We start from the raw sequence: 72,089 nt of genomic DNA on the forward strand, positions 1-72,089 counted from the left end.
TTAGGGTGTTCGTTGAATGGTAGGTAAGGTTGCAATTGTAGGTCAATAAGAGACGTTACATGAACCAAATATGCCCATATTATTACTAATATCCATATCTAAGAACCGGAAATTATGCTAAAAATTTAATCCGACCTCTTTGTAAAAGCTAAAAGCTTTCTAGGACCTAGCTTAACAGCTGCCTCTAGATCTGATAACTCTGCCGCCCCTAAGAGACAGTAGCCTTGACATTACGAGAGCAGACCAATAACACTGAAGATACTGTCCCGTTTCTTCTTACACCTGCACTTCCTACATTAAATGCCACTGACGAGGCCTGATGTATGAGCATCTGCCGCAGGAATTCAGTGCTCTGTACGTTTCCCATGTGGCTCAAGTATTGTCTTTTTAGGGGAATCATGATTTTTTGACATTCTTCCTGGGAATCACATTTTTCCTTTTTTAAAAATGTTTTGAATTGATTTTTAGCTTAATTTGTCAATTCGCTTTATATTGTTCTAATACCCATATTTGAAACTTTTCAGGCTAAATTTATCACTAGCCAATCGAATTTCTATATGGCGAGTCAGCGCTATTCGCTTTGACCATTTTAAGATGGGATTCAAGGGGTTGGCAAGCGCTATACAAAGCTTTATAGCTTCAAAGCCTCCGCAACCCAATTGTCAACCTCACCTACACGAGGGGAATCCTGTTACAAATATGAATGTATAATACACATATTTAGCAGGCGAGTGGACCCCAAATTCCTCATTGAACTAATGGGTGGGGGGCTGAATGGTCTAGAAGTTTTAATGTGGTCATATAAATCGTTCCGGAGATGGTCCGGCTGGTGCCTTAATGGTGCTTTGTTACCGGAACGTACCAGATCTATATCAGGCAAAGGACCATCAACATCGATAACACACCCCACAACTACCTTTTTAAAATGAAATCGAAAGCCAAGAGATAGACAAAGTGAAAGATACAGTTTATTGTTTTGAAGATGAAGTCCTAAGCAACGAATACGAATAGAAAGACGAAGACAAGGAGAAAAATGAAACATGTGCAAAATGGAAGAAAGTGCAAACCTGAGGACAAAGACAAGGACGAACTGTAAAAATTCGAAGATAAGTTCGAGGGGAAGCCGAGAAAAAATCAAAGACGAAAAAAAGGCGAAGGTGAAATGGAAAAGGAACATAAGTGCAAATATTAAAACTAAGAAAAATATGGAGATGAAGGCAGACTCGAAGACTACGACGAGTTCAAAGCCGATGGCAAAGCAGCGATAATAATTAAGATGAAAACCAAAGCTTATGCTTGATTGTCCATCTTCGCCAAAACTAGGCCAAATTACTTCGGTCACGACTCACTTGGATCACCGGAGAATTTGTCCAAGGTTGAGATCGGTACCATTCTGAATGTATTGGTGTCATTGAAGGTCCCATGATGATAGAATCATAGGTACCTACTGAGTTCCTTAAAGTCCAGAATACTATTTTGAATGTAGATTTGTGGCATATAAGAAAGAGCCATGATGATTATGGAGGACTTCGATTGAAAGGACGGGAATGATTACCAATGTACCGCTTATAAATCTCATTTACAATTAGGAATTGAAATTTTCTAAAGTGTGAATTTTGCATATCTGAGATCAAAAGGAATCAATTTATTGGGGAATCCAAAAGAAACACCCACCCTAATGTAATATAGTTGCATTTGATTTTTTGCTTAGCAAATATTTGCAATTTGCTTGAGCAATTTTAAACAAAATGCAAAATGTGTTGAACCGATGTCAACGGAAGAGCTTTTGTGTTGACGCAATTGTTTCGACATAAGTTCAACTAGTCGAGTTTACCTTGTATGTGTTTTATTACAGTACAAATAGATGTGTGTAGATACGAACATACATTTGTATATGTACATACATATGTATATACCTAAATTCAAAAGCTGGAACTAAAAATACGGAACTATGTATGAGATCCTCCTGAAGACAGTAGCCAAACCATTTATTGGGAACCAGGGGCCTTAAGGGCCCATTACGCTTCAAATTCGATGTGCCCATAAGTATCAGTTTTAAGGCTCCATTACTCATACTTAGCATAGACTTGAGAACTGTCACTTACAGTTCTGTTAAATGAACATTGCATGTCACTGATTACTCAAAACTTAGCAACACTTAATTTGACTTAGAAGTCTGTTGTATTTTGATTTTCTATGTAGGTACTAAGTAACGTTTACATTTTGAGATGCCATTTGTTTGTTTCCATTTCATTTTGACAATTTCTCATACAAATTGACATTTATTGATTATGATGCCAGATTGTATGCGCTAAGTGGGGTATAATCGTAGCTAAGTTGCCAAGTTTACGCCAAGTCAAGTCAAGTCTATGCTAAGTATCAGTAATGGGCCCTTTTATCTGTTTCGGAATTATTCGGACAAATGCCCAATCTTACCTAACAAAAAATATATGTAGTTCAGAAAACTAAAAAACACGCAAATATGGTGCCGTTTTAGTATCGACAATCCACTTACATAGATATTTGATGTTGATAGCGCCAATAACTTGTTCGTGTCTCCGCTATTAAGCACAACTCGTTTTGTAGCGAGCTTTTAACCACTGCCGCCACTGAATTCAATAATTGCCGCTAGCCTAGAGAGTTACAAACAAGCATACCCCTGCAAAAATCGCGAGTACTCCATGCATGCATGTTTGGAGTACTCGCTATGGACCAAGCGAGTGCTCCGAAATTAACCACAATTCATACAAAAAATATGGTCCAATTAATATTGCGATGTCCTAGGACTGGACCATATACTCCAGCTCCGCAATACATCAGAGTAATCCATGGAGTACCCACAGTCCAATAAACATCGTGTAGTGATTACAATCGTTAGAAACGAGCAATGATCGGCTTACAATATGTTCGTGTAGAAACATGAGTTGGTCCATTGCTGCATTACAGTGGAGTTTAATGGTAAGTACTCCAGTGGACCACAGGATCCAACGATTTTTGCAGAGACATATAAGTGAAGGTGATATGTATAAGCGTGTTAAAAATACGGAATTTTCAAAATTTAAACGGAACACCGCAAAGAAACATTAAAGAAAATTTTATAAATTTTTGTCATTTAACAAAATATACATAAAGGGACTTAAAGCACAATTCTTAGATATTTACGAATATTTTGAACGTTTAACCACTTTTATAGGAACCACGCAAATAACCGAAAAAGACATGAAAGAGCAGAATATTTGCGCTGTCGTACAAATTTTACTAAAATAAAGCTAGTATTCCGAGGGGACGGGATATACCAAATTTGTTCCTAGATATGGGATTTCCAGGCAAATATGGGAATACGCTAATCGAGATGCGGAAGGAAATGCGATGTCCAGGCTGTAAAATTAAATTGCATTAGAAGAACCGAGATAACCTTATTTCAACCTTCTTATTCTAAAAACAGTGCTAGCACCTCTAATATTAAAATTCTACATAAACGGTTTGGTTACCCAGTGCTAGATAAGCTATCGGACGTTATTTTGATGTACCCAACATATTTTCTATGGGGGATGCAGAATTGAGGAGGAAGAAAAAGAGCAGAATAATTACAATGTCAATAATGATTTGAATGATAATAACGATGCTTATGGTTATGTTCAAAACCAAAGCCGATTGGCGAGTAATACATTTTTTAGCGAAATGTTAACCGTTTGTTATCGATGAGTTATCGGGCTGTTGTCGGCGTGGTATCCATTCCTAATCGTCGAGATATTGGTTTTTTTCGGTGTGTTATGGACGAGATTTAGATGAATAGTTGAAGTGTAATAAATTTTTTATCGATAAAAATGGTTAACGATGTGTTATAAATTTTTTATTGACGCGTAATCACTTTTTTATCGAAAAGTTATCGAAAAACTTTATGATTAGTATTGGAGTGTTATAAATTTGTTATCGGCGCGTTACCGAAGGGTTATCGATTTTTCTTCGGAACGTTTAAATTTGGTTTCGAAAACCTATCGATATGTTATCAAAAATGTATCGGTATACTCTAAACATCATCAATTTGTTATCGAAAAATGGTAAATTTGTCTGAAAAAATTGTCCGGACATGTATGTCGGAAAAAATAGCAATTATATAACGCGATTTGTTATCGACGACTCATCGCTTTGTTATGAACCAGAGACCGATAAAACTTCAATATAAAATCGATGACCTATCTGTACCCCGTCGATAACAAGCCGATACGAAACCAATAACGAACCCATAACTCGCCGTTAACAAGACAATAACAAACCAATAACTTGACGATAATTGCGCTTTAGATAATATGCCAATGATAAAAAAATAACTTGTCGGTATCAGTTGTTAGCGATAATATGCTGACGAAGCACTCCTCTTATGGCCGCAATTATTTGTTTCTGGTAAAGTTACTTCTGTTGTGAATAAACTTCAATCGCTGGATGAGCTCTACTTAATTTAAAAACATTAGTTTTCTAGACGCACCTCTATGATTACAAATAAAACTTCACGAGTGCCTGGTACTCAAGTCTTTTTTTTTTTGAGAAGAGGGAAGCGTTGTGGCCGAGAAGGTTTAATGTGGTCATATTAATCGTTCCCGAGATGGACGGGCTAGTACCTTTATGGTGTTTTATTACCGGAACGTATCGGATCTGTATCCAGAAAAGGACGATCAACATCGATAATCACTTCCCAAAACCTTCGAGGAGTATCTTTATCGTTAATACAACAACAACAATAGGGCGAGATAACTTTTAAGACAGATGCAAATGCCTAATGTTCCCTAATTTTTGGCTAGTCAGAGGAGTATGGATAAGGTAAAACTGGAAGGTAATGCTTCAGCCCGTCAAATGGACAATTTTTTTTATTATCAGAAAGGTCTGCATAAAATTCGTTCGATACTATGGCAGAGTCCTTTATCTTTTTCAATGAGTTATCCACAGAAAAGGATAATAACTCTACTGCACATATCATCCAAAAAGAGAATTTTACAAAAATGAATTTCGCAGTTCAAATTTTATTAAATACTCATACATTTATGTGGTGTTGTAATGCATCAAAAGCTCAATTCGATAGACTTCCTATTGAATTCAAGATATTTTTTTCCGCATATCCTTTTATACATGACCTAAATTCAGTACAAATTAACAAAATCGAAAAATACTGCATAGTCTTTAGAGTGTGGAATTTTAGTAGCATATTCGCCCAGGAAATTTTCATTTGCAAAAAAAAAAAAAACAAAAAAAAAATTTATAGGCCATTTCTTTCAACCACTATTTCCACTTTAGTCCTTTGAAACATTCATACAAACATGCATATTCATTTATTAAAATCAGTTTTATTTGTATTGCATTTTAGGTTCATGTGGCATGCAACAATCATTTCTGCACGGCTAGGAATTTTAGCTTACAACACTTTTAACAGGGGAATATCCGCATTACTTTGAATATTCATACAGACGAATGGAGAAGCGAACAAAAGTTCGGGGAATTGCTTGATAATTTAAATATCTTTGGCAGCTTTCCAAGGATAGTTTTTGGCTAAAGGAAAATGTGGAAAGATACCTTACATACAAATGGGATATTTCAAAGAACATATCTCAGTAGGAGTTGGAATGACAATGAGAATTTGCGGACACCACTAGTATGCTCTCTTGATAAAAGCACTTTCTGCATAACTAAGAATTGTCTTAGTAATGTGTAGGGAAATACGGAACTGCCTTGGAAGCAAAAGTAATTTTTTTACAAAATTCCTCGGATTCCGGTTTTTATCGTTTAGTCTGTTTTTTGTTTAATTTTTCTGAATATCTAGAATCCAAGGAGACCGAATATTTATAAAAGTGCTATAAACAACATTCTTTGCTATAATACTAATGGTTCTCAATGAAGCGGCAATTTTATACACATATTTAAAAAAATGTTTTGGAAAGATAATGAATAAATCTTATCTTAACTTATCTAATATAATCTAATCTAGTCTTATGTAATCTGATCTAATGTTATTTAATTTAATTATTTTAATCTAATCTAATCTTATCTTGTCTAATCTAATATAATCTTATCTTATTTAATCTGATCTAATCTTATCTAATCCAACTGTAATGTGTTTGTCTCCACGAGAACAACTGAAACGTGTTAGTTTTCCACGCAAATGATCTCAATAACATCCAGAAATATTTCGAAAAGTATACCGAAATAGTGCTGGAATTGTTGAAATGATCCCCAATATAGATCCTAAATGATTGGAAAAAAGGCTTGAAATAATAATAAAAAAAAAAAAATCCCGAAATTGTCTTGAACACGATCGTGAGAAATTTACACTATGCTTTCAAAATTCATATGTAAATGGCGTGATTGTCGAGCTTATCCCGCCACAGTATATAAATGGTCCGTATAACAGCTAGAAACAATTCTGATAATAGACTGAAATGGTACTGAAAATAGTCCCGGAAAGAATTCCTTAATGATTCCGAAACTGCATATATCGAAACAATCTTGTTATTATCCCGTACTCAATCGTAACAAAATTCACACAATGTTCTCAAAGTTCATGTGAAAACAAACCAAACCGTGATCCATTACATGTTTCTCCCATGATCTAGTGTATATGTAGTTTTAGGAGAACTGCGAGTGTCACGTACCTAAAGAACAGTTACTTTTTAATTTTTCAAACTTCACTTAGACCCAACTACAGCAGCGAGCAGAAAAATAGCAGTGGTAATTTTCATCAAATTTCTTCAATTAAATTCTTCTTTTTTTATTTTCGATATTTCAACAAACAAATTTTCCCGGCTCAACAACAACAACTAGTATTCATTGGTTAATTATTGTGCTTCTAAAAAAAGAACAATACCAACCCTGTTCGTAAAATACTGTGTACTTAACGGAAGAATAAATATATGGGGAAGGCACTCGTGGAACCTTCGGAAAGAAATTTGCCAAAAATCAATGCGAATTTCGATAGACCTGTAACTTGTACATTGAAGGACTAAAAATGATTGTGCTACAAAACCGCATACTCAAAAATATTAAGTGAACTCCAAATAAAAAATTTGAGATTTACGTAACATTTTCGAATTTCTATCGAAATTGGTTTTTCCATGGTCTGCTCTTTTTTGTTTGCTGCTGTATATTTGGTATATGGGTCGCCGTATTGGCCGTTTCGAAAAAATGAGCATCCAATCATTGGTTTCATTATCAGCCAGGTATTTTTTTCAAAAATCCACCAAATATATTGTGACGAATATTAGCATCACTAAGCTGCTACTAAATAAATGCAGAACAACAATAAAGCAGCCACTCTTATGTAGAAGGTGACGAAGAGATGTCTCATCTCTCACACACACATGTAGTCATCAGCCGAAGTAGTTTCATTTCATTTCATTTCATTTCATTTCATTTATTTATTACGGCAAAAAAGCCTAATTCATAAATTAAATTATATTACAATTTACTATCTTATTGCTAAGGTTTTACAATATTCATAAAGTTTTGCTTTAAAAGCCCCGATTTCATTACAACTTTTTATATCTATAGGCAGTTCATTGAAACTTTTTAGACCTTTATAAAAAATATTTTGCTGATCTATTTCAGTTCTGAATAAAGGCAGTTTGAAATTGTGTTTATTCCTTGTATTAATGTTATGTGTTTGCTTAACTAATACTACGTTTTTACTTAGATATTCAGGTACATTTTCACTTTTAATATTAAATATAAACTTCATAGCGTGAAAAAAAATCTTTTGCTTTACACTTAACCAGTTCAAACTTCTCAGCATATCAGCCGTACGAGTATCTCTAGGTTTTTTAAGAATAAATCTCATACATCTGTTTTGCATCTTTTGAAGTTTATCTATTTCTTTGTCTGACACAATGAATAGAATAGATGGGCAGTTTACAAAGTGCGGTTCTATAATGGACTTATATATAATTATTTTGTACTTTTTTTGAATATATTTGGATGTTCTCTGCATAACCCCAATTTTTTCGCAACTTTCTGGACTGTGTAGTTTATATGTTCTTCAAACTTGAGTTTGTTATCAATTATAATTCCCAAATATTTTATACTGTCAACTTTTTGTATGCTTTCATCATTTATTTTTAAACCAATTATATCCTCATTAACGTTCCCCCTTGTTATTATCATAAATTTCGTTTTATTTATATTAAGTTTCAGTCTATTTCCGCACAACCATTTATACAGGTTATTCAGTTCATGTTGTATTTTAGAAAGTGCAGAATTAATATTATTCTCACTAATCATTATTAATGCATCATCAGCGAATAGTTTAATTTCACAACCTTCAATAGCGTTAACTATATCATTAATATAAATTAAGAACAGTATCGGTGCCAAAACTGAGCCTTGTGGTAACCCTATGGGTACTTCCAATTCATCAGACATCACGGTATTTATAACCGTTTTCTGTCTCCTCTGCTTCAAATAGCTGCGAAACCAGTCAAGTTCTATACCAGTTATACCAATACGTTCCATTTTTTTGATCACATATACTCACGCATATGGCTATAAACTACAAATATGCGTGTAGTCATATAACTAGTTACCAAGCAGGAGATATAAGAGTTCTAGAAGGTGAAATATCTAGACCTTTGGAGAAATATGTGAACGAAACAACGAAGATTATGAAAGCAGCGCAAGCCGAACAATCAGTACTCAGTTTTGATTTAAGCACGCTGTTATGAAGTACGTGATATTGAAGTATAATTGTACTACTCCCAAGTAGACTAAATAAAGACCATATTGCAATACTGAATATAGGAGTGATTTATTCAACAGTTTAGCGATTCGTACGTTAGCAGAAGGTTTGGTATAAGCGGAATTTCCCTAAATTCGTTGCAATATGTTAGACCTTTTGTTTAAGTCCCACAACCTGTGTCATAAAAATACAGCCTGATTCTAATGTGGTAACAACTTTCTTCACCACGGCAACTTTCTTCATGTGGTAACTTTTGTACCCTTTTGGTATTCTGCTCACGAAAGTAGCCGGATAATTGTTTACCCACTAAAATAGGTGGTAACATCGATGTAACCACACAAAAGCTGTTGTTTAGAAAAAGGCAATAATGAAAAATAAAGAATTGTGAGCGCAAATAAGTAAACATAATAGTAAAAAAGTGTTGCCTCTTGCTATACATATTTGTTTCCATGTACTTTCACAGTATATATTACAATATAGCTATGTAAAAACGTATGCATGTATGCACATTGTATATACACATCGTCCCGTTTATTCGTTAACATCGTATCTACGAGTGACACATTTTCGGTAAAGCCATGGCGGAACCATACACGGTGGCAGAATGGTGACATACCTACTAACATAAATAAAAATTCCATGTACTTCGTTTTTGTAAATCGATGGACAAATGTCAAAATCGTACTGCGCCGGAAGTTGATGTATCAAATTAAATAAAAAAAGTTTATATTCAGCTATCCCATGCTGCCACCTTGTATCGTTCCGCCATGGGTAAAGCGAAGAAAACCAACTTTTAAATTTCACCACAGACACTGGTGAGTTTTTCGGTGATGACAGCGTTACCACTTTGGCCAGAATCGCGAATAAAACAACTGGTAACGATTTTCGGTTACATAATATTCTGGGTACTATTTTACCGGTAACGCTAAGAATCGGGCCGTTAGTAGGGCGACATGTTCAAACGAAAGTTATACATATTTCTACATCAATTTCTTTATCACTTCCCATTGGTGGTATGTACTACATACATACATACATACACGCCTGATACTACAACGTTTTTCGTAAAATTCTTTGTAAAAGTTGATTGTGAAATTTCGAACTTTTTAAGTGCATTTCAACCTCTTTTTCTATACAACAATTTCCACTCCTTCTTAGTTTATAGCTCAAAATTTTGAAATGCTGATACACCTAATTTTGTTGTATCTTTTGCTTGATTTTTGCACCCAATTTTTTCGATTTCTTTAACTTTTTGTTTTCTCTCACTTTGTTCATTATTAGTTCGTAGTTTTATTTTTTTTTTCTCTTTTTCTTTTGCTATCTCTATTGGTATTGTTGTACATTTTCCTGTTAGTGTCTGTTGACTTCCCTTCGAAATTGTTCGTCTATAGTTTTAATGATTGTCTTACTTCCTTCCTTAACTAGCATCTTTGTATTCGAGTTTAATTTTATTGCTCTACTTTTTGTTATTTCCATTTCTTACTTTCTTTTATTATTTTTCAAATTCTTGATATGCATGCTCCCAAGCATATAATGTAAGCTTGTATATGTATATGGATGAATGTATGTGAAGCCAGAAATTGCTAAATTTCCATTACTGAAAATTTTATTGCACCCAAGCATGAATACATCAAAAATCCATATACAATTCATTCCAGCAGTTACATAGTTTCATAATAGTTTTCTACCCAAATAATACGTTTATACAGCAGCGAACAGAATAATAGCAGTGGCTATTATTTTCAAATATTGCCAATTAAGTTATCCTTTTCTGTACTTGCGATATTTTGAGAACAAACTTCTATGAATTTTGCAACTGAAATTATGCAAATCAATCTCAAAAAAGTTTTTTAAAAAATCCGAAAATTCGTGAATATTTTACGAAAATTTTGAATTTGTACTAAGTATCATTTCTGTAGCCTAATCAATTTTGGTCTAAAGGCGGTGACACAATGACATTTTTCATATAGATGCGTTTAAAACAAGCTTATGCATTCCAATAACATCGTCACAATCAACCAAGATGTTGCGTTTGTAAATATGAAGGAACTTCAGACTTGGCAACTGAAGTTTATTATGCCTTGCCCATTCACATACAAAATTTCGCGAAGCACTGTTGTAAACATTCCCCCTATACAACAAAAATACTTGCTAACATATTTTGTGTCGTATTCGATTGTTATATTGCAGTTTTTAATTGTGAAAAATGTTAGAAAATTTACCAACCAGTGGGAAAAATAATTTCACTTGCAAAGTGTGCCAACACCCTTAGCCAAAACAAATGTCAAATTCTTCTTCCTATGATTTGCTTAGAACAAAATTGGGGAGTTGGCTACCTTTCAATATCAGATGGCGCTAGTGTCGCTCATTCTACCATTCTCCATAAAAATACACGCAATCTACTCATAATGCATAAGCATATGTTAAACCCATCTATATGAAAAACTGCTTATGTGTAGGAGCTGTAACAAAGTTGTAATCTGTACTACCAGTTATAGATCTCATTTTGGTCAATTTTTTTTCTGAAGTGTGCTAAAGATTTTCCTCCATACAAAGTTTGAAAATTTTTTATACCCAGCTGTACGTGTACACAGGGTATTATAACTTTGACTGGATAACGGTTGGTTGTACAGAAATAAAGGAATCGAGATAGATATAGATTTCCATGTATAAAAATCATCAGTATCGAAAAAAATTTTATTGAGCCATGTCCGTCCGTCTGCCCGTTAACACGATAATTTGAGTAAATATTGAGATATCATCACCCAATTTGGTACACGAGCATACCTGGATCCAGAATAGATTGGTATTGAAAATGAGCGAAATCGGGTGATAACCACGCCCACTTTTTATATATATATATATTATTTTGGAAAACACAAAAAACCTGATTATTTAGTAAATAATATACCTATAATGCGGAAATTTGATGTGTGGACTGATATTGCGACTCTTGATAAAAATTTGAAAAACAATTTTTAAATGGGCGTGGCAACGCCCAATTGTGATAAAATCAATTTTACAAATATTATTAATCATAAATCAAAAACCGTTAAACCTATCGTAAAAAAATTCGGCAGAGCGGTTGCCTTTACTATAAGGAATGCTTTGAAAATTAACGAAATCGGTTAAGGACCACGCTCTTTTTTATATAATAGATTTTTAAAAGGGTCGTGGACGAATAAAATAAGCTATGTCTTTGAGCTTTATAGTAATGGTATTTTACTTCGTAAATGGATTTATAACAAAAAGTTACAGAATATTAAAATGGTTGCCACGACCCTTTTTGACTAAGCAATTTTCTATGTTTCGGGAGCCATAACTCGAAGAAAAATAAACGGATCGTAATACGACCCTTTTAAAAATCTTTTGTATAAAAGTGGGCGTTGGGACCTTAACAAATTTTGTTTACTTTTCTTCGAAACATTCCTTATAGTAAAGGCAAGCTCTCTGCCGAATTTTGTTATGATAGGTTGAACGGTTTTAGTTAATATTAGTAATATTTGTAAAATTGATTCTATTACATGGGGGCGTTCCACGTCCACCCGCCCCCTCCCCCCCCCCAAATTTCAACATTTTTTATTTTAATTTATGATTTACCTCATAAAACCAATCCATCTACCAAATTTTTTTAGCTTAACGGTATTCGTTTTTGAATTATATCATTTTTTCCATTTTTCTAAATTTTTGATATCAAAAAAGGGTGCGAGGTTGTCGTCCGATTTCGCACATTTTCAATACCAGTCTATTCTGAGTCCAGATTAGCCCGTATACCGATATCAATATTTGCTCAAGCTATCATGTTAACGGACGGACAGACGGGCGGATATGGCTTAATCAAATTTTTTTTCAATACTTATGATTTTGATATATGGAAGTTTATATCGATCTCTATACCTTTATAGGTACCTGTACAACCGACTGCTATGTTACCAAAGTTAATATATTCTTGTGTGCAAAGCACGCTGAGTATAGAAACAAGAATTTTAATTGACGAAGTTTGATACAAATTGCCACTGCTATTTTTCTGTTCCCTGCTATACGAGTATGTCTGTAGGGTATCTTTATTTACAACTGTCATATCTACATCCCCTTGCTTAACAATTCAAATGAGATTTTGGTGTCATATTTACTCGTTGATGAGAAATTCACAGATTCTTAACGAACTATTTGAAGTTGTGACTCATTAATTGAGTTTTGTTTCAAAAACATCTCTTACCGCTGATGCAGTTAGAGTAACCACTTCGGGTTTGTGGAGCGAGATCAATAATGCTATTTACAGGAGCAAAATAAGTATGTGGCGATATCTGGACCAATTCATTAGTGGGCCCTTCTCCTCACACACTTTCGCATAACTAATTGTCCACAGTGTCTACTGCTTATTTTGGAAATTCAGTGAACAAGTTGAATTTTACGGTTACTCTACGTTCGCTGTTCGCGTTTCACATTTCATTGATTAACTTATATTAAATATGTATGGATGTATAGAGTTATGTAATACTATGTTCAAACAGAAAATTAAATTGAGGCTATTTCGATTTAAATTGAGTGGTGTTCACACAACTCTATTTAGCTTACACAATAGTAATTTGATAGCTGGTTGGCTCATCTCTACAGTAACTACATATCTTTGTTGAGACTGTCAAAATATGCGTGTTGGTATTAGGTGAATGGAATGGAATGAAAACATAAAACTTTGAAATTTTTGTGTGTTGTAAGAAAATGTGTTGAATATTTTGGTTTCATTTTGATTTTGCCATCTTCTTTTGACAATCCCTACTCCAGTGAAATGAAAGACATAAAATCAGCTGATGAGATGAGCCAACCATATAGTTCATCCGTGCGTAACTGACGTTTAAATATACTCAATAAACACACTTTACAATGTTACATTTGCAGTTTGAAACAATTTATTAAGCAATTTTTTTTAAATTGCCAATTTATTATATGACAAATTGCGTAATAAATTGCCCAAATAGTATAAATTGCCAATTTGCTGTGTGTTTGAACCTAGTATAAAAGGCTTTACCAATAGTTAAGGTAAATTTTTTGAAAGCTTCATACCAAAAAAAAACATCAATTCGTCAAAACATCATTGAAAAAGACTATTATTATTCATTGAAAAAAAAACATGACGCATTTAATTCACGGGGCTCACCTGAAGGCCCTCGGTCCTTGGACCACCCCCCGATTCGACTATAGCCATTTGCGATCGTTAAAAGGTTAACGTTAAATCATTTCCTTGTTATTGCTAAGCTGTGAGTACCCTATTACTTTATGCATTAAAAGTTGTACAACACCGTGAAGAGGCTTTGGCCGAGTCCATTTTGTAAATATGTAGATCGCATGAATGTGGGTTCGAATCCCATTTTCCAGCGAAAAGGCTTTGAAGAGATTTACAAGGTACAATCTAAACACGTATCGACCTGTGCATTCTCGTACCACAAAGTGTCTCAAAACATTTAATAAATTAACGTTAAATCTTTTCTATCCACAAAATACTTGGCACCAAGTATGACGGAGTTATTATCAGTCTCCTAACAAACTAACCATACGGAATATTCACTAAGTAAAGTAAGGTTTGAAGTGCAAGATATATTTTCGAGCAACATGCTCATGCACATAAGCCCTTGGGATTCAGTTAATAATAGGCCGAACAGTAAAAATGCTATGCCATAACTTCTCTGTAGCCTTAGTATCAGCCATTTTCTTCAGAATACATCAAGCGTCTGTGAATTGAAACATCTACATCCCGCTCGGTACTTGTATACCTCATAGCTGCTTTTCTCCTTATAGCTAAAGTCTTAATCTGGCTAGCGCAGTTGCCGTACAGAGAATGTCAACTGTTTCCTTCTGTAACCTGCACTGCTAACATTTGTTCCATACTTTTCACATTTAGCTCCATTTTCCGTTTTTGTTGTTTTGTGATTCGTTCTATATTCTCTAATTTAGTGACCTCACATCGAGAGTTATCGATTTGTTATCGAAGTGCTGTAAATTTGATATCGATAACAAATATTACCAATGAGAAATGTACTAATATTTTGTCGACGAGTTAAAAGTTTTTTTATCGAAAAATTATCGATTATTTATAAAAAAGGTATCGACATGTCATCGAAAAGTTATCGAGTTATTATTGAAAAGTTATCGATTGTTTATCGAAAGCTATCGATTTGTTTTCGGAGTGTTATCTATTTTTTAGCGGCGTGTTGTCGATTTGTTACCGAAGACTCATCGGTATGTTACGAAACGATTAAACTTCAATATAAAATCGATAACACGCATGAAGCCCGAAATTTATTGTTTCAGTTAAAGTTTCTTATGCTGTGGTTGAACTTCAACCCCTACTCTCAAAAGGTGGACTGCAAATTATCTGTCTGGATGGCAGTCATCGTTGCAATGCATGAACGTTACATCTAAATGCAGAAGAATTTAACCAAGGGTGCCACAGGATGGTACCCTATCCCCGCTTTTGTTTAATTTCTATGTATCGAAGCTCTTTCGTGACCTGAAGGAGTTACCATTGTAACCCACGCCGATGACTGCACGATAATGGCAACAAGTCCCGACCCCAACAATTGATGAGTCATGCAATAAGCTAAATAAATGACTATCTCCGTAGTCCCTCCAAAGATAAAGCAACGCTCATTACCACTTACAAATCAATAGGCCGGCCGCTTGCATGCTACGCATCCCCAATAACGTCGACAAGCTAAAAGGATACACACTGGAAGTAACTACAGACATGTCAAAGCAACGATTTCACAATTGCTATGGGTTGTCTTCTTATGTCCCCAGAACATCATCTACAAAGTGAGGCGAGAATACCCCGCATAAGGGAGAGAAATGAAATGTTGAACAAACAGTTTCTGTTAAATACTGAGAAACCTGGGCAGCCACCAGACACTTGATTGAAGAGGCTCTGCCCCCTAGAGACTAAAGATGTCATGGATTATCAGGAAATACGGCACCTAAGAACTCAGTCGTATGTAGAAGAAAAACACAAAGAGGTCCTAAGTGTTGTCCACAAAAAGGTGTCGGTCCTCAATGCCAGGAATTGCACGGCTATACACGTTCCTAAATTTAAATACCCTGAACTCGTGTTAGAGGAATTCAATTTCCCCAAAAAGACGCGCGTCACTGCAGCTCAACTTCGATTTGGATACTATAATAGGTTAAACTCTTACCTATCCATAATAAATCCCTACATACATATGTACATATTGTATGCCCTGCTTGTAACGTGTGCCGACAAGACAGTAACCATCTTTTTAATGTGTAACGAACTCCTCTAAACCCCCATTTGTCTATGGTCCACTCCTGTTGAAACTGCAAGTTTCCTCGGACTCTCGTTAGAAGATATTCACGACAATTTGTGAACCGTAAAAATTGCATAACATCAACAAATGAGTTAGGTTGAGGTGGTGAGCTTAGGGAAATTGAACGGGACTATGCTAAATAAATAAATATACAAATGCAAGGCGGATAACCTTCGAAGAGATTTAAAGCCGAGATTTTCGCCAAATTTGCGTCGTGTTCTTTTGATTTTTTAAATTGCGGCGAAAAGTCCGTGTGTATGATTTCTAGTTTTCATAGAACGAAAATCGACTGACAGAACGCAAACACCACGTGTCTACCTCTTCTTCTTATCGACCGCCAGAACACAAACACCTCGTTTCTACCTCTTCTTCTTATTATAGTCCCGGAAGGTTTTGGTAAGTTTTATCGATGTTGATGGTCCTTAGTCAGCACCCCCACCATATGGGGAATGATTTGTTTATCTCTCTTCATTGCCTACTCTATGAAAGAAAATATGTACAGTTCCCAAAAAAATTACCACTGCCAACCCCAATCTATCGTTAAAAGAGAATTTATCCGATTTAAAAAAGGCAAGAGAAAACCATAATTTTATAATCGTAAATGTTAAGGCAAATCGACCATAACACATTTTTATCACAATACAACCCATCCAGCCCAATTACTTGTCTCAAAACCAAAATTGAAAAGAAATTTTACCAGTCATGTGTCTCAAACTTTCACTTCAACGTTTATGTTCAATTAGGTTTATCATAAATAAGTATGTAACTCAAAAACTACTCGTTATCATAACACGAAATTGGTTGGCCTAAATTTATTCCACGAAATACAAAAGGTACAAAAAAAATAATAAAACAATAGTGAAAAAAAAACTAACGAAACCCAAGTGAACGAACTGAGATGAGGTAAACAATCGGAGAAAATTTTCTATAGATGGTCGTTAACTTGAAATCTGATCCAGGAAAGAGTTCAATAGACTCATTAATATTTAAGAGCTCACATATGTACAAGCTGAAGGAATCTTATAAAAAAAAACATAAACCAAAAACAAAACGAGAGTCGAAATATTAAAAATAAGAAAGATAAAACAAAAACAAGTAAGGAAGGCTAAGTTCGGATGTAACCGAACATTACATACTCAGCTGAGAGCTTTGGAGACAAAATAAGGGAAAATCACCATGTTGTAAAAAGAACCTAGGGTAACCTTGGAATGTGTTTGTATGACATGTGTATCAAATGGAAGGTACTAAAGAGTATTTTAAGAGGGAGTATGCCATAGTTCTATGGGTGGACGCCTTTTAGGGATATCGCCATAAAGGTGGGAGAATTCGTTTGTACGATATTGGTATGAAATGAAGGGAGTTAATGAGTATTTTAAAAGGGCGTTTGCTTAGTTCTATAGGTGGTCGCCTTTTCGAGATATCGCCATAAAGGTGGACCAGGGGTGAATTTAGAATTTGTTTGTACGATATGGGTATCAAATGAAACGTGTTAATGAGTATTTTAAAACGGAGTGGGCCTTTGTTCTATAGGTGGACGCCTTTTCGAGATATCGCCATAAAGGTGGGAGAATTTGTTTGTACGATATTGGTATGAAATGAAGGGTGTTAATGAGTATTTTAAAAGGGCGTGGGCTTAGTTCTATAGGTGGTCGACTTTTCGAGATATCGCCATAAAGGTGGACCAGGGGTGACTCTAGAATTTGTTTGTACGATATGGATATCAAATGAAAGGTGTTAATGAGTATTTTAAAAGGGCGTGGGCCTTAGTTCTATAGGTGGTCGCCTTTCCAGATATCGCCATAAAGGTGGACCAGGGGTGAATCTAGAATTTGTTTGTACGATATGGTTATCAAATAAAAAGTGTTAATGAGTATTTTAAAAGGGAGTGGGCCTTAGTTCTAGAGGTGGAAGCCTTTTCGAGATATCGCCATAAAGGTGGACCAGGGGTGACTCTAGAATTTGTTTGTACGATATGGGTATCAAATGAGAGGTGTTAATGAGTATTTCAAAAGAGAGTGGGCCTTAGTTCTATACGCCTTTTCGAGATATCGCCATAAAGGTGGACCAGGGGGGACTCTAGAATTTGTTTATACGATATGGGTATCAAATGAAAGATGTTAATGAGTATTTTAAAAAGGTGGGAGCCTTAGTTCTTTAGGTGGACGTCTTTTCTAGATATCGCCATAAAGGTGGACTAGGGGTGACTCTAGAATTTGTTTGTACGATATGGTTATCAAATGAAAAGTGTTAATGAGTATTTTAAAAGAGAGTGGGCCTTAGTTCTAGAGGTGGAAGCCTTTTCGAGATATCGCCATAAAGGTGGACCAGGGGTGACTCTAGAATTTGTTTGTACGATATGGGTATCAAATGAGAGGTGTTAATGAGTATTTCAAAAGAGAGTGGGCCTTAGTTCTATACGCCTTTTCGAGATATCGCCTAAAGGTGGACCAGGGGGGACTCTAGAATTTGTTTATACGATATGGGTATCAAATGAAAGATGTTAATGGGTATTTTAAAAAGGTGTGAGCCTTAGTTCTTTAGGTGGACGTCTTTTCGAGATATCGCCATAAAGGTGGACTAGGGGTGACTCTAGAATTTGTTTGTACGATATGGGTATCAAATGAGAGGTGTTAATGAGTATTTCAAAAGAGAGTGGGCCTTAGTTCTATACGCCTTTTCGAGATATCGCCTAAAGGTGGACCAGGGGGGACTCTAGAATTTGTTTATACGATATGGGTATCAAATGAAAGATGTTAATGGGTATTTTAAAAAGGTGTGAGCCTCAGTTCTTTAGGTGGAAGCCTTTTCGAGATATCGCCATAAAGGTGGACCAGGGGTGACTCTAGAATTTGTTTGTACGATATGGGTATCCAATTAAGTTATCAACGAGGGTTTTAAAAGGGAGTGACCCTTAGTTATATATGTGAAGGCGTTTTCGAGATATTGACCAAAATGTGGACGAGGGTGACCCAGAACATCACCTGTCGGGTACCGCTAATTTATTTATATATGTAATACCACGAACAGTATTTCTGCCAAGATTCCAAGGGCTTTTGATTTCGCCCTGCAGAACTTTTTCATTTTCTTCTATTTAATATGGTAGGTGTGTCACACCAATTTTGCAAGGTTTTTTTCTAAAGTTATATTTTGTGTCAATAAAGCAATCAAATTACCATGGTTCATCCCTTTTTTCGTATTTGGTATAGAATTATGGCATTTTTTTAATTTTTCGTAACTTTCGATATCGAAAAAGTGGGCGTGGTCATAGGCGGATTTCGGGCATTTTTTTCACCAATACAAAGAGAGTAAAGTTAGTAAAGATATATCGATTTTTGCTCAAGTTATCGTGTTAACGGCCGAGCGGAAGGACAGACGGCCGACTGTGTATAAAAACTGGGCGTGGCTTCAACCGATTTCGCCCTTTTTCACAGAAAACAATTACTGTCCTAGAATCTAAGCCCCTACCAAATTTCACAAGGATTGGTAAATTTTTGTTCGACTTATGGCATTAAAAGTATCCTAGACGAATTAAATGAAAAAGGGCGGAGCCACGCCCATTTTGAAATTTTCTTTTATTTTTGTATTTTATTGCATCATATCATTACTGGATTCGAATTTTGACACAATTTACTTATATACTGTAAGGATATTAAATTTTTTGTTAAAATTTGACTTAAAAAAAATTTTTTTTTAAGTGGGCACGCTCGTCATCCGATTTCGCTCATTTTTATTCGGCATACTTATAGTGATAGGACTAACGTCCCTGCCAAATTTCGTCATGATATCTTCAACGACTGCCAAATTACAGCTTGTAAAACTTTTAAATTACCTTCTTTTAAAAGTGGGCGGTGCCACGCCCATTGTCCAAAATTTTACTAATCTTCTATTCTTTGATATAAGTTCAACTCACCTACCAAGTTTGATCGCTTTATCCGTCTTTGGTAATGAATTATCGCACTTTTTCGGTTTTTCGAAATTTTCGATATCGAAAAAGTGGGCGTGGTTGTAGTCCGATATCGTTCATTTTAAATAGCGATCTGAGATGAGTGCCCAGGAATCTACATACCAAATTTCATCAAGATGCCTCAAAATTTATTCAAGTTATCGTGTTAACGGACAGACGGATGGACGGACGGACGGACGGACATATCTCGATTCCTTTATACCTGTACAACCAACCGTTATCCAATCGAAGTTCATATACTCTGTGAGATCTGCTCAACTGAGTATAATAAAATAAACCCGCAGAAGAATACATACATACAAGACAAGTATTTGATATGAGTTGCATGAAAAATAGGGGAAAACCCTAGCTAACAAAACGCCACAGATCATTATTAGGGGGACTCATGTAACCTTATAAATACCTTATAAAGCGTGTAAACGTATAAATTTATCTAGTGCGTAAACGAGCTGTCAAATTTTGTATGAAAAATGATTTACGCAATTTGTATAAATTTACGCGCACATTTCATTGTGTAAACACGGTAAACTCAAAGGAATGCAACCTTGCAGACATTACAGCAGGCATTTTCATCAGAAATCTCCAACATCAGCAAGTCATTTACAAATATACCTTAGTAAAGACGTTATAGTTTTGATTTTTCACTCAATCTTGGCATTTTTTAATTTGTATAACAATCAAAAAATTTTGTTTGCCAATAATACAGCTGATAAACAATTAAGTTTATCAAGAATATTACTAGGTGCGTTCATATAACAGCGTGTGTAAATGGATATAATTTTACACCTTATAAGTTTATATGCTTTCATGAGTCCCCCTATTAATGTTGAGCACAGCTCCGTTTCGGTTTTAGGGTTTCGACTTGTCAAAGGTGTTTAGAATTTATGTATGTATGTTTGTATGAATGCAAGTGTTTGATGGTGGTGACTTGAAGCGAGTTTGCGGCTATTCTAAGCAATGCACTCGTATAATACAAACAAAAACATATCACGAATACTAAGTACGCATTAAAGGAGACGCAGTTGGGAAGGGTGCAATGAACTTTAGGTCAAAAGGAAAATGCTCTTGTTTTATGCAGGGAATGCATAGAATTGACGCAAATGCAATGATACAAATATACATACACATATATTTATATGCGTAACCAAGTAAGGAAAACAATCATCCAAGACGTTAAACTAATCAAAACGGAAGCACAAAAGAAAAACATTACTTACAAAAGCAATCATAACTCAAAGAGGGATTTTTCTCAGCTGGAACAAGAATATACACATAAGAAAAATAAAAAAATTTAAAAATTCAACAATTGCAATACTCGTCTGTCCAACCAATAAGTGCGGCACACAACTGTTGCACGTTGCATAAAATTGTAGCATAAAAAAGTAAATGCTTCATATGAGTAGCAGCGCAAAATAGCGTAGGTTAAGCGGAATTTATTCAGATGTAAAATAAGAAATTTTCCAGAAGCCTTCTGTGGGGTCACTCTGGCATATTAGGCTGAAAAACTCCCCGAACTTAACAGCGTCTTTGTCAGAGACGACTCTATAAATGCATCAATATTTTTGAATCCTGTAGCTCTGGTTTTACGTCGGGTTTGGGGCTTGTTACAAGCAAAGTACTTCTTAAGAAAAATTTGAAAATAAACAAGTAAGGACGGGACTGTCTTCGGCTGTGCCGAAGACTTCATACTTCATGAATGGGGCTGAATAATAATCTTATCCCGTTCGTAATCTCCAAATAATCGGATGTAGAAGATAAGAAAAATATAGTGAACAGATGTCCATACCTAAACGATTTTTAAGATAAATATAAAATAAAAAATGGGAAAAAACCGCCTTATCTGAATGATCGGTTGTATGGGATACATATTATATATTGCTCCGACCGAAATGATTTTTACGGGAAATCTTCTATGATATATTAGAACATAGAACGCCAAGTTTCACGTTTTTATATTGGAAAATAAGGGAGAAATGGCCAAAAATCTTTCTATCTGAACGATCGGTTGTATTGGATAGGTATATACTATACACATAAAGATCCGTTCAAAGTGATTTTTTCAGGAAATATTCTATGATATATTAGAATAAATATCACTAAGTTTAACGTTTTTGTGTTGGAAATTAAGGGAGAAATGGCTAAAAATCTTTCTATCTGAACGATCGGTTGTATGGGATATGTATTATATATAGCTCCGATCGAAATAATTTTTTCATGAAATCTTCTATGATATATTAGAATCAATATCACCAAGTTTAACATTTTTATATTGGAATTTAAGGGAGAAATTGCCAAAAATATTTCTATCTGAACGATCGGTTGCATGGGATATATACTATATATAGCTCCGATCAAAGTGATTTTCTCAGAAAATCTTCTATGATATAGCAGAATATGTATCACCAAGTTTCACGTTTGTACTTTCTAAATTGCGGCAAGAATGACCAAAATCGTTTTATCTGAACGATCGGTTGTATGGGAGATATATGTTATAGTGGTCCGTTCCTACCGGATCCAACAAATGTCTGATATAATACAAAAATACATCCTTGTGCCAAATTTCATTGAGATATCTCAAAATTTGAGGGACTAGTTTGCGTTCAAACAGAAAGACGGACGGACAGACGGACATGGCTATATCAACTCAGTTCGTCGCCATGATCAATTCGGTATACTTAATGGTGAATCTATCTTCTATATTTCCTAACGTTAACAACATCGGACCAAAGTTAATATACCATTTCATGTTCATGAAAGGTATAAAAATGCTTGGTAGCATGCTCGCATTTCACAACGACGGTCCTGGGCTCAAGTCATAGAAAAAGTAACCTCAAAATACCTTGCACAAGTTCCTCTAAACGGGGCGGCCCTCGGCAACTACCCTGCGTGTATTTTTTGCCACTAAACGATTTTCAACTGCCTTTCTAAATCGGCTTTAAATTTGTTGGTGCCGTCCCCCCAATTCGTAGGAATAATTACAAGTCAATATACCGTCAATTGAAAAACTGGTTATGCCGGCCGATTAGGATCTATATTTTGGCGAGCATACAGCCGCAACAGCACTTTAAGTCCAAAGCCGCAACAAAATACTCAAGTCTCTTGGTGGCAGCACTTGAGGAAAGATAAAGAAACGCTCATAGCTACCTATAAAGCAATTGACCGGTCGCTTGTATGCTACCCGTCCCAAATATGGTCACCGAGCCTAAGACAAACACACTGGAGCAAACTGCAGTGCTGTCAAAACACCGCTCTGAAAACTGCCATGGGATGTCTTCTTATATCTGACTGAAAAGGCCATGCCTCCCACGAATTTAAGGAGTCATCTCCGTCGACACTTTGAAGAACTTAAGAACGATACTTAAGAATTCAGCAGTTTGAAGGAGAGGAGCATGAAAAGGCTCTTAGATACACCAATAAAAAGGCGTCGGAATAATATGTCAGAGATTGTATGCTGAGTTTCGTTCTTATAGACAAATACCTGTAACTCGCAGTTGCGGATAGCTACCTCCCCAGGAAGCTCTACTTCGATCTGGAGACTGTAATCTTACTTATCCAAAATCAATCCCGACTTCCAAAATGTATGTCTCGCTTGTTATGTGTCCCCACATGACACCAACCATGATTGCAATGTGGAACCAGGAGCGGTTTTGGGGGGGGGGGGGGGGGGGGAGGGGGGGTGAAGGGGCGATGCAGGAATCATTAAGTGGGCTATGTGAAACGCGCTGATCTGAAAAACATGATGGTATAATGCAGTTTGAAGAAAACATCACAAAAAATTTTGCTTCGTTTCAAGAAATTTCTACTTGGCAAGATTCAACAACAAGTTCTGAGGCCCGTTCTATGGTGAAATCTATTTGCGAGACAGAGTTCGCGATTTCAATGATTTGTTTGAGCAATGTACTTTCTGTTACACGACCACTAAGCTTACTTTTGCAAACACCGTCAATAGATTTTAATCAAGCTTCTAAAGCATTGAGTGACAGTTTGCGAACATTAAACAAATAAGGAAGGCTAAGTTCAGGCGTAACCGAACATTACATACTCAGCGGAGAGCTTTGGAGACAAAATAAGGGAAACATCACCATTTAGCAAAATGAACCTAGGGTAACCCTGGAATGTGTTTGTATGACATGTTTATCAAATGGAAGGTATTAAAAAGTATTTTAAGAGGGAGTAGGCCATAGTTCTATGGGTGGATGCCATTTAGGGATATCGCCATAAAGGTGGACCAGGGCTGACTCTAGTATTTGTTTGTACGATATGGGTATCAAATGAAAGGTGTAAATGATTAGTTAAAACGTAGTGGGCCTTAGTTCTATAGGTGGACGCCTTTTCGACATATCGCCATAAGGATGGGCCAGGGGTGACTCTGGAATGCGTTTGTACGATATGGGTATCAAACGAAAGGTGTTATTGAGTATTTTAAAATGGAGTGGGCCTTAGTGTTATAGGTGCACGCCTTTTCGAGATATCGCCATAAAGGTGGACCAGGGGTGAATCGGATTACCGTTATGCGAACAAAGTTAATATACTCTGTGAGCTCTGCTCAGCTGAGTATAAAAATAAGTCGGGTTTTCCTTCCTGACGCTATAACTCCAGAACGCACAAATCGATTTCCACGGTTTTGCATTCGTTGGAAAGGTCTCGGGCTCCGTGAGGTTTATAGCAAAGAAAAGTCAGGATCGACGCACGAATTCTCGAGATATAGGCCAAAACGTGGTCCCGTATACCCCTAGAATGTGTTTATAGAATATGGATATCAAATGAAAGCTGTTGATGAGTGATTTAAAATAAAAAAAATAAATGTAAGGCGCGATAACCTCCGAAGAGATCTAAGGCCGAGCTTCTCTTCCAATTTGCGTCGTGCTCCTCTTGATTTTTCCCTACAAATTGGCCGGACGGGACCTACATGGTTTATGCCGACTCCGAACGTCATCTGCAAGGCAGATGAGTTTTCACTGAGAGCTTTTCATGGCAGAAATAAAATTTTCTTCTAATTGAAAAACCTTATTTCTAAAATTTTGATGTTTCTTTGCCCGGGAGTTGAACCCAGGGCATACGGTGTGATAGGCGGAGCACGCTACCATCACACCACGGCGGCCGCCTGGATAGTGTTTTTACATTATGGGTATCAAATTGAAGCTGTTGATGATTGCTTTAGTAAGGGTAGTTTTCATACCTATGGTGATTAGGGTCTCGAGATATAGGCCAAAACGTGGATCAGGGTAACAATAGGATGTGTTTTTACATTATGGCTATCAAATTGAAGCTGTTGATGTGTGCTTTAGTACAGAGTAAAATTTATACAGATGGGTGACTAGGGTCTCGAGATATAGGTCAAAACGTGGATCAGGGTAACACTAGGATGTGTTTTTACATTATGGCTATCAAATTGAATCTATTGATGTGTGCATTAGTACAGAGTAAGTTTTATGCCGCTGGGTGACTAGGGTCTCGAAATATAGGCCAAAACATGGACCCGGATACCCTAGAATGTGTGTGTAGTATGGATATCAAATGAAAGCTGTTGGTGGGAGCTTTAAAGTAATTTTCATTGTGATATTCGATTTAGTCGAAATAAAGACATGAGTTAATAATACCCACATACCTATTTACATACGTCCTATTCGATTTGCCTGAAATTCGGTATATAAATTTGCCTATATTAGTATTTACGATGCTTTTTTCCGGGAAGTTGACCAGAGAGGGACTGGGACTGGGATTAGGACTAGGACTGGGACTGAGACTGAGTCTGAGACTCGGAGTGGGACTGGAACAAAATACATACCACCCTCTGGGACTGGCAATAAGATATGAAGAAGAATGAGAAAAACTTGAGAGAAGAGAAAAGAGAAAAGGAGAAGGAGACTGAGAAAGAGATAGAATGAGACGAAGATGGAGATAGATGGAGCGAAAAATACGGACGGAGGAGTGAATACAAAGATTAGAAAAAAGTTTAGAGGGGCAAGGGCACGGCTAGACGGAAAAAGCTTTTTAAAATGTATGCATATAGACCAAATTTAGGGCAGAACAACGTCTGCCGGGTCTGCTAGTAGGCTTATATATTCGAAATCAACCAATCATATTTGTAAAATGAATTAGTCTTGATTTATAACTGTATTGATTGAATCATTTTACAGCTCTGACTTTGGCCCATTTGGACCAAAAATGATCCCTTCCAACCCCATTTAGTCCGCTAGTCCCTTTCTTCAATTTTGGTACTTTTCTTTCTTTTTCACTCAGGTAAAAATTCACATATTTCCCAAAAGATTTTCCGCACATTCTTTAACCCACATACAATTTTGAATTACCTTCAATGGATTTCTCACCACAAAAAAATGCTCAGTCAATAAATTGTACAAGCACAGTGACATTTTACCTAGGAAATGATTTAGGCGAGGCATTAAAAAGAAATGTATGCGCAAACACAAAGTCGTTAATTGTCTATGAAACAACCGACTTATCAAAAAAAAAACTCTTATTTTATAATAATTATAATAATAATGTTATTGGACACTTAGTGAAAAATGTTTGTCACTAGTAGGGCCAAACGTATGTATTTCAAATGCACGTGTGTCTCTAAGAAATTTGACATGGCTTCCCACTGATGATGCGTCAAGTTTAGTGCATTGAAAACTAAATAAAAGAATGAAAGTAAATTGTTTTATATTAAGTGTACTTGCCGCTCACTTAATTCAAGCATACCGAGAGATACTGACAGTTTGTGAAGGCATGTCGATAATTAAATCTTTCTCTCCCAGGTCAATGAGTTTAAGGAATTCCAGGACTTTTGTGGGGTTAAGCTACGCAAGGTACTTTAAAACTAAGTATCTTGATACAAAAAATGTTTTAGCTGGTAGGCAGAAATACTGCTTCTTGAAGGCGATAACTTTATAAATGTAAAACGAGAGCGATTAAACATTTTTATTTTTGTATTCAGCTTTTTATATTTTGTGTAAAATTTTCTCCGTAGGTGCTAGCAGAACCCCATTAAGCCCTGAGGCCTGGTATCAAAACTCACACTTACTGAATCTAGGCTATGATTTAAAGTTTAAACGTTAAGAGAAAAGGTAAGCATTTATAAAAAAGGCACTAACAAAATTGCTTAGTTTCATTTATGCTTGCTTTACTGAGTTTTCCACATATGTAGTTCGGCAACACCAGAACGCAAATTTTTTAGCCGTTTTTAACTAAAACCTAACTCATTGCAATCAACAACATAATGATGGAACTAAAGGCTTTGTGAGCAAAACTAGGTTCACAACCTTAGGTTGGTGAACGATATAGACTTACCCTAGAAATGTGAAAATAGAATACCATGAACTACATTTTATTTTTGTTTGTTCAGCTTGAATTAAAGCAAAGTCTTTACTATGTCTGGTAAATTTTTAAATTTTCCACCGAATTCGACACTCTTGTATACTTCTTTATATACCAATAAAATATAACAAACATTTGATAATTTTATCGAGATTTGGTCCTTTTTTCGATAAATTTGGTCCGAAATAAAAACAGGGTGTGTCAACCGTGAAATTCTATTATAACAAAGGCGTTATTCTATGGTTTCAGTAATCTATTACATTAATTTCCATAAGGCTGGTAGTTATTTCGCAACTTTCTTTTTATCACACGATCTGTTCATACATACCTAAATAAACTTTATAGTCGTGATCAAAGTTCTGTCTCACAAATAAAAGCATTTACATGCGTCATAGGTTTATTGCATACAATCAAAAATATTTATTTGCTCGCAATCATATAAATTTATTTATACATTATATAAGAAAAAAATCGCTGTTTCGACAGCTGAGTGGAATATCACCATTTGGAAAACGCCCGATCTCAAAATATTTCGAAATTCGGCGTTAAGTCGAGTTAGGATGATATTCCATTCAACAGTCAGTTTATAACATCAGCCTTCAAATACACATCTTGGATGTTATAAATTGATAAACCATTGGATGTGATACATTTGTAAATTTACTCGCAATTCTGGCGTCGCGATGACCACCCTCTACCACCGCACAAAGTTGTCCTTTGAAAAGGCCCGCTGCCCCAGAATCTCCATAACACGGATCACGTCCAGTACATCCAGCACACATGATGGTGTCTGCTAAATTTTCCGGGGTCGTTAGATGTTGATAAAGATGCTTGCAGTACCACAAATCTATTATAGGCATTTCAGTAGTTTTGAGGCGATTATTAGGTTTACGACTATCTCTTTCTATCGAACCCCATCCACTAATTTTCAGATTTAAGCCGTTTTGCATGGCATGCTGACAAAGAGATATTGGTTGTACTCTGTCAGTCTGATCAAATGGTTCATACACTTTCATCACAGCTATATCCATATATGCTGTGTCAGGATCATATTCACTAGGATAATATATTTTCTTCACTTTGCGTTCTTGCCCTCTTCCTGTGTTTATTTCACTTATATCAGTTACACCAGCAAGAAGGGTATACTTCCTCGCCTTTTGTTTTACTACACAATGTGCAACTGTTACCACCGAATTCATATTGACTAAGGAACCCATGCAATCAAACTCGTTTTTATAAAATAATGCTATCGTATGTGGGGCCTGAGCTATATCTATATCTTTGGCATTTATAACGCGAAATTGCGCATTCGTATACGTCAAACAGCAGATAAGCACGAGAGACTGGATCGCGAATTGAATGCGTAAATTCATTATAGTTTAAGACCGTTTGCATTACTTTTTAAGCATAAGTACTACGTGATAAATTTTGTGGTCGCTATTTATACCTAATTGAGTCGTGTGAATAATAACTTTTTCTTATAGATTTCAGGAATACTTCTAAATTTTAGTTAATTGATTTAACGAACAAATTTTGCTAAATTTTTTTTTTTTTATATAAAAAATTCAAGGAATTCATGCACACTCCAGCGAAATGAAATGAGCTCAGCTTTAACAAAACACTTGCCTTACTATTTCAAAAGAAAATTTCCTAGTAATTGTTTGTTTATTTTGTTATATTCACAGAGTAGAATTGTGTTATTAATTTAAAATATGTACAATGACGTGTTTTTAAACGGTTTTATTTAGCTTGACTTGACAGAACGAATTTTGTAATTGAAATTTAAGTAACTTCCTGATAAGCTACAAGATATTGAAACTTGGAATATTGTTCAGAACCCGATGACAATGCAATACTTCTAAAATCTCAATACAGTGGCTCAACTTGAGAACGAAACGGCGATCTTGTAACCGATGACCATAGAGTACTTAAATAATGGAGGGAACACTTCTCGTATGCTCTCTTAAATGGAGACAGCAATGTACCGCTCAGGGATGATGAGCCCAATCGATGATGGTGATGGAATTAATGTGCCCCACCCTATTATGACGAAGTCAGAATTGCAATAACCAGATTAAAAAAAAAAACAAGGCCGCGCGCTGATGGATTACCTGCGGAGCTAACCAAATATGGCGGTGCATGCATCAGCTTCTCTGCAAATTATGGTTGGAGGAGTGCGTGCACGCCCGACGATTGGAGTCTATCTTTTCCCAGTCCGCAAGAAAGAGGATCGTGCAAACTGCCCAAAATATTGCGGAATCAGCCCTCTATATCTATATATATAAAAATGAATGCCATTTTTCGTTGTGATTTAATAAATCAAGAACGGACTCACCTATCCAAACCAAAGTTTTAGGCTTTGTTCTGACTATTCAGTAGATGGTTTGTGTTTTGAAATTTTAAAAATCGGATACTAGGGTCTCGAGATATAGGCAAAAACGTGGACCCGGATAACTTTATGATGTGTTTGTACAATATGGGTAGCAAATGGGAGCTGTTGATGATTGCTATAGTATAGATTATTTTTCATGCCCCTCCGTGACTAGGGTCTCGAGATATAGACCAAAACGTAGACCCGGATAACCCTAGGATGTGTTTGAACCACATGAGTATCCATTGTAAGTTGTTGATAAATGCTAATGAAAAGAGGGCTTTTCTTTTCGCTGGGTAATTTAAGACTCGAGATATAGACCAATTGGGAACTCGCCTTCAGGTTAAGAGATTGCATTCTTATGTACTACAACCAGTTAAAATGGTATATTCAATCACATAACTATATAACCTTTTTAACTGAAGGCGCTGAAAAGCGCTCAATGTATGGTGAAATTATTTTGAAAAACACACCAAAACCCCATTTGTTTGGTCAGATTCATCCCACTTAGCCAGCGGATTATACGTTGTCATATTAACATACATACATCAATAATAGTTTAATCATTTACTAAACGATTTATTACCTACTTAGCTACGCTCTTTCGCTCTCAAAATGTATTTACTTTCGTCTTAACTATCTTACTTATTATTCCCACCTGCAAACTTGCTTGCATTATATTTATATCAACATGTATGTATGTAGCAGGCAGATCGACAAACAAAGTAGGCTTTGAAAAGACATCGAACAATATTATGGTGCATTTTTTTGCATAGAGAAATACATGAATATTTTGTATAGATAGGTATATAGAGCTTTGGCTCTTAGCATTAAGAAAATTCAAATTAGGAGAATAAATGACATTGGAGTGTAAACATCGCTGGAGCGTTTTCTTTGGCCTCACAACCATTCGTTAGCAGAATAAACGAAGCAACCCAATACGTTCAGTAGTGTCCGAAATTACCGCGGTGCAAATTATTACATAAAAATGCAAATAGTGTTTTTGTTCAATAATTATTGAAGTTTGTGTGAATTTGTGAAAAGAAGAAATATAGCGCAAAGCGAATTTCCGATCAAAAAACGGTAAGTTTTGAACTGTTGAAGTGAATTACACGAATGCATGTGTGTTTCCTTATTTAAAAAACATATGGTGTACCACTATTAATGTAGACATTTTTTTTAAATTTAATTTATTCTTTTTTAATTGAAAGAAAAATGCCACGACCCACACGAGGAAATATAGGTCGCCGAACGCGTCATGCAAATGCTGCGGCATTACAAAGGCGATCACAGACTCCAGATGAACGAGCATAACCTAATGCATCGCAGCGTGAACGTAATACATGAAATAGATCTGTTGTGCCTGAAATTATGCGTGCTGCTTTTAATTACAACAGTCAGATTGATTACAGTATGTACGGATATATTGGAATAATGGACGCATTATGTCCACATTGTGATGCGGCTAAATTTCCAGGTGAAACGCCCGGCATGTGTTGTGCTAATGGCAAAGTGAGATTGCCAGCATTAGAAACTCCACCCGAACCATTGTCTTAATTAATTTTTGGGACTTCTGAAAAATTGAAGCACTTTTTCAATACAATTCGGCATTTCAAATGACTTCTTTTGGTACTACTAACATTATTAGATATAACTTTATGCCGACGTTTAAGGTAAATACTTAAACACAGGCATGCTTAACCAACGAAACGATATCATTTCGTTACGATAATCAACGTTAATAAACGAAACGAAGTCATTTCGTTTCGTTTATTAACGTTAAGATCGTCAAATTAACGAAATGATTTCGTTTCGTTTTCTGCCATATCAAAACGAAATCAAATCGTTTATGTTGATTATTAATTTCAAACTATGCTGGCAAAGCTGATTGATGGCGGAGTCATTAAAGGTGAAAGCATTACCCAAGCTGATTGCAACTTTTCTCATGAATTTTGACAGTACGAACATTTCTCAGAGTATTTTTGACATTACCACCAACGAATTACACAAACAAATTACATAGAGTTTGTGTGTGTATGTGCGCTCGTTGTTGCCACCTTACGGCTTCACCATGGGTATAGCATTGCCAGCACAATTCAAACATAAAGTATCACGTTTTCGTTAACGTTTTTAACGTTAAAGAAAGCTTTTCGTTTCGGTTAAAAACGAGATACAATTTATCTTGATAATTTCTTTATCGATAATATTTCGAAGTGTTTCAACGGAAACGGTGGAAATTTTTTGATAAACGATTAGCTTAACGTTAAGGTGCATCCCTGCTTAAACAGGATTGTCCAAATCAACCTGAATCATAAAAGTATTCTATAGTTTTAAAAATTATTACGCAACATATACCTAAAATTGAATACATGTTGCAGATTCAGGGCCAAATTTATCATAAAGTTGGTACGTTATTGCCATACCCCGACGCTGTGCAATTGCTTTGAATACAAGACGAGAAATTATTTGTGAGCTAAAAAGGTTTTTCCATCAGCATAACGCATTAGTTAATTGTTCAAAATTGCTCTCGATCGTATGCCATCTGATAATCACAAAATCGTAATAAAGACTGACAGAACACCTTTTGGAAAGCATGAAAGGCGATTCAATGCACCGACAATTGTAATTCTTGGTGATCAGTTTCAATCCCGTAATATTATACTTCATCCCAGGAATGAGCAATTGCAACGTGTTTCGGAACTTCATCGTAGTTACGACGTATTACAATACCCAATATTGCATTGGAAAGGTGACGATGGCTACCATATCAATATACCAATGATTGATCCACGAACAGGTAAATAATATTTTCAGTCTGTTGATATTTTATCATTTGTATAAATTTCTTAAGTCACATTTTGCACTTATTTTCAAGTCTACATGTACCGAAAAAAGTTAGTGCCATGAATTTTTATTCGTATCGATTGCTGGTTCGTCCACAAGAACAAAATTATATCTTGAGATGTGGTAAACTATATCATCAGTACATCGTTGATATGTATGCCAAAATAGAAACAGAACGTCTTAATTTTATTCGTTTCGACGAAGCAAAATTAAGATCTGAACAATATATTCATTTGCAAGATGCGATAGCGAATGATGCTAATATTAATGACATCGGACGTTTAACTATATTGCCATCTTCGTATATTGGTAGCCCACGGAATATGAACGAATATGCACAAGACGCAATGTGTTATGTACGAAAATACGGTCGACCGGATCTGTTCATTACATTTGCATGAAATCCGCAGTGTGATGACATCAAAAACAATTTATTTGCTGCACAGTCGACAACTGATCGTCATGACATTACTGCGCGTGTTTTTCGGCAAAAATGTAAAGCACTTATGGATTTAATTGTGAAATTATATGTATTTGGTGAGGTGCGTTGCCATATGTACTCCATCGAATGGCAGAAAAGGGGATTGCCGCACGCACATCTACTAATTTGGCTGGTACATAAAATAACTCCGGATCAAATCGATAACTTTATATCAGCTGAAATTCCTGATCATACTGCTGATCCTGAGTAATTTCAAGTTGTCGTTAAAAACATGATACATGGACCGTGCGGTGAACTAAATGTGAATTCACCATGTATGATTGATGAAAAGTGTTCGAAACGATACCCAAGGCAATTTACTTCAGACATAATAACGGGCAATGACGGATATCCGTTGTATCGACGTAGATTACCTAATAATAATGGCAAAACGGCAACCATTGGAATGCATAACCAGGAAGTTGAAGTTGATAATCGTTGGGTGGTTCCGTATTGTCCATTATTATCGAAAATATTCAATGCTCATATAAATGTTGAATATTTTAATTCTGTCAAATCCATTAAATATATTTGCAAGTAAGTATGTAAATAAAGGGAGCGATATGGCAATTTTCGGTGTTACTGGTGATAATACAAATGATGAAATTACTCAGTATCAAATGGGGCACTATATTAGTAGCAATGAAGCTGTCTGGAGGATTATGTCGTTTCCAATGTACGAAAGACATCCTGCGGTTGTTCACTTGGCTGTACATCTTGAGAATGGCCAACGTGTTTATTTAAATGTAGCAAATGTATTGGAAAGAGCAGCACAACCACTAGCAACTACGTTAACAGCTTTTTTCAAATTATGCGAAACTGATACATTTGCGATAACTTTGTTATATTCTGAAGTGCCTCAGTATTACACATGGAATGTGTCTTCGGAAAAATTTCAAAGACGTAAACAAGGAACAGTAGTTCATGGGCATCCTGGCATTTTCCAAACAGATGCATTTGGGAGAATATATACAGTACATCCAAACAATGTTGAGTGTTTTTATTTGAGATTGTTATTAGTTAACGTGAATGGCCCAAAATCATTTCAAGAATTGAGAACAGTCAACGGTCATTTGTGTCAAACATACCGTGAAGCATGCCAACTTTTGCATTTGTTGGAGGATGATGCACATTGGGATTCAACACTTCATGACGCATCTATTTCGGCTCATCCTCAACAAATACGAATGCTATTTGCCATTATATTATCAACATGTATGCCATCAAATCCACTTGAATTATGGAACAAAATAATAAAAAAATAAAAAACAAATATAAACATTATATTGCAGAAGATATTTTAATTCGTATGCGTCATCATGCAAGAAATCCTGATTTGTTGATAACTTTGGAAATGTACAACGAAGCTTTGATAATAATTGAAGATATGTGTCTAACGATGGCAAATAAAACATTAGTACAATTGGATATGATCGCACCAAATCGTGAGATGCATTATCTGTGTGATCGTGAATTGCAATGTGAGCAGGAATTCAATTCTAATGATTTGCATTTATTTGTACAATCGAATATAACCAAAATGAATATTCAGCAAAAACATCTATATGACACAATCATGCAAGCCATTTCCAATAATGCAGGTGGATTATATTTCTTGGATGCACCTGGTGGTACAGGCAAAACTTTCGTTATATCACTGATTTTAGCGACTATTCGATCGGAACAGAAAATTGCATTGGCACTTGCATCTTCGGGAATTGCTGCTACATTATTAGAAGGTGGTCGGACATCACACTCTCCATTAAAATAGCTATTGAATGTACAGGTGATTGAAACTCCAACTTGCAATATTTCAAGAAATTCTGCTATGACAACAGTTCTGCGATTAACGTCAATTATTTTATGGGACGAGTGTACAATGGCGAAAAAAAAATTACTAGAAGCATTTAATCGAACAATGCAAGATTTACGTGGTAATCAACAACTGTTTGGTGGTGCTCTGACATTACTTTCAGGGGATTTTCGACAAACATTGCCTGTCATTCCTCGATCAAATCCTGCTGATGAAATAAATGCCTGTTTGAAATCATCAGTTTTTTGGAAATATGTACAAAAATTGACACTTAAAATTAATATGCGTATTCACCTACAAAATGATCCAGCTGCCCATGACTTTTCAAAAAAATTGTTAGAAATTGGTGATAGCAAAATACAAATCGACAGAACCAACGGATTGATCACTGTACCGAACAATTTTTGTACAATTACGAAATCGATAGATGAATTTATTGAATGTGTTTTCCAAATATTCTTCAGAATTACAGGAATCATGATTCGTTGAGAGAACGCGCCATTTTAGCACCGAAGAACATTCATATCAAAGCCATTCATTTTCAAATTCAAGCAAAATTCCCAGGTGTAGTCACGACATATAAATCAATTGGCAGTGCTATGAATCAAGATGAGCAATGAATTATCCAATTGAATTTTATATTAATCCACCAAAACTGTGTAATGGCACCAGATTGGCAGTGAAAAATTTATTGCCAAATTTGATTGAAGCTACGATCTTAACTGGTACGCCATTTGAATTCAAAGGATTACAATATCCTGTGCGTTTATCATTTGCGATGTCCATCAACAAAGCCCAAGGGCAAACACTTAACGTTTGTGGTGTGAATTTGGAGGAATCATGTTTTTCACATGGCCAACTTTATGTTGCCTGTTCCTGAGTCGGTATCCCCAGCCGTTTGTTTATTCATGCTCAAAAGGGAAAAACAAAAAATATTGTTTATTCAAATGTTTTGGATTAAGTTTTAAAATAGCTAGCAAATAATAGAATATCTTTTTTTTTGTAATAAATGAGTTTGATTTAATATTTCACTTTATACGTAGCGAAGCACGTACCGGGCCGCTAGTATCGCATATATAGTCCTGTCATGCGTATTGTGGTTTCAGACCTGGAAAGTCTACCAGATTTTCCCAGCCGACTTTAAAGCCGCTTTCGTCAGCCCGAAAAGGAACTGCCTATATGCCGCTTTGTCTAAATTTGGATTCCCCGCAAAATTATGCGGCTGTGCAAAATGACGTTGAGCAACACCATCAGCTCAGTCAGAATTGGAAAGGACCCTTTGCGAGCCATTCGAAACTAAACGAGGTTTCAGAGAGAGTGACCCTCTATCGTTCGATTTCTTTGAAGCTGGAGAACTTAACCGCTATGGAGCAATATTCCATAAAAGCGTGTAAATATTGGCGTGTGCTGCTGGCATTGATATCATCGGCCGGAACACCCGCGCCGTAAATTATGCTTACCTCAAACTGGAGAAAGGAGCGGAAAAGATGGTTTTGATGGTAAATGAGGACAAAATGAAGTATATGCTGTCATCGAGCAAAGAGTCAGCGCATTTGCGCCTTGGCTTCCTTCCTTCCTTTTGTTGGGAGCCAGAATTAACACAAACCATAACATGAGCTCTGAAACCTAATTACTTACTTACGTAATTGCCGCTTAACCGTTTAAACGGTTATGGCCGTCCTACAAGGCGCCAATTGTTCACACCAAGAGAGTTTAAATCGTTTTCCACCTAGTCCTTCCAGCCCAGTGGGGGCCGGCCTCTACCTCTGCTTCCATAGGCGGGTTCTGATAGAAACAATTTCTTGGCCGGAGCGTCATCTTTTATTCGCATAGCATGGCCTAGCCAGCGCAGTCGCTGCGTTTTAATTCGCTGGACTATGTTGATGTCTGCGTAGAGCTCGTACAGCTCATCGAATATTCACTCTTGCCTAATACTCTCGGCAAACAAAAATCATGCTCTACAAGTCATTTATCGTAATATAAATAATAAAATAATGCGCGCTATGCATAATGGTCGCATCACAATGAAGTGTCTGATGTTCATGAGTATTGTTGCGGAAGGGAACGTCGTCACAATCGCGAAAGATGTTGCGTTTGTAAATATAAAAGAACTTCAGACTTAGGCCCAGTTTTCAGTACTTGGTTACTTACTTAATTGGCCCTTAACCATTCAAATGGTTAAGCGGTTTCCACGTGGTCCTTCCAGCGGAGTTGGGGCCAAGCTCTTCGTTTGCTTCGATATGCGGTTTCGGATAAAAATACTTTCTTAGCCGGAACATCGTCTCACATTCGCATGAGATGACCTAGCCAGCGGCCTCATCCTTTTAATTCGCTGGACTATGATGGTGTCTGCGTAAAGCTCGTACAACTCATCTGTAAATCTTCTTCGGTACTCACCATTGCCAATGCGTAGAGGTCCGTGAATCTTTCGAAGAATATTTCTCTCGAACACTCCCAGAGCCGCTTCATCTGCTGTCCACGCTTTCGCACCATATACCAGAACGGGTATGATAAATGACTTGTAGAGCATGATTTTCGTTTGCCGATAGGGTACTTTACTGCCTTTTCTTTTTTTAGAGATTTGGTCCTTTTCGATAAATTTTGGTCCGAAATTAGAACGTGGTATGGCAACCGTGAAATTCTCTAACGCAAAAAACCATAAACTGATTGGTTGGCTCTGGTATCGTTATAACAAAGGCGTTATTCTATGGTTTCAATAACCTATTACATTAATTTCCATAAGGCAACTTCCTTTTTATCTCATGATCTTTTCATACATACCTGATTAAACTTTACACTCGTAATCAAAGTTTGGTCTCACAAATAAAAGCATTTACATGCGTCACACTTTTATTGCATACAATCAAAAATATTATAATATTATTATTATTACCAGTGGTTGAAATTCAACCATATGAGTTAAAATAATATATACAATTTTTATTGTTCATACTTAACGATATTTACCTTAGTAAGAAAAAGAGTTATTTAAAAATGTTAAAATTTTTATTAATATTAATATATTGCTAAATTGAACAATTTCAATACTGAACAAAACTTAAAAAACTATTACATAGTTCAAAACTAACTAAAATTTTAATTTATATTTATTTATTTATTCTAAGATGGCTTTAAAGTACTTTTTGGACGTAATGTTTAAAAATATAAGAAACTATAGCTATTGATATATAAGAAGCTATTTGTTCTTATAAAAAGTAACATTGCAAACTAAAATTCTCAAAAATTCTACGGCTACTCTGGTAAAAAAAACATATTCCAAGTTTATTTGTAGCTAATAAAATGCTTAATGACTACGTAGAACTTCTTTATATACAATATTTTTTGTAAACACTCTGTTGTCATTAAGTAAGTTAAGGAAAGGAAAGGACAGGAAAGAAAAGGAAAGGAAAGTAAAGGAAAAGAAAGGAAAGGAGAGGAAAGGAAAGGAAAGTAAAGGAAAAGAAAGGAAAGTAAAGGAAAGGAAAAAAGGAAAATCAATAGAAGGGAAATTAAAATAAAAGAAATATAATTTGTCGTTTTAATATAAGATAATAGGAACATTCGATGGGTAATATAATGAATAAGTAAGCTCAAAATAGGGAAATGTTATATTGATCTGGCCGGAAGGGTATGATTTAATCAATCTGCTTCTCGTAAACAAAAGGTAGGAAAAGGAAAGGTAAGCAAAGGAAAGAAAAGAAAAGGAAATGAAAGGAATGGAAAGGAAAGGAAAAGAAAAGAAAGGAAGGAAAGGAAAGGAAAGAAAAGGAAAGCAAAGGAAAGAAAACAAAGGGAACGAAAATAAAAGAATAGATTGGAAAAGAAAGGAAAGCAAAGGAGAGAAAAGAAATAGAAAGCAAAGGATATTTGGACTTATTGCAAATTTTAAACTCCTACTTTCAGTATTTTTACCAACAATAAATTAGCATGCTTACTTTGTTTTGTTTTTATAAACACTTGGTGCATGATCAGCTATGTATTTTTGTTTCATTTTTATTGCGTACAAAGCAACTCTTCGGCCATGCTCACGATTCAGCATAGTACACAAAAAGTAAGTACACACACACACAGCGTGTCTATAGTATGAATAAGTGCATGTGTATTGGTGTGACATTTATGTAAAATTTTTTATATTAAAATGATTTTTCAATTTTTTTTATTTATGGATAACAGTGCAGCTCAAACTTTTCCTATCAATACATATATAACTTGTATACCTTAGAATTATTGTTTAGTAGAAAACGGTTCCATATTTTTTCATCTTGTCTATTTATATATAAGATTATTATTATATTATTATTATACTCAGTTGAGCAGAGCTCACACAGTATATTAACTTTGATTGGAAAACGGTTGGTTGTACAGGTATAAAGGAATCGAGATAGATATAGACTGCCATATACCAAAATCATCAGTATCGAAAAAAAATTTGATTGAGCCATGTCCGTCCGTCCGTCCGTCCGTCTGTCCGTCTGCCCGTTAACACGATAACTTGAGTAAATTTTTAGGTATCTTGATGAAATTTGGTATGTAGGTTCCCGGACACTCATCTCAGATCGCTATTTAAAATGAACGATATCGGACTATAACCACGCTAACTTTTTCGATATCGAAAATTTCGAAAACCAGAAAAAGTGCCATAATTCATTACCAAAGGCGGATAAAGCCATGCAACTTGGTAGGTGAGTTGAACTTATAACAAAGAATACAAAACTAGTAAAATTTTGGACAATGGACCGCCCACTTTTAAAAGAAGGTAATTTAAAAGTTTTACAAGCTGTAATTTGGCAGTCGTTGAAGATATCATGATGAAATTTAGCAGGGACGTTACTCCTGTCACTATATGTATGCTGAAAAAAAATGAGCAAAATCGGATGACGAGCACGCCCACTTAAAAACATTTTTTTTTTTAAGTCTAATTTTAACAAAAAATTTAATATCCTTACAGTATATAAGTAAATTATATCAAAATTCGAACCCAGTAATGATATGATGCAATAAAATACAAAAATAAAAGAAAATTTCAAAATATCTTTACAGTATATAAGTAAATTATGTCAACATTCAACTCCAGTAATGATATGGTGCAACAAAATACAAAAATAAAAGAAATTTTCAAAATGGGCGTGGCTCAGCCCTTTTTCATTTAATTTGTCTAGGATACTTTTAATGATATATGTCGAACAAAACATTACCAATCCTTGTGAAATTTGGTAGAGGCTTAGATTCTAGGACGATAACTGTTTTCTGTGAAAAAGGGCGAAATAGGTTGAAGCCACGCCCAGTTTTTATACACAGTCGACCGCCTATCCTTCCCCTCGGCCGTTAACACGATAGCTTGTCATATTAATATACCAAATACGAGGAAAGGGATGAAACATGGTAATTGAATTGGTCTATTGACGCAAAATATAACTTTAGAAAAAAACTTTGTAAAATGGTTGTGACACCAACCATATTAAGTAGAAGAAAATGAAAAAGTGTTGCAGGGCGAAATCAAAAGCCCTTGGAAGGATAACTGTTCGAGGTATTACATATATAAATAAATTAACGGTACCCGACAGATGATGTTCTGGGTCACCTTGGTCCACCTTTATGGCAATATCTCGAAAAGGGGTCCACCTATAGAACTAAGGCCCACTCCCTTTTAAAATACTCACTAACACTTTTCGTTTGATACCCATATTGTACAAACGCATTCTAGAGTCACCCCTGGTCCACGTTATGGCGTCCGCCCATAGAACTAAGGCCCACTCCCTTTTAAAATACTCATTAACACCTTTCATTTGATATCCATATCATACAAACAAATTCTAGAGTTATCCCTGGTCCACCTTTATGGCGATATCTCGAAAAGGCATCCACCTATAGAACTTAGGCCCACTCCCTTCTAAAATACTTATTAACACCTTTCATTTGATACCCATATCGTACAAACAAATTCTAGGGTCACCCCTGGTCCACCTTTATGGCGATGTCTCGAAAAGGCGTCCACCTATAGAACTTAGGCCCACTCCCTTTTAAAATACTCATTAACACTTTCATTTGATACCCATATCGTACAAACAAATTCTAGAGGCAGCCCTGGTCCACCGTTATGGCGATATCCCTAAATGGCGTCCATCTATAGAACTATTGCCCCCTCCCTCTTAAAATACCCTTTAATACCTTCCATTTGATACACATGTCATACAAACACATTCCAGGGTTACCCTAGGTTAATTTAACTACGAGGTGATTTTCCCTTATTTTGTCTCCATAGCTCTCAACTGAGTATGTAATGTTCGGTTACACCCGAACTTAGCCTTCCTTACTTGTTAAAACTAAATTTAATACCGCTATGAAGAACAAGTTCACAACTCTGTTCGAATCGAGCGCTATCAGCAGGCATCTTTATTGAAATATATTTGTTCATATCGTCAGGATCAACCATACACTCTGACTTCATTTCCGATTTTACCCCAATGCTTCTTAGATTGTTCCAGATCACTTTAGAAGGATACTTGACGTTGAGTTTGCTTTGGAAGTAAGATTTCTTAGCTCTGCGCGTTAGTTAAGTAGCTCTGTTACGCATTAGTTTGAACATTGCCCAATTTTCCTCAGTTCTGTCTTTTTTCCAGGCAGAGTAACACCTGTGCCTTGCATTTATAGCTTTACGTACCCCCGTAGTGAACCATGGCTGCTTATTAGCACGCTTTTATTAGCTTGGCCTGTATGTTACAGAATCTTTGAGCTCAATTTTCACCGGTTTCTAGAAGTCTGATTAATTTGAAACTTTGCGTACGCATCAGGGACCGATGGCAATGCATTAGTGTGGTGGTGTGGTGACATAAGGTCAACGGCCATAAGGTCAATTGGCCTTATTACCACTTTGAATGACCATAAGTTTGATTGAAACTTTGCACACGTATCAAGGCTCGATGACAATGCAATAATGTGATGGTGGGGTGACATAAGGTTAACGGACATAAGGTTAACGGACATAAGGTCAATTGAACTTATGAACTCCCCAAATGAACATAGATTTGAAACCTTGGACATAATGCGAAAAACGCATTCCTTTATTAATGATAGAAGAGGATGCATGGCACATCTACGAAAGAGCATACTGGAGCCCTTTTTATCACGCTTTTATTAGCTTGGCCTGTATCTACATATCTATATATCTATGTATCCATGTATGTATGTAACGGAATCTGGAGTGGAGCCGAGAGCCCCGGTAATGCAGAGCTCCGAACTCCGTTGCACCTTCTGAAGCATTCTAAGGTAGGTACTTTTAGCTAGTGCAGGACACCAGACCAAGGCACCATAAAGAAGAATTGGGCGCACAATAGCTGTGTAAATCCAGTAGGTCACCTTAGGGGAGAATCCCCAGGAGGTACCAATTGCCCTCTTGCAGGTGAACAGCTCTGCTGTTGCCTTCTTGGATCACTCCACTATATGGTTACTCCATAATAGCTTCCTATCCAGAATGACTCCCAAATACTTGACTTGATCGCTAAACGCTAAGAACGTATCCCCAATTCTTGGCTGTGTAAGATTTGGTACTTTGTACCTCCTCGTGAAGAGGACAAGCTCGGTTTTATCCGGGTTGACTTCCAAACCTGTGGCGGGTTGTACTCCTCGATCAGCTCCAGGATGTCAGCTGGGTCCGTTGGCGTCACTGGAACCCTGGCTCTAGCCATTGGTCCTGAGGTGATATCACGCGCCTCCACTACCTTGAGGCGCGCGCCCGGATATACCACCCTATCAGCGTGACGGCGGCCTTATAGAGGTTTACCGACCTGGCGTCGTCACAGGCAATTAGCTTGACATTGCCCTGGAACCACCCTGCATCGGTGTAAGATGGCGGTGGACCAGGGTTGTCTTTCTTAACCTTAACGGCCACCGTAGCGAGCGCGGCCTCGATCCACTTCCAGTGTTGTTTCGGGATCCTGCCATCTTCGCTGCTCTCGTCTATAATGCCAATGATCTCCCGACCCTTGGCAATTTCGGCGAAAGACCGCGTCCAGCCTCACTGCGCCTTGGCCCTTTTCGGTGGCGTGGGGTTGGATTCATCCATGGACCGCTGGCGTTTCGAGGTTTCAGCACTCTCGACTAAAACTTTTAAAATTACTTGAACTAAAAAATTAAAAATAAATAATAGTTTAAAAAAAACTAAAAAACACGCTTTTATAGCAAACCGAACTAAAAAATAGAAAATAATTTTCAATTAAAAAGAGTTTATATAACAGTAGTAGAAGGTCAAACAATCATTTATAGTTAATCCCCTCAAAATAAAATTATAATAAAATTTAAGTTATTAACAGAATAATTAAATTCAAAGTAAAAAGCGTGGGGTGGTTGATATTGAATGTTACAATCATTCTATTGGCAACTATCTGAGAGGAAAGATATGAAATGTAGTCAAATGCACCCCACGCTTTTTACTCTGAATTAAATTATTATGTTAATAACTTAAATTTTATTATAATTTTATTTTGAGGTGATTAACAATAAATGATTGTTTGACCTTCTACTACTGTTATATAAACCCTTTTTAATTGAAAATTATTTTCTATTTTTTAGTTCGGTTTGCTATAAAAGCGTATTTTTTAAGTTTTTTTAAACTATTATTTATTTTTACTTATCTTTATTTTCTTTAAAGGGACGTAATTATAATAGAGGTAACTAACCAACATGAAGAAATAACCAACTTTTTCGTTTAAGTCAGCTAAAAACCAACAGTCATTCCATGGTAGGACGAACGCTTCAGTAGCTAGCTCCTTAACATTAATTTTGCTAAAATCACGAAAGTGTATGAAATCTGGTGGTATGTATACTTGAGAATCCAACTCTATATTGTAAATTAAAAATAACAGGTCATGGTCGCTCACACTGCATAAAGGGAGTTGCTCAAAATGCAGTGTGGACGACACATCTGATACACAAAACAAGTCAAGAAAACTAGGCTTACATTTGGGTCCAAAACGAGTAGGCAAATTATTTATCGCCTTCAATCATATACATTTATTTATACATTATACAAGAAAAAATATCGCTGTTTCGACAGCTGAGTGGAATATCACCATTTGGAAAACGCCATATCTCAATATAATTCGAAATTCGGCGTTCAGTGGAATTAGGGTGATATTCCACTCAACAGTCAGTTTATAACATCAGCTTTCAAATACAAATCTTGGATGTAATATATTGATAAACTTTTGGATGTGATACATCTGTAAATATATTCGCAATTCTTTCGTCATCACTACCACCCTTTACCACCGCACAAAGTTGTCCTCTGAAAAGGCCCGCTGCTCCAGAATCTCCATAACACGGATCACGTCCAGTACATCCAGCACACATGATGGTGTCTCCTAATAATTTCGGGTTCGCTATATGTCGATAAAGATGCTTGCAGTACCACGTGTCTATTATAGGCATTTCAACAGTTTTGAGATGATTACTAGGTGTATTACTATCTCTATCTATCGAACCCCATCCACTAATTTTCAGATCTAAGCCCTTTTGCATGGCATGCTGACAAAGAGATATTGATTGTACTCTATCAGTCTGATCAAATGGTTCATACACTTTCATCACAGCTATATCCATATATGATGTTTTACGATCATATTCATGAGGATAATGTATTTCCTTCACTTTGCGTTCTTGCCCTCTTCCTGTGTTTATTTCACTTATATCGGTTACACCAGCAAGAAGGGTGTACTTCCTCTGCTTTCGTTTTACTACGCAATGTGCAACTGTTACCACCGAGTTCATGTTGACTAAGGAACCCATGCAATCAAACTCGTTTTTATAAAATAATGCTACCGTATGTGGGGCTTGAGCTATATCTATATCTACGCCATTTACAACGCGAAATTGCGCATTCGTATACGTCAAATAGCAGATAAGCACGAGAGACTGGATCGCGAATTGAATGCGTAAATTCATTATAGTTTAAGACCGTTTGCATTACTTTTTAAGTATAAGTACTACGTGATAAGTTTTGTGGTCGCTGTTCTTACCTAATTGAGTCGTGTGAATAATAACTTTTTCTTATAAATTTCAGGAATACTTCTAAATTTTAGTTAAAGCTATACAAAGAAAATGAATTTGGTTTTTTAATTAAGTTAACAAACAGATTTTGCTCTATTTTTATACTCAGTTGAGCAGAGCTCACAGAGTATATTAACTTTGATTGGATAACGGTTGGTTGGACAGGTATAAAGGAATCGAGATATGATTTGCTTTTCTGTACTGTTGATGTAGTGTTAGAACGTCCTGCTGCTGGTGTTACTTTCTCGTACCGTGATTTCCGTTCTGTAGATACCAGTGCTTTGTTCTCTGATTGTAACGCCATTTATTGGAATCAATGTTGGAATTACGAGTCGGTAGACTCAAAGCTCGAGTTTCTTAATAATCAATTGACTTCCGTTTTTGATCAGCACGTGCCCCTACGTAATGCTAAAGTCATAAATAAATCTTGCCCATGGTTTAACAAGAGAGTTAGTGCTGCAATCCAAAAACGAAATAAGTTGCATGCAAATTGGAGAAGGCTAAAGACGAATGCATCATGGTGTGAGTATAAAGTTGCCCGCAGCACGGCGACAGTTGTTACTAAGCAAGCTGTCAACTAAAATTAAATCCGTCTCTCCCATCTAAGAAGCTGTGGAGCAATCTAAAAAGTCTGCACATCCATGGAAAGATTAATGTGCAATGTGAAATTGACCCTGATGTTATAAACGATTATTTCACTGAGAATGTAAGCCCCGTCAGTATTAGTGTCGACACAGAGTTGCCCTCACAACTTTTAATCCAAAACCCCTTTGAATTCATCTGCATCAGCGAAAATGAAGTGTACAAAGCTGTCATGGCGATCAAGTCTTACGCAGTTGAAAATGATGGTATATACTTGAAATTTGTTAAAATTTTACTTCCGTATATAGTAGGTGCTCTCACTCACATTATTAACCATATCTTCACAAGTGGCTGTTTTCCGGATGCTTGGAAAGGCAATTATTTTTCCGACTCCCAAAAAACCTCTTGCGTCCAACACGAGTGACTATAGACCAATTAGTATCCTACCAAAGTGTGTGAAAATTTGATAGCTGACCAAATTGCAGTACATATTCAAAGGAATAATTTGCTTTCTCCATTGCAGTCTGGGTTTAGGCCTGGGCACAGTTGTGCTACTGCTATGCTTAAAATTGTAGTTGACATAAGAACGCCTTTTGATAAAGGACATATAACTATACTTTGCCTCTTAGATTTCTCTAAAGCATTTGACTCAGTCAACCATTCTCTGTTATGCTGGAAGCTTAGGCATTTTTTCGGGTTCTCTGATAGCTCTTCGAAACTGTTGTTAAGTTATCTAACGGGAAGAGTTCAACGTGTTATATGTGATAATGCCTCGTCTCAGTTAAGAGCTATCAAAGCAGGTGTCCCGCAAGGCTCAATCCTTGACACGCTCTTGTTTAGTATGTTTATTAACGACGTATTTTCAGTTTGTAAATGTGTTAGGGCGCATGCGTATACTGATGACATTCAGTTATATCTTTAAAATCGTATCGGTCTTGTAGAAGATTTATGTTATAAAGTAAATAACGATCCGTCTGCTATGTATGTTTTGGCATAAGTCGTTATGCTCACATATACCGTGGCACGACAACATTTTGGGTTGTAGTATTATGCAATATTTGGCCGCCAGGAACTGTATTTTCGTGTTTAAGTTGCTGGAATGGAAAACCCCTAAACATCTGTATGACAAGATTCAATTAACCAGATCTCAGACATTAAACAGCTTAATAAGCTCCAAACATAGTACACTAACATCTAGCCGGCTGTTTTTCATTAGTGCAATTAAAATGTGGAACAGGATTCAAGAAAATTTAAAATCACTACTAAATAGAAGCAACTTTAGAAAGCTAATATACAAATATTTTAGTGACCTCGATATGACGCTGGCTTCGTAACTACAAATAAGCTGCTAATATCTTAATCTCTATTTTCTGTCCTTCTATTTTCTAAATTTCACTTACTATCTATATCACTTACTGCCTTAAAATGTTAAGTGCCATTGCATTAGTATTAAGCTTGAATCATATATTTTATTTTATCTTTTAAGTAATGTTTTTTAAATATAAATACTAAATAATAGAAGTTATCCCATTGCTGCTGTTGGCGGCCACCGTGGTGTGATGGTAGCGTGCTCCGCCTATTACACCGTATGCCCTGGATTCAACTCCCGGGCAAAGCAACATCAAAAATTTTAGAAATAAGATTTTTCAATTAGAAGAAAATTTTTCTAAGCGGGGTCGCCCCTCGGCAGTGTCTGGCAAGCGCTCCGATTGTACTTATGCCATGAAAAGCTCTCAGTGAAAACTCATCTGCCTTGCAGGTGCCGTTCGGAGTCGGCATAAAACATGTAGGTCCCGTCCGGCCAATTTGTAGGGAAAAATCAAGAGGAGCACGACGCAAATTGGAAGAGAAGCTCGGCCTTAGATCTCTTCGGAGGTTATCGCGCCTTACATTTATTTTTTTTTTTTTTTATCCCATTGCTGATGTACATATAAAAGACTGACTAGTCTTAGTTGTACAATGAAGTTAATTAAATAAATGTTATGTAAATGTTATGTAAAATGTTATAGACATAGACTTCCATATATCAAAATCATCAGTATCGAAAAAAAATTTGAATGAGCCATGTCCGTCCGTCCGTTCGTCCGTTAAAACGATAGCTTGAGTAAATTTTGAGGTATCTTGATGAAATTTGGTATGTAGGTTCCTGGGCATTCATCTCAGATCGCTAATTAAAATGAACGATATCGGACTATAACCGCGCCCACTTTTTTGATATCGAAAATTTCGAAAAACCGAAAGTGCTATAATTCACTACCAAAGGCGGATAAAGCGATGAGACTCGATAGATGCGTTGAACTTATGACGCAGAATAGAAAATTAGTAAAATTTTGGACAATGGGCGTGGCACCGCCCACTTTTAAAAGAAGGTAATTTAAAAGTTTTGCAAGCTGTAATTTGGCAGTCGTTGAAGATATCATGATGAAATTTAGCAGGAACGTTACTGTTTTCTGTGAAAAAGGGCGAAATCGGTTTAAGCCACGCCCAGTTTTTATACACAATCGACCGTCTGTCCTTCCGCTCGGCCGTTAACACGATAACTGGAAATGATGTTCTGGGTCACCTTGGTCCACATTTTGGTCGATATCTCGAAAACGGCTTCACAAATACAACTAAGGGCCACTCCCTTTTAAAACCTTCATTAATACCTTTAATTTGATACCCATATCGTACAAACAAATTCTAGAGTCAGCCCTGGTCCACCTTTATGACGACATCCCTAAATGGCGTCCACCCATAGAACTATGGCCTACTCCCTCTTAAAATACTCTTTAATACCTTCCATTTGATAGACGTGTCATACAAACACATTCCAGGGTTAATCTAGGTTCATTTTCCTACATGGTGATTTTCCCTTATTTTGTATCCATAGCTCTCAGCTGAGTATGTTATGTTTGGTTACACCCGAACTTAGCCTTCCTTACTTGTTTTTATAAAAAATTCAAGGAGCTCATGCCCCCCCCCCCCCCCCCCCCCCAGCGAAATGAAATGAGCTCAGCTTTAACAAAACCCTTGCCTTACTGTTTCAAAAGAAAATTTCCTAGTAATTGTTTGTTTATTTTGTTATATTCACAGAGTAGAATTGTGTTATTAATTTGAAATGTATACAATTATTGTATTTTTTAAACGGTTTTATTTAGCTTGACTTGACAGGCTGGCTGGGTGGCTGGCTGGCCGGCACGAATTTTGTAATTGAAATTTAAGTAACTTCCCCATAAAATTCAAGATAGATTGCAGCCAAAGGTGAGACCTAAATACTACAGAATTTTCACGAGAACAAAATCATATGTTTAATATATATTTTTTATTTTTTATTTATAACGCTTCATTAATGCTACCAACCATTTGTTTATATCTCACAATAAAAGCTGTTGGCTTTGGTGGTACCACCTTGGAGAAGATTTTTTTTTAACTCCACCGCAACTCGATGTCCAATATCCTACATACATAAACTGCAGAAATGGGCTGGATATTCTTTTGAGAATTATACATTTCTAAAAATCTCCCAAAGGTTAGAGAATAATTTGAGAAATATGTTAGAGATCAACTCGAGAACTATAAATTTTAACAAAATTTCTTAATAATTAGATAAGGTTTGGAAATGGATATTAACTTGGGAATTGTCAGGTTTAAAGAAAATTAGAGAATGATGTTGTATACCAACTACAGAACATATATATTTCTCAAAGCCTGGAGAAATATTTTTTTCATGCTTGTTGGGTTAACAAAAGTCCTGCTTTTGCCGTATCTATAATTTATCTATATAATAAAAAACCAATGTGGCCGTACAAAAAAGCCTACCCCAAGGGCGGCCTTAAGCCGTGTGTTGAAAAACTGCTTTGTCGTTCAAGTGGAGTTTACATTTGACTAGAGTTTTAGCAAACTTAGCTTAAACTTAGCTTAACCAACTACTAAAGCAACTAGGGAAGCGAAACGCCTATGCAGGAAGAAAAAAGCAAACGCAAAAAGGCGTGAGTACAGGGAGCTTGCGCTACTACCCACCAGGAATAACGCCCGAAAATTTTACCAAAAAAACCGGTGACAGACGAAGATTTTAAGTCCGGGGCAAAATCCTGTTGGAACGAAAAAGGCGATCTTGTAACCGATGACCAGAAAGTACTTAAATAATGGAGGGAACACTTCTCTGCTGCACTGCAGACAGCAATGTACCGCTCAGGGATGATGAGCCCGATGCCGCAATCGATAATGATGGAATTAATGTGCCCCACCCGATTATGAGGAAGACAGAATAGCAAGACCCAGATTTAAAAAAAACAAGGCTGCGCGCGCTGATGGATTACCTGCGGAGCTAATCAAATACGGCGGTGCATGCATCAGCTTCTCTGCAAAATATGGTTGCACAGGTGCACGTCCGACGATTGGAATCTAACTTTTCCCAGTCCGCAAGAAAAAGGATCGTGTAAACTGCCCAAACTATTGCGGAATCAGCCACTTAATATCGAATATATAGTCCTGTCATGCGTAATGTGGTTCAGACCTGGTAAATCTACCATCGACATGATTTTCACCGTCGACTTTAAAGCCACCTTCGTCAGCCCGAAAAGGAGCTGCCTGTATGCTGCTTTGCCTGAATTTGGTTTTCCCGCAAAACTTATGCGGCTGTGCTAAATGACGTTGAGCAAGACCATCAGCTCAGACAGAATTGGAAAGGTCTCTTTGCGAGCCATTGGAAACTAGACGAGGTTTCAGACAGGGTGACCCTCTATCGTGCGATTTCTTTGAAGCTGGAAAGCTTAACCGCTCTGGAACAATATGCTATAAAAGCGTGTAATTATTGACGTATGCTGATGGCATTGATATCATCGCCCTGAATACTCGCGCCGTAAATTATGTTGGAGAAAGAAACGGAAAAGATGGGTTTGATGGTAAATGAGGACAAAACGAAGTATCTGCTGTCATCGAGCGAAGAGTCAGCGCATTTGCGCATTGGCAACCACGCTACTGTTGCCAGCCATAGTTTCAAAATTGTAAAAGACTTCGTTTATTTAACACAAACCATAACATCAGCTCTGAAACTCAACCGAATATTCACTCTTGCCAATAAATGCTACTTTGGACTAGGCAACCAATTGAAAAGTAAAGTACTTTCTCATGCTCTACAAGTAATTTATCGTACCCGTTCTGCTATATGGTGCGCAAGCGTGGACATCAGATGAAACGGCTCTGGGAGTGTTTGAGAGAAATGTTCTTCGAAAGGTTTACGGACCTCTACGCGTTGGCATTGGTGAGTACAGAAGAAGATTTAGAGATGAGTTGTACGATATTTACGCAGACACCAACATAGTCCAGCGAATTAAAACGATGAGGCTACGCTGGCTAGGTCATCTTATGCGAATGAGAGATGACGCTCCGGCTAAGAAAGTATTTTTAAGTATGGAAGCAAAGGAAGAGGGCGGCCCCCACTCCGCTGGAAGGACCACGTGGAAAACAATTTAAACTACCTTGGTGTGACCAATTGGCGCCAGTTTTCAGAGCGAAGAAGCGACTGGCCCGCCGCGTTCGACTGCCATAACCATTTAAATGGTTAAGCGCCAATTAAGTAAGTAAACAACTACTGAAAAACTGGCCCTAAGTCGGAAGTTCTTTTATATTTACAAAAGCAAATATCTTGCGCAATTGTGGCGAAGTTCCCTTTTGCAACAACACTCATTTACATGAGAAATTTCGTTGTGACGTGGCTATTATGCATAGCGCGTATTATTTTCATCGAGTTTCGGTTGCGTGACCACTGCCTGCCACGACAAATGCATCGTGCTTGGATATTACGTTGCACATACTCGAGCATGCACATAAAAACATAACACAAACTAACATATTCTGTGTACAGACTTGACTTAACGCCAAACGACTTTTCTTTTATATGACGTAAACGTGCTACATGCAACGGCTGCTTGCCACAATCGCATAAGCGCGCCGCAGACCAGCATTGATTTGTCGATAGATACTTACATAAATAAAAACATACAACATGACTACCTGCTTATTCGTCAGTAAACACATGCTGTGGCATTTTCTTTTTGTATGATGAGCTCTGAGGAAAATATCGCACACGCACTCAAATTAAGGGGCAAGGGAAGGAGTTTTTGGAATCAAACAAAACCAAATTACTCCGAAAATACGCAACAACAAATTTAAAGAAGAAATGAAAAAACTTAAAGAAACTCTACGCTTGAAGTTCGTTGAACTTTTCTATGGATTTCGTTTTATTTCTGTTTGAAATTAACACACATCGACACAGTGAAAATGCAGCACGTTGTTGCAACAATGATTATGATGTGGCAGCTGCGCTACGGTCGTTCAAACAAATGCGGGAAAATATGCTATAAATGTGAGTACGAATGAAGTAAGTCAATTTTCAACTGTACAGATAGTAAATAGCCATATTACATCTGCTGACCATTTAAATACCTGAGATGGTGGAGTCGTGCAATCATTTAATTCATAAATTAAGTTATTGTGATTGTGACTTTAAATTTAAATTTTAGCTTTGGAGGTGATAAATGCCCACAGTTGGTCCTAGGCGTTAGTTTTTCGGAAGTTGAAGGTGTGAATTAATACACTTTGCGGCACCAAGAGTAGTTAGGGAGTATTCACCAATTCGGGGCCTGTATTACGTCTTACGATCCGTGCTCGAAACTAGTTTTTAAATCAAAATAGCTTTGAAATCGTGGATCGGATTAATAATATATGAATCTGAACCAGCGACAAACAGTACTACCTTGTTAGATTCTCCACTTATTATAATTTTTAGAACTAGCTTGACAGTTGCATAGTTATTGTTTCAGTGAAAATGGTTTTAAGTCACTCATCGTAAAACGTATTACCCAGTTTCCTGTGAGCAATTTTCGTTCTTTTCCAGAATGCTTTAGCTTTTGGTTTTCATCGTTGGGTCTCTTTTTATGCCCTCATGAATGATGAGAATTCAAACCATTTGGTATCTCGGAACCCAAATATTTTTATACAACAGAAAAACAGCAATGGCAAGTTTTATAAAATTTCTTCAATTAAATTATTATTTTTCCTATTATTTTCGACATTAAAAAAAAAAAACTTTTGTAACTGAAACTATGCAAACCAACTTCAAAAACATTTTCGAAAGAAATTCGAAATTGGGAGAAAGTTGTACGAAAATTTTGATCTTTTTATTTAGAGTTCCTTGAATTTATTTGAGTATACGGATTTGTAGCTCAATCAATCTTAGTCTAACGAAGTACAAGTTTGAACTTTGACTGAACTGGTTGGTCCATGAGGACCTCACAACTGAAAAAAATGCGTGGTGCTACCAGAAGTTATTTTAACGAACAAACTGAAAAACCCTATCAAAAACCAGGCCCTATGACATAAAATAACTCCGTCTTCTTGGCAAATACTATGCGATTTGCTGCCGCTGTATCTGACAGCCTGGTAAGCAAAAAACGTGCTCGACCGTTTCCGCCTCCAACTCGGACTTCCTAGATCTACTATCACTGAGTTCAGTCAGAATACCCGTCATGAGATTACAGTCCTCTCCTTTTAATGATAGAAGCAACTTTGTTAGTGTTAGGTTGTAAGACTTGCACATCTTGGAAACTTCACAGCCCTGCGCTTGGACCCACATACGTAAATTGGCATTGAGTACTGACGAATTTTTTTCCGAAGAGAAAAGTAATTTTTGTTCACACGGTGCATGGAAGAAAATCTGCAAACAAATTGGAAAACGTCTATGTGAATTCAAGATACCTTTAACTTGTACTTTGTTAGACTAAAATTGATTGGGCTACAAAACTGCATGCTAAAAACAAAAAATTCGAAACTTTCGTATATTTTTTTCGAAAACTTTTCATGATATTGGTAAGCATAGCTTTATTTACAAATTCTTTTTTTCTTAAAATATCAAAAGTAAAATTAGAACAATTTGATTTTATAAATATTTTGAAGATTGCCACTGCTATTTTAATGTTCGCTGCTGTACGTGCAAGAAAGTGAATATCCAAAAGCGGACAAGGTAATAATAAAAAGTATATAGTAGTATGTGTAGACATATATTTATTTACACAATTTGTCGGTTTTAAGTATAAAACTTAAGCTAAGATATTAGATTGGAGTACTGCTATGTTAACCGAATCAGTCCTAAAATAATCCCGAAAACTATCTCGAAAAAATTCAACAATGGCTGCGAAGCCAGCAGTGGCGTATTGAGGTTTTCTTGCGCCCGGGAAAAATATTTTTGCCAGTCTCAAAATGATCTCGAAATAATTCTGGAAACTCTCTCGAAACTGTCCAGAGTCTAACCTGAAATCATAACGAAATTAGTTTCGAAATGATCCTAGAACTGCATCAAAGAGTCTTAAAATGATCCCGAAAATATTCCGAAATGATCAAAGTACAATCTGGAAATTTCTCGAAAGAGTCATATAAATAACCCAAAAAAATTCCGAACAGAGTTCGAGTCAATTTCAAATTAATACCGAAATAGTCTTGAGCTAATTCCAATAATATCTCGAAATAACCCAGTAGTTATACCGAAATAGTCCGGAAATGAGAGAAGAAATGTCTGTTATATCAACTGCCTTCATGATTATTCTAATGTTGGCGTATGTGTTTTTATACTCAGTTGAGCAGAGTTCACAGAGTATATTAACTTTGATTGCATAACGGTTAGTTGTACAGGTATAAAGGAATCGAGATAGATATAGACTTCCATATATCAAAATCATCAGTATCGAAAAAAAATTCGATTGAGCCATGTCCGTCCGTCCGTCCGTCCGTCTGTCCGTTAACACGATAACTTGAGTAAATTGTGAGGTATCTTGATGAAATTTGGTGTGTAGGTTTCTGGGCACTCATCTCAGATCGCTATTTAAAATGAACGATATCGGACAATAACCACGCCCACTTTTTCGATATCGAAAATTTCGAAAAATCGAAAAAGTGCGATAATTCATTACTAAATACGCATTAAGCGATGAAACTTGGTAGGTGAGTTGAGATTATACCGCAGAATAGAAAACTGGTAAAATTTTGGACAATGGGCGTGGCACCGCCCACTTTTAAATGAAGGTAATTTAGAAGTTTTGCAAGCTGTTATTTGGCAGTCGTTGAAGATATCATGATGAAATTTGGCAGGAACGTTACTCTTACTACTTTATGTCTGCTTAATAAAAACTAGCAAAATAGGAGAACGACCACGCCCACTTTTAAAAAAAATTTTTTTTTAAATTCAAATTTTAAAAGAAAAGTTAATATCTTTACAGCATATAAGTAAACTATGCCAACATTCAACTCCAGTAATGATATGGTGCAACAAAATACAAAATAAAAGAAAATTTCAAAATGGGCGTGGCTCCGCCCTTTTTCATTCAATTTGTCTAGGATACTTTTAACGCCATAAGTCGAACAAACACTAACCAATCCTTGTGAAATTTGGTAGAGGCTTAGCACCTTAGACGATAACTGTTTTATGTGAAAAGGGCCGAAATCGGTTGAAGCCACGCCCAGTTTTTATACACAGTCGACCGTCTGTCCTTCTGCTCGGCCGTTAACACGATAACTTGAGCAAAAATCGATATATCGTTATTAAACTCAGTTCACGTACTTATCTGAACTCACTTTGTGTTGGTGTAAAAAATGGCCGAAATCCGACTATGACCACGCCCACTTTTTCGATATCGAAAATTACGAAAAATGAAAAAAATGCCATAATTATATACCAAATACGAAAAAAGGAATGAAACATGGTAATTGTATTGGTCTATTGACGCAAAATATAACTTTAGAAAAAAACTTGGTAAAATGGGTGTGACACCTACCATATTAAGTAGAAGAAAATGAAAAAGTTTTGCAGGGCGAAATCAAAAGCCCTTGGAATCTTGGAAGGAATACTGTTCTTGGTATTACATATATAAATAAATTAGCGGTACCCGACAGATTATGTTCTGGATCACCCTGGTCCACATTTTGGTCGATATCTCGAAAACGCTTTCACATATACAACTAAGGGCCACTCCCTTTTAAAACCCTCATTAATACCTTTAATTTGATACCCACACCGTACAAACATATTCTAGAGTCACCCCTGCTCCACGTTTATGGCGATATCTCGAAAAGGCGCCCACATATAGAACTAAGGCCCACGCCCATTTAAAATACTCATTAACACCTTTCATTTGATACCCATATCGTACAAAAAAATTCTAGAGTCACCCCTGGTCCACCTTTATGGCGATATCTCGAAAGGGCATCCACCAGTAGAACTAAGGCCCACTCCCTTTTAAAATACTCATTAACAACTTTCATTTCATACCCATCTCGTACAAACAAATTCTAGAGTCACCCCTGGTCTACCTATAGAACTAAGACCCATGCCCTTTTAAAATACTCATTAACCCCTTTCATTTGATACCCATATTGTACAAACAAATTCTAGAGTAACCCCTGGTCCACCTTTATGGCGATATCTCGAAAAGGCGTCCACCTATAGAACTAAGGCCCATACCCTTTTAAAATACTCATTAAAACCTTTCATTTGATACCCATATCGTACAAACAAATTCTAGAGTCACCCCTGGTCCACTTTTATGGCGATATCTCGAAAAGGCATCCACCTATAGAACTAAGGCCCACGCCCTTTTAAAATACTCATTAACACCTTTCATTTGATACCCATATAGTACAAACAAATTCTAGAGTCACCCCTGGTCCACCTTTATGGCGATATCTCGAAAAGGCGTCCACCTATAGAACTAAGGCCCACGCCCTTTTAAAATACTCATTAACACCTTTCATTCGATACCTATATTATACAAACGCATTCTAGAGTCGCCCCTGGTCCACTTTTATAACGATATTCCGAAAAGGCGTCCACCTATAGAACTAAGGCCCACTCCCTTTTAAAACACGTATTATCACCTTTCGTTTGATACCCATATTGTACAAACGCATTCTAGAGTCAACCCTGGTCCACTTTTATAACGATATTCCGAAAAGGCGTCCACCTATAGAACTAAGGCCCAATCCCCTTCAAAATACTCATTAACACCTTTCATTTGATACCCATATAGTACAAACAAATTCTAGAGTCACCCCTGGTCCACCTTTATGGCGATATTTCGAAAAGGCGTCCACCTATAGAACTAAGGACCACGCCCTTTTAAAATACTCATTAACACCTTTCATTTGATACCCATATCGTACAAACAAATTCTAGAGTCAGGCCTGGTCCACCTTTATGGCGATATCCCTAAATGGCGTCCATCTATAGAACTATGGTCCACTTCCTCTTAAAATACTCTTTAATACCTTCCATTTGATACACATGTCATACAAACACATTCCAGGGTTACCCTAGGTTCTTTTTACAACATGGTGATTTTCCCTTACTTTGTCTCCCCAGCTCTCAACTGAGTATGTAATGTTCGGTTACACCCGAACTTAGCCTTCCTTACTTGTTTTTTTGTGGAACCTGGTCAACAGACCTGTTTATACAGCCTGCGGCAAATGCAGTCATGCTCTTCCCATTGGAAGGTACATAGTGGTGCATGCTGGATTTGGAAAAACGTGATCTCATTCCTGGTCCAACCTCACCATAGGAATAATTTTAATATCATTACAAGAGCAGCATAGCGTCTTATCCTTTGGAAAACTGTTAAAATTGTCGACAGCAGCTCTTGGTTTATATGTAGTTACTTAGTAGCTTGTCACATTTTCATATTTATGTGATCACAGCCCCACGCCAGTGCATATACATCTCTTCGTATTGTGACGTTGTCTAATTTGCTAAGATTACTTTGTACATTCATTTGTGAGTAAGTATTTTCATATTAAAGTCCAGCTGGCTGACTGAATGATTGCCGCAATGCAGATATGCAAATATTCACGCTTAGTAATGGATAACTCTGTTCCGTTGGAGGGATTTTGCTTTCAAGTACTACATATTTGTACTTTTTTAAATCGGTATATGAAATAAACTTAATAGAAGTTAATACGAGTAAGAGGTAATATCAATTGCCTCAGATTAGTAAAGTTGCCTTATGATGCTCATACATTCTTAACAGAATCAGCTGATTCACCCTGATTTTGTGCTCATGATGGAAAGGAGCCTTGTATATAACTTGGTTGCTCATTGGAGAAACCTTGCTAGCATCATTTCACTCCCCTGTCGAGATATATGGGTAGAGGTTAAGCAGATGCATTGGGGGAGGCAAACGGGAATGGGAGACAGCCAATTATCGGTCATACGGCTTGAAAAAAGTATGTGTTGAGGATGTTACAAAGCTTCAGTTCCAATGCCGGGATTTCCGAAGCATTTAGCCTTCGGACTAATATTTCGGTTCAATTGGGATTTGTAAATATGTATATAAGCAACTGGACTTTAAAATCTTTAATTGCTTTAGCTAGAGTAGTTATGTTCTTGTTGTTGTAGCGATAAAGACAATCCCCCGATGTTGATGGTCCTTTGCCGGATGCAGGTCCGGTACTTTCCGGCAACAAGAAGCATTAATGTACTAGCCCGACCATCTCGACAACAATTTAGTAACATGAAACCTTCTAGGCCATACCGCTCTCACACCCCCCTAAATCCATGAGGAAATCGGGGTCGCCAGAGCCTCAACTGATAATGAAACAGGATTCGCCACGGGTGGGTGAGTTTGACAATTGAATTGGAGCAGCTATAAACTGCGCTGGGAACCTCTTAAAAAGGTTGCGCCACACAACCCCTTGAATCAATTTGGTATTTTAGTCGCCTCTTACCACAGGCATACTCTAAGCCCCCTAACTCGTGTTATCTGGGGTAGTTATCTTTGTTGCTAGTGCAAGGGCTAAGCCGAACTACAAAGCACTCTAGTATGTGTTTGAGTGGTGTAGGTGCTTGCGCCTGTGTTGTTACGCTAGATAAGAAGTTGGCGGGAACTCGGTGACGGAAAAATTTCAATCTCCTAATTTGGCAGTATTTGAATGAAGCCTTCCCGATACCAAACCGTTTCTGGTAAGAGCAATGGCCTATAAACAGAACTAGCGGACGATCCTCTTTATCCATTTTCATTATTAGACCCCTAAGTTGGACTTTTCGAACAAGATGGATCACTCTCAAAGAAATGGATTGAAGAAGCTTGCGAAGCAGAGAAAGAAAGAAGAAATCTATCCAGAGTGTCATGTAGCATTAAAAATAGTGCCGCGCTTGGTAGCCGCGCTCGATCCAATCGACCGGTAGCTACTGTTGTTGGAGTTGTAACGATAAAGACACTCCTCAAAGATTTTGGGAATAGACTTTCTGATATATTTTCGCCGGACACATGTAGATCCGGAACGTTCCGTTAGCCAACTAGCACCATTGACGTACAAGCCAACCCATCTCGGGAACGATTTTATACGACACCCTCAACCTTCCAGTTCTTATCTCCCTCCATCCTCCGGTTTTGTGAGGAGTTTGGGCCTGACAAAGGCGCGCAAACTTAATATACGTATGATACGCTCATATTTGTAATAGGATTCGCTTCGTGTGGCCGAAATTGACAACTGGGTTGGAGAAGCTTTGAAGTTATAAAGATTTGTGTTGCGCTTGCCACACATTCTCCGAGTATTCAGTAGTATTCGAGTGTGGCTTGCAGTTGAAGTAGTTTGAAGACAGCTCCTTGGAGGAACTTTGATGCATGAAACTTTTAGCACCGCAGCGAGAGGCGGAAGGGGAGCGCAAAGAGCCCAGCCCCGAACTGTGAGACATACGCGTTGTAAAGCTGCATGATAAATCAATGAGGACCAGCTATGTTGAGGATCCATTTACTTCGTAATATGAAAATCAAAACGACGAGGGAGATTTAGATATTATACGGAAAAAAAGGGGAAGGGAGTAGTCAAAGGAAAGATAAGTCGCTTATTTATTTCAGCAATATATTTGGTCTGATGTTTTCTCCAAGGGGTGGAGATATGTAGAGTGTGATGATAAGAATGATGCGGACGTACCGAATGAATCAACTTTATCCTTCAATTCAGTGCCATAAAAATAATATTGCGGCCGTATAGTTTCAAGAGCAAGCTATTCCAAATCTCGAAAGGAATAGTGCAAATTGTCGGTTTTAAGTTGATGGACATTGCGCTGATCCCAACGTTACCAAATGCCTTGGTATTTAGTTACCCCAAGTGTGACGAAGTTGTTATTGTTGTAGCCATAAAAACACGCCCAAAAAAGTACGATCAATAAGTCAAGGGGAGTGTTGCGGAAGCTAACAGTTCTTTCCGGGATATGAATCCGACACGCTTTATTACTGGCACCTTCTGGTACTTGCCCGTCAGCTTCTGGAACGATATGTTTGATCTTTCAAATCTTCGGTTCTATGGGGTTTACTTATCTCTCTCGACAGGTATGCCTATAGTGGGAGAAGTCTACACACCTTAGTTCACTGGCGCGAAGTCGATCCCGAATTCACCAACACGAAATTAGAAGATACTTCGCGTATTTCATTCCCGGGAGGAGGTTCGTAGTGCTGAACCCCAAATAAAGCAGAACGCTAAGGATATATTGTACACAGACGATTGGAAAATTATTCTGTGGAATGTGAAGTAATGATCTGCTTGTTTGGAGAGATGTCTTAAGGAAAACAGGGGAGTTAAGCAGAAAAAGTTCCCGATATACTGAAATCAGCGGAGCAAGAAGAACCCGTTTCATTAGCTTCGTGGCTATTGTAACTACATATTTTACCGATAAAGCAATTTTTTATCAGATTTCGATTCTTATTCCGGTGAACACACTTTCGTAACATCCCTAGTATATGTGTATGCATTTAAATATTCTCATTACGCGTAGAAATACGCCTACAATTTGAGAAAAATTCGAGCAGAATAGCTTAATAGACTGAGCAATGCCTCACATATTTAGATAACGAAAAAAAACAACACACAAAACAGCAGATTTTAAATAAATGCATTTATCTTCTTCAGAGCACAAATCTGATTTATATCGCACAAGAATTGATGACAAGGCCATGGCGGACTTTCGCAGCGAGCACCAATATTATAAAGGCACATATCTAATGCGATGTTGCCCTCTTTTATTGCGACTAGTCTTAATTAAAATGAAGAAAAACAGTGTGTAAATATTTAACGAAACCCTCACACAAGCGCCTACAAAATGTAACTAATAATTAGCGAGATGATACATCGATGTCCATGAAAATTGATTACATTGCACACCTCAATGCCGGAGAAGTGGAACAGCAAAGCCAAGACAACGAAAACACATAAAAAATGTACACGTCGCCTAAGGTGTTCTATGAATGTTGTATGATTCAGCAACCTTTGACACGTTGTAATACACCCACGCAACATTCATACAGAAAACACATACACACTGAAATTTTCACACTAATTAATCTGTAGTTTTTTATTTTTATTTTTATTTTTATGTAAATCATAGTGTCTGATGAACAATATGTATCTCTTGCTGTGCGTGATGTCATGATGTGATGTCACTTTGTCTATAAATAAATTACAGAAGAAGCGATAGCCTTGTGATTCTCACGATGCATGCAAGCATCATTTATGTGTAGTTTGATGTTCATGCTGAACGTTTATGTTGTGTTAAAGGCATATATTAGTACTACTCGTAGAAATATATATATACATACATATGCATGCAGTACATAAAGATTTTGATGATACATTTGATGACATTTTAGGATCACAGTTTTAATGCCCTAATAGAAGGAAAGATATTTAAATTAATGTGAATATTAATTGGCATAATTTTGTTGGTAAATATTCGAAATTTTATCGTCGCAAAGGAAAAGAGATTATTTGTTTACAGAAAAATTTGAATTTGTTGTTCTGAAAATATATATCTAGGTATATGGACTACTAGACAAAACACTTTAAGAAACAATAAAAATTATCCTCATTGATATACAGCGATTGTGATGATGAGCTGGATAACCCAATCCCTGGCAATGCGACTAACGTTCCCCCATTCGAAGTTAAACAACAACAGAGTTACCAGAAATAAATAAATACATGCTTCTTGAGAAGATCTTCATGGGCTTCTTATATGTAACACACAATACCGACAAGTTAATGTTGTTTATCGGCTTATTATCGTCAAATTATCGGTTTGTTATCGCCGAATCACCGGCTTGCTATCGACTGGATTGAGATGTGTCATCGATTAGCAAATCTATAGGTTCTTGGGTACACGTCGATAACTTTTTGCTAACAAATTGATAGTCTCCGATTTAATTACAAGGCGATTTGCAATCGCAATATAGAAAACTTTAAGATAACAAAATCGGAACACTCCGTTAACAAATCGATACATTTTTATAACAAATCGATAACTTTAAAATATATATTGAAAAAAAAAAATAAAAATAAATACACGATTAAAAATGTCGGGTTTAACCAATTTTTCAAATTATTTCGAATTAAATTGGAAACCTCCCAATTGTGAACTACGTTTTTCAATTTTATTCGGTTTAAATTTTATACCTTAATGAGCAAAAAGTCTAAGAACTGAAAACTGTTTTAAAAGAAAAACTTAAAAATCTTAAAATAGAAACTTGTAAACACGTCTTGTTTTAAAATAAACCCAAAAATTTTAAAGTTATTCTTGAAAATCGAAAAAGAAAAAAATTGGATTTGTGAAAAGTGGTGCAAGTCACAGATTATTTTCTACAACATTTAAAGTTTTTTTATGACATAATCGGTTAAATGGGTGATATAGCTCTGAAGGTAGAACGCACGACTTTTATACAAGGCTCTTTGATTCACTTTTTTTCTAAAATATAAGTGGATACTTCTCCGGTTTAAAATTGAAACAAAGGTCTGCACACGCGGCCGCCGTGCTGTGGTGGTTCAGCTTGCCACACCGAAGGTCCTGGGTTAAAGTCTGGGGCAAAGCAACATTGAAAATTTAGAAAAAAATATTTCTAAGCGGACCCACCCCTAGGTATATGTTCGGCATACACTCCGAGTATATCTCGGCCATGAATAGCTAGCTACTCAGTAAAAATTCACCTGCCTTAATGATTCTGTTCGGAGTCGGCATAAAACATATAGATCCCGTCCCGCCGATTAGTGGGAAAAAATTAAAAAGTAGCACGTCGCAAATTGAAAGAGAAGCTTGGTCTAAAATTTCTTCGGAGGTTGTTGTTGTCGCAGCACACCCCAAGCGAAGGCCTTGGGGAGTCTTATCGATGTTGATGGTCCTTTGCTGAATGCAGACCCACACCAGCACCATTCAGGTACTATCCCGACTACCTCGGGAACGATTTAGTATGACCATATGAAACCTTCTAGGCCATATTGCCCTCCTACCCCTAGGTTCATGAAAAAACTTGGGTTCGCCAAAGCTTCGGCTGTTAAAGAAACAGGATTTACCACGGGCAGATGAGGTTGACAGTTGTGTTGGAGAAAATAAAAATTGCACTGGCAACTCCTTGAAAGGGTTGCCCTACACAACCCCTTGAATCAATTTGGTATTTTAGTCGCCTCTTACGACAGGCATACCTACCGGGGGTATATCCTAAGCTACATAACCCGCTGGAAGATTTCTTCGGAGGTTAATCGCGCCTTGTATTTTTTATACTCATCGTGCTTTGCGCACAGAGTATATTAACTTTGGTTGGATAACGGTTGGTTGTACAGGTATAAAGGAATCGAGATAGATATAGACTTCCATATATCAAAATCATCAGTATCGAAAAAAATTTGATTGAGCTATGTCCGTCCGTCAGCCCGTTAACATGATAACTTGAGTAAATTTTGAGGTATCTTGATGAAATTTGGTATATAGGTGCCTGGGTACTCATCTCAGATCGCTATTAAAAATGAACGATATCGGACTATAACCACGCCCACTTTTTGATATCGAAAATCTCGAAAAACCGAAAAAATGCGATAATTCATTACCAAAGACGGATAAAACGATGAAACTTGGTAGGTAGGTTGGCCTTATGACATAGTATAGAAAATTAGTAAAATTTTGTACAAAGGACGTGGCACCGCCCACTTTTGAAAGAAGGTAATTTAAAAGCTTTGCAAGCTGTAATTTGGCAGTTGTTGAAGATATCATGATGAAATTTGGCAGGAACATTACTCCTATTACTATATGCACGCTTAATAAAAATTAGCAAAATCGGAGAAGGACCACGCCCACTTTTAAAAGAAAAAAATTGTTTAAGTAAAATTTAACTAAAAATTTAATATCTTTACAATACATAAATAAATTATGTCAACATTCAACTCCAGTAATTATATGGTGCAACCAAATACAAAAATAAAAGAAAATTTCAAAATGGGCGTGGCTCCGCTCTTTTACATTTAATTTATCTAGAGTACTTTTAATGCCATAAGTCGAACAAAAATTAACCAATCCTTGTGAAATTTGGTAGGAGCATAGATTCTATGACGATAACGTTTTTTGTGAAAATGGGTGAAATCGGTTGAAGCCACGCTCAGTTTCTATACACAGTCGGCCGTCTGTCCTTCCGCTCAGCCGTTAATACGATAACTTGAGCAAAAATTGATATATCTTTACTCAACTTAGTTCACGTTTTTATCTGAACTCACTTTGTCTTGGTATAAAAAATGGCCGATATCCGACTATGACCACGCCCACTTTTTTGATATCGAAAATTATGAAAAATTTAAAAAATGCCATAATTCTATACCAAATATGAAAAAAGGGATGAATTGGATTGATTTATTGACGCAAAAAATAACTTTAGAAAAAACTTTGTAAAATGGGTGTGACACCTACCATATTAAGAAAATGAAAAAGCTCTGCAGGGCGAAATCAAGAGCCCTTGGAACCTTGGCAGGAATACTGTTCGTGGTATTACATATATAAATAAATTAGCGTTACCCGACAATAAATTGGTCACCCTGGTCCACATTTTGGTCGATATCTTGAAAACGCCTTCACATATATAACTAAGGGCCACTCCCTTTTAAAATCGTACAAACACAGTCTAGAGTCACCCCTGGTCCACCTTTATGGCGTAATCTCGAAAAGGCGCCCCCTATAGAACTAAGGCCCACACCCTTTTAAAATACTCATTAACACCATTCATTTCATTCCCATATCGTACAAACAAATTCTAGAGTCACCCCTGGTCCACCTTTATGGCGATATCTCGAAAAGGCGTCCACCTATAGAACTAAGGCCCACGCCCTTTTAAAATACTCATTAACACCTTTCATTTCATTCCCATATCGTACAAACACAGTCCAGAGTCAGCCCTGGTCCAGCTTTATGGCGATATCCCTAAATGGCGTCCACCCATAGAACTAAAGCCCACTCCCTTTTAAAATACTCACTAACACCCTTCATTTCATACCAATATCGTACAAACACAGTCTAGAGTCACCCCTGGTCCAGCTTTATGGCGATATCCCAAAATAGCGTCCACCTATAGAACTATGGCCCACTCCCTTTTAAAATACTTTTAATACCTTCCATTTGATACCCATGTCATACAAACACATTCCACCAGGGCTACCCTAGGTTCATTTTCCTACATGGTGACTTTCTCTTATTTTGTCTCCAAAGCTCTCAGCTGAGTATGTAATGTTCGGTTACACCCGAACTTAGCCTTCCTTACTTGTTTTAATTTAAGTTCTGCGCACTTATTTTCACGAGCACCGATATAATCTGAATCTTAAAACAAATTTTTTTGGTCATATACATATGTAGTAGAAAAACTGTCAGATTTAGGCACAAATATCAAAATAATTTAAATTTATGTTTTTAAAATTTAAAACAGCATTCGTATGATCTATGGATGCCATGATTGCTTGCAGAATAAGCGGAAAATAAATATTTTATGAGAAATATTTTTTCAGAAGATGCCCCTTCTGCTATTCAGGCCCCCTTTCAGCCCGTGATGTTAACTTTTTAGCTCAGAGCTAACTTACCGTTATGCCGAATTAGTGAAAATTATAAAAGAAAAAAGAAATATTTTCTAAACTTAAGTCTTATGCAAGGCGAATTCAGTACCAGCTTATTTCTTCTTCTTGATTATTTTCCATACAGCGCCTTGGTACAACAATGTGTCAGGTGATTGAAATCGCAACAAATTTTCTTCTGACTTGACATTCTTCTACTGCCCTCACTAGGGTAGACACCTTGGCGTTGGTGTGAGGGCTAAGCCAATTTCCATAGCGCCCGACTATGAGAAGGAGCTGTTTAGGACTGGCATCTACGCCATTTCGCCTTATAAGAGGGCGGCGGGATGTCGGTGACAAAGAACTGCCAACCCGCTAAACCAGGGTGTTATGCGGACCGTGCCTATTGGACGGTTTGCAGCCAGGGGATAAATTCGGCTGCATTCGAACGGAGCCTTCTCGATACCGGGCCACCTCGAGAAGTATTGATGGCTTTACAACAGTAAGGGGCGCTGCTGTGGCGGACGGTTCTTTCCCTGTATATAACACTGGAAAAATGTCCTTTGGTACAAGCAATATTTATATGCGACTCAGGAAAAGAAGTCCCGAGGATAAAAATCCTAAAACGCTAGAATTGGGCGAAGTCGAAAAGGACCTCAAAAGCCTAAGAGAAAAAAGACAGGTTGAGGTAGCCGACGTCACCACGAAGGTGTAAGAAGAGGAACAACAGCCAAATGGTGCTGTGAGTCGCACAGAGGAACACCCGGCACAACAGTTACAAGAGGCTGAAGGGGGCTTCGAATACTCTAAACCAGAAGGGAAAGGGGACGACGACGTCACGACGGAGGTGCTTGAGGGCGACAAACAGCCCAATGGTACTGCGAGTCCTACAGATACACCTCCAACACAGTAAAGTGGCGTCGAGCGAACTCCTCCTAACCATTGTGGAGGGTTCATTTGACGTGGCGCTGATCCAGGAGCCGTGGCTCTCAACGGGAGAAGAGGTTTCTGGACTTAGCGCGCACGTATTTGAAGTTTACTACGCGCAAACGGAAGGATGGGTGCGAGCTGTGGTAATGGTAGGGAAACAGTTGCATTCATATATGCTGCCTAATTACACTGCTGAGGCCCTCGTAGTGGTGGCCGTTGAGCAAAGGAATATTCAGGTTTTTTCCTGGAATCTTGCTACATGGCCCATGCTACGGAGGTTCCACCGATGGAGTGCAAGAGACTAGTACAGGACGAAGGGCGCAAAGGGCGGTTGATCATAGGCGCGGATGCAAATGCGCACCACAATGCGTGGGGAGGAGCAGATACGAACGAGAGAGGCGAATCTCTATTTTGTTACACCCTGCAAACCAATTTGCAGATAACCAACAGGGGAAACGTCCCTACACACATTGGTCCAACATCCAGCAATGTTTTGGATATTACATTGAGTTCCGAACGTGATATATCAAGGTATGATTGGATGGTTCTTGATAGACTTTCCTTCTCCGACCATGCGTATATCAGCTTCATCATCTCCCTAAAGAGGGTAGAGAAAGGAGGAACCTTTATAAACCCTAGGTCAAGGAACTGGACTAAATTCCAGAGACAGGTAGGAACAAAACTAGGACAACCCAAAGAAGTTGCCAATGTGGAGGAACTGGAGGAGTCTAATGATTTCCTAACAAGGACGCTTATGACTGCATATAACAAAGCGTGCCCTCTAAGAAGATTCAGAGGAAAAGCAAAGCCGCCATAGTGTAGCAATGAGCTGAGTCTTCTAAGAAGACAGGTAAAATAAATGTTTAAGCTGGCAAAGACCGCGGAAAGCGAAGCGTGTTGGGACGAGGACAGGGATCTAATGAGGTTCTACGAGCGTGAAATTTCCAGGGCAAAGATAACCTCATGGAAAAGTTTCTGTACGGACATAGAGTGCTCCAGCGAAACAGCACGGTTGAAAAAAGTCCTAGCAAGGGGAAACATAGTACAAGGACTAATAAAGAAAGAGAATGGGGAATGGTCACGTAATAGTGAGGAATCCGTTGAGGTGCTTCTCGATACACATTTCCCATCGGGAGATGGTTTAGAAGAGCCAGCAAATAGTACTCACACTTCGATCACGAGCGGGTAGTGAAGGGCTTGGTGACCGATACCAAGATCGAATGGGCGGTGAAGACTTACTTACTTATTTGGAATGGCTTAAAATAATATACGATGGGTGCATAAGACTGAATCATGTACCGCCCTCTTGGAGAACTGTTCGTGTAGCCTTCCTACCAAAGGCGGGGAAGATCCGCCACGTGTATCCCAAAGTATATAGACCCATTAGCTTAACATCATTTCTGCTCAAAACCTTTGAGAGGATGATAGATGTGTACACGCCGCAGGGAGGGGTGCTATCACCTCTGCAGTGGACGATGGCCATCAACCAACTGCTCAGGCGATTCAATGAGGGACCCGTAAATATTACGGCTTACGCAGATGACGTTGCAGTTGTCATATGTGGAGAGTGCCTTCCAACGATTAGTTCTTTGATGGATCGCGTGCTTCGGGATATTCATACCTGGGCATTTAATGTTGGATCGAAAGTCAATGCGGCGAAGACGGATATGGTCATGTTTACAAAGAGGTACAAGGTCCCAAACTGAAGTAGGTCTAAGTTAGGAGGGGTGACCTCACAAGAGAAACCTTGCACAAAATATCTAGGCATCATCCTAAACAGTAAGCTGTCATGGAAGCTCAACGTGGAGGAAAGGGTGAAGAAGGTCTCAACGGCACTTTATCCATGTAAAGGAATGCTGGGTTGTACGTCGGGCCTATCGCCCTCTCTCTCATTGGGTTTTTACAGCGCTTGTAAGCCCTTTTCTATACTACGAAGTTCTTGTTTGGTGGAAAGCCACAAAAAACCCAACCACCTCAAAAAATTAGAGGGGGTATTCAGACTATAAAGGCTCAGCATTACTGGATCCCTAAAAACAACCCCGACGGCTGCACTGTATGCCATTCTGCACATTCCACCTGTAGACCTGGTAGCAAAGAACACATCGTTAACAACTGCAACCAGGCTCGTGGCCGCGGGGCAGTTTGAGCGCCGAACATACGGCCATAGTAGTATAGCGTCATCAATCGCAAGACAAACAGACTACCAGATTCTCTATCTGCGCTGCGAGGGCGATCTTAAGGCCACAACCGAAGTGGACGGCTGGCGCAAGGGTGCTCAAATGGCGGACGAGGGGATACATGTGTACACAGATGGTTCCAAAGTAGTGGAAGGAGTAGGATCTGCGGTATACTGTGCTCATCCGGATATAAGCAGATCCTACAGGCTGCCAGATTACTGTAGCGTTTTCCACGCGTAAATAGTAGCCGTAACCAAGGCAGAAGAAAATAGCCCAAGCTGCAATCGTGTTAACTTTTATATTGACAGTCAAGCAGCAATTAAGGCAATAATCTCGCATAGCACAGCATATAAATGCGTGTTAGAGTGTTAGCAGTCCCTGGAGAGAATCGAGCTAGGGAGAAGCATACATCTATATTGGGTCCCAGGGCATATGGGAATAGATGGGAATGAAAAGCGGATGAACTAGCTAAAAAGGGCGCATCCTTTGAAGCTTGCTGCGTGTATGTCCTAATTAGACTGGGCGAGATTAAGCGAAGGCGAGAGGTGCACATGATCGACCAAGCAGGAAAGGCGTGGGTTCAAGTGCGGTGCTGTAAAGAGTCGAAGATTATATGTAGGTCTTACAACCTTAGACTAACAAAGTTGCTTCTGTCATTAAAAAGAGAGGACTGTAGACTCATGACGGGTATTCTGACTGAACACTGCCTTCTGGTGTCACATGCCTTTAAATTAGGCTTGGTCGGTGATAGCAGATGTAGGAAGTGCGGGCTGGAGAAGAAAACGATCGAGCACGTTCTGTGCTGGTACCCTGCGCTTGCCAGGCTAAGACTCCAGCTATTAGGAGTGATACAGTTGTCAGATCTAGAAGCAGCAAGTGGCTTAAGTCCTAGGAAGCTTCTAGTATTTGCCAAGAGGACGGAGTTATTTTATAACAGAAGTCCTGGTTTTTGATAGGGTTTTTCAGTTTGGTCGTTAAAACAAACTTCGGGTAACACTACGGACATATTCAGTCTATGTAAGGTCTCATGGACCGACCAGTTCAACCTAACCTAACCTGTAATTCTTCTGCACGGCGAATTGGGTTGAATTCGTTTGGCCATCACCTTGTATGGATTCGCCTTCGTTTTATATCATTTAACAAGGGAATCGCCTCATTAACTTTTTATTTTTTCCCGTTTTATTAGTGAAAATATTTATCATTGTATACAATACCAGCATATCTTGAAATAATTTATTTTCCACTTGATTTTGATGACAACTGAATTTTGCGCCAATTTTTTATTATCACTCTCAAGAGGATGGATATAAAATTGCAGAAAGATAACTCCGTCTATTTAAGTAGTATAGTCTACTTAACTATATTACCGGAATCAAATTCAAATTTAACAGCCTGATGCGATAATGTTTCAAGAGTAAAGATGATAAGAGGATTTTTCAATGGCGAATTCCCCAACGTCATAACATCATAAGCACAATCCGATTATATATCGAGATAAAATCGGTAGTCCGACAGAACAGTAACTCCTAATTCTTAAATTCATAATACTTTATAGCATGGCGTAACGACACAAGGTGGCAGTACGAATACATACATACAAACATAAATGAAAATTCCATGTACTTTGTTTTTGTAAATTAATGGACTAGTCATTGTGAATTCATACAAGTGGCGAATGTTTGACAAAAACGTTCACAATAGTGAACAGCCTTGATCACCTGTTCAATCGCTGTTCGATTACTTAAATAATTTGCTCAGTAGTATTTTTCACCACCGTGGTGTGATGGTAGCGTGCTCCGCCTACCACACCGTATGCCCTGGGTTCACAGCCCAGGCAAAGCAACATCAAAATTTTAGAAATAAGGTTTTTCAATTAGAAGAAAATTTTTCTAAGCGGGGTGGCCCCTCGACAGTGTTTGGAAAGCGCTTCGAGTGTATTTCTGCCATGAAAAGCTCTCAGTGAAAACTCATCTGCCTTGCAGATGCCGTTCGGAGTCGGCATAAAACATGTAGGTCCCGTCCGGCCAATTTGTAGGGAAAACAAGAGGAGCACGACGCAAATTGGAAGAGAAGCTCGGCCTTAGATCTCTTCGGAGGTTATCGCGCCTTACATTTATTTATTTATTTTAGTATTTTTCAAACATTTTTGTAGACGACTGGTATTTTGCATTATTTACATATTTTAAAATGTTTGCTTAACTGGCTGCTCAGATTTTATCTGTTAACTAGATTTTAGAAATAAATATTAATAAGTAGTCTGATTTCCAGAATACACATTTAAAAAAAAGCTGATTTAAGACACAAATGGTCAATTCATGGCAGTTCAATTTAATAACCGCGAGCAAAAAACAAACCTTTCTTCCATTCTCTGGCCATTCGCGACAGCCGTTCTCCCTGTTAGCTATTATTTGACAGTTAGCTATTATTTGACAGGTAGGTATGGCAAAGGAGAATATCAAGATTTTTCACTTGTATGAATTCACAATGGACTAATGTCAGAATCGTACTGCGCCATAAGTCGAAGGGTCAAATCATATTAAAAAAGTACCAATCAGCTGATTCCGGCAGCCACCTGTTCCTGGTTCCGCCATGCTTCCAATTTGGAAAATTTATGAAAAAGTTAATAAGATTAATATTAATAAATAATTATTAAGAAATGGTAATGTCAATACAGAAACATTTGTAAGCACTTTTCATTTGCTGTTTTTATGACTTTGACAACCACATTTACAATTCATGCAAATATTTTATGGCACATGATTTTTTATTGTTATTGCACGTTTCATTAGCACAATACTTAGTGTCTATTGCGCATTGACATGTTTATTTACATATTTACGATAGTCATGCCTACATTTGTACTGACGTACCTACAGTACACCTAGAAAAATTTACAAGTTAAATCGAGATAATATCTTTAGAATCTGTTTTCGTAGATTCGCTAGTAATGATGGTTATATGATGTTTACGGCACGTAATTCTATCGCGAATTAATTCACCACTCAATTTGTAATTTCTAGGCCAATTTGAGTTCGCTATACATTCACTTGTACCCAATAACCCTCTTGAGATTATTATCTACTGGCAATTTACTTAATTTTTTTGTTCATTAGCAAAGTATACACCTAGTTCCTCAATTCTTTGGTCGGAAGTTGGTAATTTTTTTATATTTACTTTGTTTTAATAAAATCTCTATTTAACCAGCAAACATTCGGAGTCAAAAGAGATTCAGAAATGAGTCCTAATTCGGATCGTTTACGCTCATTATGAGCTCATTTATGAATCCGGAATGAATGTATTTTCCTTCTTGTGATGGTCGCCCGATATGAGCCTTATTTCATGTACCTTATGAGGCTGAATAGGAGTCATGTATGACACCTATTGGCCTCAGAAGCAGATCATTTTCTACAGTTACCATACTCTGAAAAGATTCTTTTAAGATGGTTTTCAGAGCCATATATGAATTTTCGAATCCTTATACACTGTGTGTAAATGATATTTATTTGGCATTGGAATTGCGAATAATTCTCGAGTCTGCTTGAAAATCAGATATTTCGGAAAATATCCTTAGGTTAAACCGATTAAGTAAGTAGTAAAGATGATTTTTCGATAAGTAGGGCATACCGTTGCCAGTAGGGCTGTGAACCGGATATTCG

This window comes from Eurosta solidaginis, chromosome 3 (genome assembly GCF_040869045.1).
Source record: "Eurosta solidaginis isolate ZX-2024a chromosome 3, ASM4086904v1, whole genome shotgun sequence".
NCBI classification, from domain to species: Eukaryota; Metazoa; Arthropoda; class Insecta; order Diptera; family Tephritidae; genus Eurosta; species Eurosta solidaginis.